The sequence below is a fragment of the Tachypleus tridentatus genome, chromosome 1 (assembly GCF_004210375.1).
Source record: "Tachypleus tridentatus isolate NWPU-2018 chromosome 1, ASM421037v1, whole genome shotgun sequence".
Lineage (NCBI taxonomy): Eukaryota > Metazoa > Arthropoda > Merostomata > Xiphosura > Limulidae > Tachypleus > Tachypleus tridentatus.
The window spans coordinates 113806235-113877146 of NC_134825.1; the positions used below are offsets into that span (position 1 = coordinate 113806235).

At 34.1% G+C, this 70912-nt stretch overlaps 3 protein-coding genes across 3 annotated transcripts; 2 read left to right on the forward strand and 1 right to left on the reverse strand.

The window, feature by feature from the left end:
• Nucleotides 1–18503: 18503 nt before the first annotated feature.
• Nucleotides 18504–27587, forward strand: LOC143258609 (U6 snRNA phosphodiesterase 1). Its single transcript, XM_076517821.1, has 7 exons — nucleotides 18504–18963; nucleotides 21832–21980; nucleotides 22599–22782; nucleotides 23994–24047; nucleotides 24776–24881; nucleotides 25814–25894; nucleotides 27389–27587. The coding sequence occupies exons 1-7, from the start codon at nucleotides 18521–18523 to the stop codon at nucleotides 27503–27505; spliced, it is 1134 nt and encodes a 377-aa protein (XP_076373936.1). The 5' UTR covers nucleotides 18504–18520; the 3' UTR covers nucleotides 27506–27587.
• An 8484-nt stretch (nucleotides 27588–36071) lies between these two features.
• On the forward strand, nucleotides 36072–40089 carry LOC143258620 (acyl-coenzyme A diphosphatase FITM2-like). The gene is made up of 2 exons (XM_076517844.1): nucleotides 36072–37212; nucleotides 39950–40089. Exon 1 carries the CDS (start codon nucleotides 36111–36113, stop codon nucleotides 37092–37094), a length of 984 nt encoding a protein of 327 aa, XP_076373959.1. The 5' UTR covers nucleotides 36072–36110; the 3' UTR covers nucleotides 37095–37212; nucleotides 39950–40089.
• A 2417-nt stretch (nucleotides 40090–42506) lies between these two features.
• On the reverse strand, nucleotides 42507–57413 carry LOC143258615 (ganglioside-induced differentiation-associated protein 1-like). The gene is made up of 5 exons (XM_076517835.1): nucleotides 57240–57413; nucleotides 51859–52051; nucleotides 49171–49344; nucleotides 46010–46210; nucleotides 42507–44083 (listed from the first exon to the last, which is right to left on the reverse strand). Exons 1-5 carry the CDS (start codon nucleotides 57348–57350, stop codon nucleotides 43773–43775), a joined length of 990 nt encoding a protein of 329 aa, XP_076373950.1. The 5' UTR covers nucleotides 57351–57413; the 3' UTR covers nucleotides 42507–43772.
• Nucleotides 57414–70912: the final 13499 nt, after the last annotated feature.

The window sequence follows — 70912 nt, forward strand, 5'->3', positions numbered from 1 at the left end:
TAATAATAAGTTACTGGAGAACATTACATACAATGATTTAATGGAAATTTCTAAAGTTTAAATCAAACAACATTTGCTGCTATTTATTTAAAACTTTATGTAGTTAATATGTTGTTTAAAGTAATATTAAAGTTTTAATTAAAGAATGTTTGCTACTATTTATTTAAAACTTTATATAGTTAATCTGTTATTTAAAATATTATTAAAGTTTTAATTAAACAACATTTGCTACTATTTATTTAAAACTTTATATAGTTAATCTGTTATTTAAAATATTATTAAAGTTTTAATTAAACAATGTTTGCTACTATTTATTTAAAACTTTATATTGTTAATCTGCTATTTAAAATAATATTAAAGTTTTAATTAAACAATATTTGCTACTATTTATTTAAAATTTTATATAGTTAATCTGTTATTTAAAATATTATTAAAGTTTTAATTAAACAATATTTGCTACTATTTATTTAAAACTTTATATTGTTAATCTGCTATTTAAAATAATATTAAAGTTTTAATTAAACAATATTTGCTACTATTTATTTAAAACTTTATATAGCTAATCTGGTATTTAAAATAATATGAAAGTTTTAATTGAAGAATGTTTGCTACAAGTTATTTAAAAATAAATATGTAGTAAGTCGGTTTTTCTCGCAGTCTTTTCTTAATAATTATACTACACCAAAACATATTTTTGTTCTTATTAATATTTATTAAGCGTTTGCTATAGCAAAAGCCACGTATTTGAATGGAAGATAATACATATCGAATCACGATGCAAAGAAAATTTGTTTAAAGAACTAGCTGATAGAAAACTAAATAGGCAATTTAAAGAACAAGGAGTCTGGCATCTGAGAAAGGTTACGGGAACGCCCATTTTAAATCTAGGTAGTTGGGTGCAGTTCTGTTTGAGAATATTGTCACCCTCCACTGTGAAAAAATAAAAAGGTATAGTTCAATTTGGAACGGTTGTGTGAGGACCCGTTTTAATGTTGTCCCGTTGGGTTGTCTTTTTCCTGAAAATACTGCTGTAGTGCAGGGAAGGGGGTAACCAACAAACACCGTTTTCTGACGTATGAATGAATTTTTATTTGAACCTTGTACTTAAGGCACTAGAAATTAGTTCAAACATTCCACTTGCGGGCAGCATTCATGGGATTCGAATAAAACCAATCCTGAAAAGCACACTTATTTATTTACCGATAACTACCACATATTACATCACACTAATTTTATAGTTTCAATTAACTTAAATATTGATACTCTCGTAGTTCGACTTTTTTGCGCGTTTTAAACGTTTATTAGCTGTTGTTCTACACCTTTCAAAGTGCCCTTAGTGGCTCAGCGGCAAGTCGGAAGGTTAACAATTAGGTTTCGATACCAGTACAGATAACACATTGTGTAGCTCTGTGCTTAACAATAAGCAAACCAACTTCCCACAATTCTATAATAATCACCTTCAAATAAATTAGCGTTTCAGAAAAGAACCGTTAGAGGACGAATAAAATAACGAAGATAATAATGTGTCGTCCCCAGCTTCTCAGATAATAATGTGTCGTCCCCCAGCTTCTCAGTTAATAATGTGTCGTCCCTCCAGCTTCTCAGATAATAATGTGTCGTCCCCAGCTTCTCAGATAATAATGTGTCGTCTCCCCAGCTTCTCAGATAATAACGTGTCGTCTCCCAGCTTCTCAGATAATAATGTGTCGTCCCCGCAGCTTCTCAGATAATAACCTGTCCTCCACCCCAGCTTCTCAGGTAATAAAGTGTCGTCCCCCCAGCTTCTCAGATAATAATGTGTCGTCCACCCCAGCTTCTCAGCACGTTCGCTTCGTTCCTCTAGTGATCACTAGATGCTAAGTCCAAAGTAACACTTCTAAAGGAGCGATTCCCAGTTTCTATCTTGGTTGCTCCTGTACAACATTCAGTTTGAAGTTCAAAATTGGAAATACTAAATGCATTGGGTTAAACTTGTTCCGAGTGTGATGTAACAGTAATCTTTTAAGAGCAAGGGCACTGTGTTAATAATTAACATCGCTTACGGATTTCTTTTGGTTTGAAAACATATATACAAACTCTGAATAAATAAACAAACTAAAACTGACCAAAATATACACGTAGCAAAGCTATCAAAGTTTAATAAAAAAAAGCGAAGTAACCAATAATAAATGTCGTTAAAGTTAGGTATACATCATACGAACAGTTAACGTCGATATTCACTACAGATTAATTACAGTCAGGTTAAACCAGTGATTCTCAACCTGTGTGCCGCGAGAGATTGGCAGGTGTGCCGCGTGTTTTTGAAACACATTAAACTTTCTTGGAATTTTACAAGCAAGTTGAATACATTAGTTAATAAAAGCTACTATAGAAACACTCTGAAACCTTTCAAAACATTCGATGGTTTTCATTGAACTCGAGCACTGAGAAGTTCATACTTAAATTTCATTCTCGACTGTTAGTTTATTTGTGGCGCAACAAGCGCTTCGTACGTCACAAATGATGCATCAAACATTCAAACTGCTTTCTGGAACACGTTCTCATTCTGCGGTAAGCTACAGCTACTACGCTGTAGGTAGGAATTTTATATCAACTGCAGAACTTAGTGTTTATCGTGTATGAATTAGCTTTATCATTTATTCATGGAAAAATATTTAAGTAAGTCTGGTGCTGCAAAGGAGAATGTGTTGAATCAAAAGCAAGGAATCAAACGAAAGTACAAAAACGAATACATCGAATACGGTTTTATCGCTTTGGAATCGGAACATTCTCAGTTACTATTCTGCCTACTCTGCAATGCAGCTTTATCGAACTAGGCGCTTGTTCCTAGCAAACTGAAGAGACACTTGGAAACAAAACATTCAGCTGTGAAGGATAAACCAAAAGAATACTTCGAGAATCTCGCGACTCAACAACATGAACAATCAAGGAAGCTTGTGAACTACATGAAGCTGCCCGAAAAAGGATTGATTGCAAATTATAAGGTTGCTTAGTTGTTGGTAAAATACAAGAAAATGCTTACGGAGGCCGAATCGGTCATTGCGCCAGCGTTAGCAATCATTGTTGAAACTATGCTTGGAACGGATGCCGCCAAAAAGGTTAAGCAAGTTCCACTGTCCAATGACACGATTCGCGCAGAATTGTAGACTGGTCGTCGGATTTGCAGGATAAAGTTTGCGAACACTTTGAAGCGTCTGAAGATGAATTGTCTCTGCTATGGTCTCTTCAAGTTGATGAATCTACTGACGTTGGTGGAAAAGCTCAAGTTCTGGCTTTTGCTCGATTCATAAAAAATGGAAAAATCGTAAACGAATACTTATTTTGCAAAGTATACAGCGAAAGGCCAAGACATTTTCGAGTTGGTGAATGAAAACATTTTGCTCTTCAAATTACATTAGAATAACTGTGTCAGCGTTTGTACCGATGGCTGTCCTTCAATGTAAGGAAAAAACAAGGGATTCGTCACTCTGGTGCGTCAAAAAAATCCAAGCATTAGGATTGTTCACTGCATGATTCACAGAGAGGAGCTCGCCTCCAAATCTTTCCCGAAAGATTTGCTGTTTGTTATGAATCAAGTTATTCAAGTGGTGAATTTCATCAAGTCTCGGCCACTTCAATCTCGACTTTTCTCTATTCTTTGTGAGGCGATGGATTCAGAATACAAAAAGCTACTGTATCACACTGAAGTTCGATGGCTTTCGAAAGGAAAGGTGTTCAAGCGTCTTGTCCGACTTAAAACTGAAGTAATTTCTTTCTTGGAGGTTGAGGAAGCAGGTTTTGAATTTTCTTTTCGTGATGAGATCTAGTAACTGAAGGCTCATTTTCTCTCCAACTTGTTTGACAAATTAAATTCTCTGAACTTAAGTCTCCAAGGGCCATCTGAAAACATTATTACTGCAACGTCCAAACTGAAGGCCTTTGATGAAAAGGTGAGGCTGTGAAAGAATAAGATCTAGAAAGGAGTCCTTGATTGTCTTCCTTTTGTAAACAAATGTCCGTCAAAGAAGAAAATTGTCCCTCGAATTTTGAACACATTAAGCGACCTACAGTCCGCACTGAAACATTACTTCCCATCACTTGCTGTCGACGAATATAACTGGGTGACCTATCCATTCGGAATCAACGAGACAACAAATCTTACAACCAAGGAGGAAGAACAGCTCATTGATTTACGAAACGACAAATTTTATCAGTCATTGTTTCCCGAAAAGAGCTTGGATGAATTTTGGATCTCCATTAAAAATTCATGTCATGCAATCAGTTCAAAAGCAGTTGAAGTTCTGCTTTCATTTGCATCTTCGTAGGTTTGCGAAGTCGATGATGAAATGCGAGTTTGTTTGTCTACGTTAGAGCCTCGCTTTAATGTGATTTGCTCTCGAAAGCAGGCACAAGCGTCACATTGAAAACATATCTAAAAATAAAAGTTTTGCCTTAGAACGACACTCACGGCCAAAGCAAGCGATAGTATTGTCAATGTGCAGATGACATTATTGTCGCTTGCAGGGGTGTAGATTTTTTATACCTGATGGGGGTTGATTTTTGCAACCATTTATGTGGACTGTTCAATTTGCAAATTGGTAATCTCTGATTACGTGAACCTGAAAGCTATAAACATGCGGTCACAGAGTAATCTTGTTGCCACGATACTTCAAGGTTACACATCAACACAATGTAGCACATAATTATTCATACTTTTCATTGTAGTAAGATTCTTTTCGTCCTCCAGTCTACATGTTCCCAAACACAGACCTCCTTTGTGATGATCTGTTTATGAATTCTTTCATAAGCTCTTCTATATTTATCTTGTTGACCTCATCTTTGTGAGTGTGACAAACTGCCACATGGTTGAGGCGGCACTGAGAATAGTTGACCTTAACCACGTCTTCAACCGTCTTAATGCAGAAAAACTGCGTTCACATTTGCAGCTGGATACTGGACATACAAGCAAAATTTTCATGAGAAGAAACACTTCACTAAACATCTGCTGGCTTGTTTCATGCATTTTACAGTAAGCATCCTTCGCACCTTTCAGAGATACTGCTTTTGTTGTTCCTTTGAACATGGGCAACTGAAACTCGAGCCGTTGTGCAGAGATTTCTGGATAGAAGTTTATAACCGAGTTGTCAATCTTGCCAGATGTGATCATGTTCTCAAGTGCCAGATATTGCCTCAAGTCATTGTTGTCTGAATTGAATCTAGTGGTCAGATGTTCTATGACGGTGTCCACAAAATCAAAATATTGGCTTCTGTAGTAATCTCTAGCTGTTGCAGAATGGTGTGCTGAGCCATCACCTGTGATTCTTCTGGGGGTCTGCGAATGCGTGGTAGTTCAATAGGTACCAGATCTAGGGAAGTTACCTTTTTCTCAGCTTCATCAAATATCTTGTTGTAATTTTCCTCTGTTCGCAATACCCGCAACTGCTCAACTGTCATTGCAGATGCTTCAATCATGCCAGATACTGTCGCTGATTTTGCTTGGAATGCACGGTTTAGTTCCTCTAATGCAGCTGGGCCCGGCATGGCCTAGCGCGTTAAGGCGTGCGCTTCATAATCTGAGGGTCGCGGGTTCGAGCCCGAGTCGCGCCAAACATGCTCGCCCTCCCAGCCGTGGGGGCGTTATAATGTGACGGTCAATCCCACTTTTCGTTGGTAAAAGAGTAGTCCAAGAGTTGGCGGTGGGTGGTGATGACTAGCTGCCTTCCCTCTAGTCTTACCCTGCTAAATTAGGGACGGCTAGCACAGATAGCCCTCGAGTAGCTTTGTGCGAAATTCCAAAACAAACAAACAAACTAATGCAGCTAATGGATGCTGAGCCATCAACAATCCTAAAACTATCTTTCATTTGTCAAATCTGTCCAGCAGACCTCGTGCTTTCACTGCTACATCTGTTTTTCATTTGCTAATTCAAACAAAGAATCAACAATGTCACTATAGTGATCATTATTAGCACATGTAATTGAAGATAGGCGGCACAGCCACAATGGTCCAGTTAAATACAAGATCATATACCCACTGGATAGAATCTCAAACACATTCGCAAGCTTCAGCTGCATGTTGCATTATTAAATTAACCTTGTGTGCTCCGTAGTGAAAAAACAAAGCTGACAGTTGCTTCTCTTTTATTTTTGCCTGGCATCCACTGTACGCACCACTCATGTTAGCGGCTCCATCATAGGTTTGTGCTCTTAATCCTGACAATGGTAAATTGAATCGAGTCAGTACATCAAGTATCGTCGAGGATATTGTTTCACCAGTTGTATTGGAAACACTGTACAAACCAAGAAATGTCTCATGGACGTCAAGGTTCTCATCTACGTATCGTACACATATTGCTTCCTGTTCGGCACCTGTAACATCTTGAGTGCCATCAACCATTAATGCAAAGATTTTACTTTGCTGCACTTCGTGTGCTATGTTCCTCAGTATTTGATGGCTGAACATCTCCATTATTTCATTCTGAGCCTGGGATGATGTGAATGTGGTTTTCTTTGACAAGTAGGCCGTCAACTCAGGATCTTCCTATTCCAGGAGCTTCATTAACTGCAGGAAGTTCCCCTCTGTATCAGTATGTCCACGTAATGCTAAACCTTGACGCAGTAAGAAACGTAACCTTCTGAATATTTTGGCTAGACTTCTTTTGCATTATTCCTGCTACTTCTTTTTTCCATCATGTAGCTGGACAGTCACTGAAGTTACATCAAGTGAACCTTCTGGAGATATGGCGAATCTGTGCTGAGAGGAGGATTGGTGCTCGTTGAATTTCTGTTTTGCCTTTTTCCAGTTGCAAAAACCGGTGGATATGAAGATATACTCCACTGGCCTCTCCAATTTCCCTGTAAAAAGGCCTCTATTTTCCGCCTTGGCACAATGAAAACATATTACTTTTTGAGTCTGATTGTCGATGTGCAACCATGGGAACTCATCAAACCACTTGCCCTGAAAGTTGATATTTTTAGATTTTGCTTTCTGTCGTGGTATTAGTTGTGCGTCTGGATGATATGGCTTTCCACACTGTATCTGTGGAGTGTCAAATTTTTCATTACTGCACAAACTTGTTTCACAACTATCTGGTGGTTCATGATGTGCGCTAGTTTCACATGCATTTTCAGACTCGTCCTTTGATGAACATGGTATTTCCTCTGTATGGCAAGTTTCTATTCCTTTGCTTGAGGTTGTTGGATTATCTGCATCTACATTGTCACTTGTAGTACTAGTAACTGGCTTGCAGAACTGTCTAATATCGAAATGTTTCAGACGCTTGCTTGTCATAATTGGAATCTGTTTCCCAGATGACTCAACAGGCTAAAATACAGTCTTTATTGAAAAATTCTAACATATAACGAACGAAAATAGAACGGAATGGAAGTAGGACTGAACTGTACAATGTATTTAAGCCGAACCTCACAGTGACTATTGAGCCGACTGACCGCCTGGGCATTGCTGGGACAATAATGTTTGCTAGTTACAACACAAGTAATTGCAAGTTTCTCGAAAAATACTTAAACAGTCACAAATATATTATATTTCTGTTAAAGCTCATCAAAAGGCAAACACGTTGTGATATAATGTTTATAAACACGTCTATTAAATAAAAACACCTAAACAAAAACTAGCAATACAATTCGAGTAGAGGCTTCAGGCAGTTAAAATCGCCCCTTTTGTGTCCTAATTATACAAGAAAATACAATATTTTTACTATCTATGATAAGAGAACATATTGCTCTTTTACCACAAAGCACCAGCACTTTATTAGAGGGCGGTGATAATCTGAAATTTCATGGATTAATGAGGGCCACAAACACAGGTCTAATGAGCCCTGTTGTAAAATCGAGGCTCAGACTAAAGGGAGCGGAGGGGGGTGATGTAGGGCACGTCTGGATCCGAGCGGCCCGAACCTGTCGTTAACTGTACACTAAACGTACACTATAGTCAATGGCTTCGGCAGCTAAGGAGAGTAAGACGTTCCACAATAAAATCGGCTAGACATGCATAAGAACAAATGGCGTAGGAAAACCGCACAATATACACATAAGATTGATGCAGCTATAAGCTACAAATGGCCTGCCAGATCTAGATCACAGGAGTTTACACTTGGGAGTAATATTTTCGAATTTCATGCTTTGTTCAATCTGTTGTGATGAAAATTTTACTTAATCTTACATTACGTACAAGCCGTAAGTAGATTCTGTGATAGTGCTTGCAAGCCTTGCATGTATACTTAGGCCTATTGACTGATACTTACGAACTATCGCTTAGATCGAAAAGCTTAGAAGCACGCCTGTATTAGAGTTGTACATTTCGGCTACTGAAAAAGCCTACATCTAGGCCTAATTATGTAATTCGATTGGTAAGAACACGAGAATCACAAGAACAAACAGACAATTTGTAGGCCTGTGATACAATGAAAAATTCAACAGACCAAACTGTAGGGGGAGATGATTGTATGCACCATACCCCCCACCTAAGTAGTCACTAAAGAGTAATTACAGTCAGATTAAGCTGATAGAGTTGATATAGTAGTCATTATAGAGTAGTTACAGTCAGGTTAAACTGATAGAGTTGATATAGTAGTCACTATGGAGTAATTACAGTCAAGTTAAACTGATAGAGTTGATATAGTAGTCACTATAGAGTAATTACAGTCAGATTAAACTGATAGAGTTGATATAGTAGTCATTATAGAGTAGTTACAGTCAGGTTAAACTGATAGAGTTGATATAGTAGTCACTATGGAGTAATTACAGTCAGGTTAAACTGATAGAGTTGATATAGTAGTCACTATATAGTAATTACAGTCAGGTTAAACTGATAGAGTTGATATAGTAATCACTACAGGTTAATTACAGTCAGGTTAAAGTGACAGAGTTCATACAGTAGTCACCAGAGGTTAATTACAGTCAGGTTAAACTGATAAACTTGATATAGTTGTCACTACAGGTTAATTGTAGTCAGGTTAAACTGATAAAGTTGATTTAGTAGTCACTACAGGTTAATTACAGTCAGGTTAAACTGAGATAGTTGATATAGTAGTCACCAGAGGTTAATTACATTGAGGTTTAGCTTCTATAGTTCATACAGTAGTCACTATAGAGTAATAACAATCAAGTTTAACTACTGCAGTTGATACAGTCAAGTTTAACTACTGCAGTTGATACAGTAGTCACTATAGAGTAATAACAGTCAAGTTTAACTACTAGAGTTGATATACTAGTCACTAACGGTTATTTACAGTAAGGTTACAGTTGATACACTAGTCACTAACATTTATTTACAGTAAGGCTACAGTTGATACACTAGTCACTAACATTTATTTACAGTAAGGTTACAGTTGATACACTTGTCACTAACATTTATTTACAGTAAGGTTACAGTTGATACACTAGTCACTAACATTTATTTACAGTAAGGCTACAGTTGATACACTAGTCACTAACATTTATACTAACATTTATTTACAGTAAGGTTACAGTTGATACACTAGTCACTAACATTTATTTACAGTAAGGTTACAGTTGATACACTAGTCACTAACATTTATTTACAGTAAGGTTACAGTTGATACACTAGTCACTAACATTTATTTACAGTAAGGTTACAGTTGATACACTAGTCACTAACATTTATTTACAGTAAGGTTACAGTTGATACACTAGTCACTAACATTTATTTACAGTAAGGTTACAGTTGATACACTAGTCACTAACATTTATTTACAGTAAGGTTCATCTGCTATAAAAGATAAGGAACAACAGCAGAACACAAATGTTTAATATCAAGACAAGAAGACCCAGATGTGTTCATAACGTTCTCGAGAGAAGTTAGGAGACAGCGGATTACTTCGTTTTCCTAGCAAAGAGAAGGACTCACTCCTTTGTTTTGTCCGTAATGTTCTCCTAAGTTTTCTGTTGTCGATCCAATATGCAACTGGAGGACTATTTTTTATGATTTACTCTTGGGAGAGAACCTTAATGAATGCAGTTGTTTATGTTGTTGTTTTTTTCTGCCAGAAACACAAAATCTCGCCAACACAGATTACCGGTGACACCTCGGAGTTGTACCAGGATTATCTCAGTGGCAAACATTCACCTTCCCACGTGTTAGTGACCGCATCTGAGCGTGGCCAGCTACGTTTGCGTTCGCTCTGTTACTGCAACATTTCAATGCCAAATTGCAAGACTACAGGTCACCAGAGGACGCTCGAAGGACGTACAGGCGCCAGAAGTGAGAGCACCTTAGCCTACAGCGACGCTGAAGGTTGGAACTGTGCGCGCTATGCTTCATTCAAGGTCGTCCACACGGTGGAGGTCAACGGTAGGTGAACGCCCTTCACAAGATGCAGCTAAACGACACCCCACATCTTTTTTTTTCAAGGGTTATCTTGACGCAGTGCTGACGTTTTTCGAGGCCTCTGCAAATCAACTGAAACTCCTGCACGTGAATCATCAATTTCCCCGTATTGTACCGAACGTGCTCATTCTGCACGTGCGGCAAGGTGCGTGCTCGTCGCGTTCGAAACGAGACGCAGCTGCTGCTTGACTCAGCTGACGCGTGCGCCTACCCTTCACCAGACAATGGATACAGCCACGTAAACTGAAAATACTTATACAAATAAAACAAGAGAGGGGAGGATTAGATAATTAATTAACTTCGTTAGGCTTACCAGTCCATGAGAAGTAAAGAATACTTTAAACATTACGTTAATTGAAACCCGACTTGCTAAAACTTGCAACAAAAACGAACTATTGTTTGGAAACATTTTTAGAGGATTCATAGTATCTACGGTATTACAGCTTTACTTAAAGATTGAAAAAATTAATTCTTTGAAACATACACAGTTGTTTTTCGTTTCATACCTTGGAGTACTGCTCATAACATTAATTAAAAACTATTCAAGAAGTACAAGGTGTAGGAACGAATATCTGTTATGGGGCTTTAAGAACGGATATCTGTTATAGGGCTTTAAGAACGAATATCCGTTATAGGGCTTTAAGAAAGGATACCTGTTATTCAGATTCTGGAAAAATAACGATTGAAAAATTACTTCCAGTGAAAGAAAACGAACGTCCAGTGTTCAGTCCATACAACATAAAACACGATAGGGTTTGTACGTTATGTACGAATAAATTAATTAGTCTTGTAAATGTGAATCCACATGTGGATTAACATACACTTCAATACAAGTACGCACTAGTACTCATCCCCCACTCAGTGATTACAGCTGCGGGTAGATAACACGTGTTTTGATACTGTTGTTTTGCTTGTTTATTTCTTCAAAATTGGTTTCTGGTTATTAGCATATAGAAAGTATAGGATAAGAACATAAAACAGATGGTAATAAAATAACGTTTTCGAATATAAAAACTTTGATTTAACCGGTAATTCTAATTTCATGTAACCACATCTCCAAATCAGTCCTGACTTTTGGTATTTCTTACAGAACAAACACGTTAACATGCTCAGAGTTCAGTTCCTGTCTTTTGGTATATTTACACAACAAAAACATAAATAGTTCAGTGTTTAATCCTGTGTACTGATGTCTTCACACAACACCAACATCAACTGGTCCACTGTTTAATCCTGTACACCAGTTCTTGATTGCCATGTTACTTATTCTTGAACTATATCTACTTTCCAGCACCTACTTTTTGCGTTTCTTGTAAAATTTGAACCACAGTAGGGCGTCTTATAAACTACATTAGACTGAATGTTATATGTTGGACAACTAAACCATTTCGTCCACTGTCAGGTTTCATTACCTACAGGTGTGGTTTATCACAACTCACGTTGATTTCATGATGAACTGTTTCTGTCAGATGCCTTGTTTTAAAACGTTCGCGTGCGAACACATTTGGGTGAGACTTGCAAAATGTTTGATTTTTTTTTTTCCCTAAGCGGAGATAGAATGAAAGCGTACGTTTCTGGTTCTTGGGAGCGAGTTTTTTGTCTAATTCGGGCGGCATTCTCCTGGTTTGCGAGAGAAAACGCGTTAAACGTTAGTCGGTAACGCAGTTGTTGCGTTTATTGTTAGGTTTGAATCGCAATCTTTAACACTACAGATTACTGAAAAGAATCACTGTCAGGTACAAAAATATATGCGTTTTGTGTCAGATATCTGTACTTATCATATGATCCAGTCAGCTCTGTATTGTTTATTTAGCCAGGCGAGAAGTTGTACCCGAAAAGTCATATCTCAGTTTGACTAAGCGTACTTAGCTGAAACGTTGTGTCTTAGCCTGGTGAAGGATGGTTACATAAAACGTCGCACTTAATGAAATAAGCTCGTTTTTTACCCAACTAGTTTATCTGTGCTGTGCTTGTCGTGGGGATTGAACTCCCAATTTTAGCATAATAAGCGCTTCCATTCCTCTTTATAATGGGAAGAAAATTTCAATAATCAATACAGATTTATAAACATTCTAAATTAGTGTTTTATTGGCTAGAATGCTGAAATTGTAATTCTCTACTTGTTTTAAATAAAATATTCAAATCACGGGGCCCGGCATGGCAAGGTGGTTAAGGTACTCGACTCGTAATCCGAGGGTCGGGGGTTCGAATCCCCGTTACACGAAACATGCTCGCCCTTTCAGCTGTGGGGGCGTTATATAGTTCGGTCAATCCCACTATTCGTTGGTAAAAGAGTAGCCCAAGAGTTGGCGGTGGGTGATGATGACTAGCTGCCTTCCCTCTTGTCTTACACTGCAAAATTAGGGGCAGATGGCCCTCGTGTAGCTTTGAGCGAAATTCAAGCCAATCAAATCATGGTAGTTTATTATAAATTAAATATATAAAGTAGAATTTTCACAAATTATGCTTACGAAGAATATTTGAGGGAAAATAGAATAGACAGAAGAAAATTACAGCATACAGATCTGTACAGCAGCTGTTGACTAAGTGTATAACTTCTTGTGAATTGTTTAATAACTCATCTAAAAGCAGCATTGCACTAATTGAGCAACAAACATCCTTTTGTGGCTATGCATTTTGTGTTTGATTACGTAAGGAAAGAAAGCACATATCACACTTTCCTTCCGCTACCCTAACCCCTACAAACGTATATGGAATCAGTCTATTTAGAGGTCGTTTGGACAGTACACTGTGACTGAGAGGTTTTGTCCTAAAAACGGTTTTATCACTCTGGTTTAGAAAACAAACAACGTGCGGTGCACCTGGAGGACATTGCCCTCTACTGTAGGTTATTCACACCATGCTACGCAGAGCAGATGTCAACGACCCCAAGTTTCAAGAGTTTAGCGTGTGTTGCGCACGTACCATTTGAGAACGTTAAGTAAAATGAACTCGTCCATTCTGTGTTATTTGATTGTGCCACGTTCCATAAACCCTTTATATTTTTTCTACCTTTGTTCCGGTAAAGAACAAGTAAAAGTCAAGGGTAGTGCGACTGAGCCCAAGGATGTGATAAAAACAAACAAACAAACAGAAAGTGATTATTGAAATTTACCCAATGACGACATTAGGAATGTTTATTGAGGTCGGGAATAATGACGTCACGATTACACAACAGTTTTCTATGGTTACTGTACTTATGTACTAGAAACCTTTGGCACAGATAGCCTAGTAGCTTTGCGCCATAAAACACCCAACAAACTAGAAACCTTTATGATCCAAGTTCTAGGGTTACGAATTATTTGTTAAATTGTATTCTACACTTTTCATTTTACCAACGTAAATGGAATAATAAATGAATATTACAATAATGTTTGTATTTCACTTGAAAACAGTACATACTAATGAACAACAAGAGACATATACATACGTGTTTGTATTTTGAATCATAACATTATTTAAAACAAAAAATATTAAATTTTTACAATCCTACCTTCCTTATCCGTGTTTAGAAAAATGGAACTGTCCTAATATTGATCAACTTTGTCGTGACAAATACAAACCCTGCGTAAACAGTTTTGTTGCTATGGTAGAAATGTACCTGCGAATACAAGTTCCCTCTATTTTATAAGCAAAATAAATTAGTTCACGTAGTTGTGTACAAACCTTATGTATATTATTACCTAAGATGCATATCTATATACACAGATTTGAATGAACCAAACATGGGGTGATCGCAACAGGTTAGATGGATAGAGCTAAATAAACATAACTGATTTAATCTGGAATTATGTAACACGAAAACTCATTTTAACAGTCGACCTTTAAGTATAACTTAAATAAAAAAAATAAGTCTTAAAAACCAAAATGAATTGAGGTTATTTTGTCAATTATACAACCTTCAGTAAGACAGTATTTAGGGTGAATACCAACTACACTGATCCGTCTTACGAGACACATATTAGGATAAATAGTAAATAGTTTCGTCTGCAGTTTAATCAGTTTTTAAACAACGATAAAATTAAAGTTAATAACCTGGTAACTTTCAAAAATATAAATAAATATTACTATTAAGGCGGTGCTTAAGCTTTAACGAAAGAACTATTTTATAAGATTTGTATAATACAAGTTTCCAATAGATGGCACTACCAACACCAGTGATTCGAAAGTTAGCATAGTGAGGGAATACTGTGATCTGATGAGCTAAATAAAAGGGTTATTCCATAACGCTATGCTAGAAGGAATTAATAACCTTTTCAACAACACAGCAACGAAATCTATATGATATACCATTTCCTCTCTAGCAAACTGATGTTTTCGGAAAAAAAGTTCAATATATATTATCTGACAACCATGCCACATGCAAAAGCAATACTGTTTGTTTGTTTTTGAATTTCGCGCAAAGTTACTCGAGGGTTATCTGCACTAGCTGTTCCTAATTTAGCAGTGTAAGACTAAATGGAAGGCAGCTAGTCATCACCACCCACCGCCAACTCTTCGGCTACTCTTTTACCAACGAATAGTGAGATTGACCGTCACATGATAACGCCCCCACGGTTGAAAAGGCGAGCACGTTTGGTGCGACGGAGATTCGAACCCGCGGCCCTCGGATTACGAGTCGAGTGCCTTAATTACCTGGCCGTGCTGGGCCTTGTCCCAAGGTAATGATTGAAAGTCGGCGGAAGTATCTCCCTAGAGAGCGTTTGGTGAGTTGGATGGAGGGTGGTAGGAGGGAAATGTTTTTGAAGGAAACTGGACGGCTGAGTATAGTCCATAAGGGTTCAGGATGGCGGGAAATCTCTAGATCTAATGCCTAGAATTATATGTGGGGAACTAAGACCAAATGACGGCTACATTCGTGAAAAGAAAGTCCAATATAAGAAATATACAATTGTATCAGTTTTAAATTGAAACAATTATAGCAAATATAATACTTCAACTGGGTTTATGTTCACTGAAATATAATGATTAATATAATATTTTCACACCTCTTCGGTTGGCACAATCAGGCACGTTTTTCTATTTATGCTGATAAACAAAATGGTCGTGATTTTAGGTCTATAACTAGTTGTCAGAAAGTAAAATAAAAAGTCCAATGCTATTCATTTCATCTGCATATTTTTCCTCACGTACATTACAGGGATAATTTACGGCGTCACATAACACGAGATAATATCGTGGTTTTTTGTTATACAGCACAAACTACACAAAGGGATGTATTGTGCTCTGCCCACCACGGGTATCAAACGCAGTTTTCTAGCTGTACCAGTCCGCAGACATATCGCTATGCCACTGTGAGGCAGACGACATAAGAAGCCACGTTTATTATTTTTTACGTAAGACATATGTAGGCAGTACAGTACTGCTATACTTTAGGAAGTTTGCAAAAAAAAATCACCAGAATAGGGTTTTGAATGTTTTGAAGTAAATTTGATAAATGTAAGTAACTGAGTTAAAAAATTAAGTTGTTAAAACGAAGTGTGGCCAGTTTTATTGGGTTTTTTTTCACAAGAACATGCTTAGGTGGTATTTCAACCATAAGTCGTTTTAGTGATACAACTATGTGTGCGACTTTTAATTTTAATAACTTTTAATAGTAATGTACACTCTTGTGCAAATTAATTGAAACAAGACAAAAAATTACGATTTTTTTTCAATTTTTTTTGCGTTATACTTCTAAGAATCCAAAAATTACTCACAAATTAATACATGATATGACCGCCTTTATTTTTCAGATCATTAATCCGCTTTGGCATTGAGTCCACGACTTGACTGCAATCTTTACTAATTTTTGGATCGCGGTACCACATTTCAATTATGGCCTCAATTAACTTATCTTTCGTAGTACAGTCTTTTCCTTGAAGTCTTTCTTTACAAATCGCCCAAAGATTTTCAATAGAATTTAAGTCCGGAGAGTTTCCAGGCTAGTCCAACACCTTCACAAGTTTCTATGTGTGGCACAGAGCCAGATCTTGCTGAAAATTACCAGATCCATCTGGAAATATCTTTTTCAATTCTGGAACGACTCTCCTCTGAAAACTTCGATGTACTGTGGTCCTCGCATTACACCTTCTACGATATGAAAGCCTCCGACGCCATAGTAGCTGAAAAAGCCCCAAAACATCTTCTTCAAGGGATGTTTTACGAACTGAATGATGTGAGATTCTCGAAGTTTCTCACCTGGAGATCTGCAAACGTGCAGACTTCTTTGACCCTGTACAAAAAAATGAGACTCGTCACTGAATAACACCTTCCTCCATTGTTGTTTTTTGACTAGTCTCCTTGCCCTTGTAACGCAATTTCGAATAACGTAATATTCCTCAAATTTTCGTCATATATCCCAAAAATATATCGACCGTACTGCAAAACACAGCTAATGACGCCGTCTGTGTGAAAAAATGACTATTAAAGGAAATCAGCGGGTCCAGCGAGCCGACACCGGCCGCCATGCTAAAAATATTGTAAAATGACCATTTGTTTCAATTAATTTACACAAGGATGTAACACAAAAATATTAATATCAACAGTGAAATGAAAATTTATGACAATTTGTTTATCGTATTTATCAGAGTGAGAGAAGTTTTTACAACAAAGTGAAGAAGGAACTAGAAATGTAAAGCCGTATATGTGAAAAAGGATTTTTTTTATTCTTTATTGATACGATTTGTCACAAATTGCTAAATTACTTTTAAAAACTTGAAAGAAACTGCATGAATAAGTTGAGACATTGCGCATTTATAGGCCTTCATATAATACTAGAATTTGGTATGATTTGTTTTGAATTTCGCGCAAAGCTACTCGAGGGCTATCTGCGTTAGCCGTCCCTAATTTAGCAGTGTAAGACTAGAGGGAAGGCAACTAGTCATCACCACCCACCGCCAACACATGGGCTACTCTTTTATCAACGAATAGTGGGATTGATCGTTACATTATAACGCCCCCATGGCTGAAAGAGCAAGCATATTTGGTGTGACAGGAATTCGAACCGGCGGGCCTAACGCATATGCTTGGATCTTATAACAAAAACATTTCAAATGTCCATGGTATGAATATATGTTATGAAGAAAAAAATACTAGAATTTTGTGAAAAATTGATTTTAATGTAATTTGCTTTTAAGATAAAGTTTAAATCATTTCCCTATTAAATGTTCTACGTATTTCCATTTTAACTTTTTTTTTTTTAAAAAAAGAACACAATGAACATACTTACAGGAGACCACTAGAGGTTGTGTAAATAAAAATGGTGTAAGTTCACACGTTTGAAACATGCATTTTAAAATAACTATAAAACATATTTTTACAAAATAAGTTTGAACTATTTTAAGACGGACTTTCCTCTGAAAAAAATGTTAAAACACAAAACATAAAACAATGAATGTTAACATCGTATCTAAATATAAAGACGCAAATTTGGTTCGTTATATTTAGTTTTTTAGCGCAAAGCTAAACAATGGAGTACAAGCTCTTTATCCGCCACAGGGAAACGAACTCAGATTTTAGCATTGTAAGTACAAAAGTTACCATGATTTACAGAGCAACAGTTCGGCTTGTACAACTATATTAAAAAAGAATTTTTTTTATTTGAACTACTGGAATTTAAAAAAATATAAAAAAATTACATTAATCTTTTTCACTACTATAATAAAAGTTAAAAAATAATCCTATTGTGTTTTAGTTATTCATTTACTTGACTATTTCAATAAATAACGAAAGGCGGAAAACTTTCGAAACGTCGACCTCCACATTTGTATCTTCACAACATTCAGTTGCCGTCCATTCTACAAAGTTTCATCATGAATACTCTGCCCAAACAATCTATCAAAGAATCAATAAATAACATAATTTCGAAAACTTTGTAAGAATAGAATAAGCCAACAAATAACTTTGATCTAAGAAGGTCGAAACGTTGTTCTCTGCTTTATTTTGGTAAAAGTGTTAATAGCCATATTAGCCGTCCAGAGAAACATTATCATAACTTTACATATGTTCTGCGTTAGCTAAATAAATATATTATGCACACAAAATGATAAAATCCAATGGTTCAATAGCGTAAAGGATAAAATTATCTGAAATGATCTTAACAGTTTCTAAAATAACCAGTTAGAAATTAAATACTGTAATTTTGTTTTTCCTTTCTTTACTTCACTGTATGATAGGTGACGCCCCAGTTTTAAAAATGGCCTCACCTTTGAATTATGAAGGCTGTTTAGCAGCAATCGCAGATAATTATTGTTATTCTAGTGATAGTGAGGGCGAAATCAACAGAAAAGACGATGTATGTGCTTCAGAAAATCTGAAAACTTTCAGAGTAACTAATGACGTTGATACAGAGCCACAAGAAGTAATTCATTCTTCGTCGTTTGGATTATTTCCACTTTCAGCAAAATGCGAAACCGAAAGCACTTCGCTGAAAACTAAACCAATTAAGACTGAAATTACAGAAAATAACACCACAAAAGTAGGCCTAACCATAACTTCAAGTGAAAGTGTTAACCGTAAACCTACATATGATTCTTTGAAATTAAAGAAAGACAAACATACTTCTGAAACTGAAAGTTATTTTACAGAAAATTGTCATTATGACTGTGAGACTACAGAAAAGCAACACAAAACCAAAAGGTGAGATTTCGAGGATACTAAAAAGATTAATAAAATTCTGTGTTTAAGTTTTAACTTCATTTTTTAACAAAGCTCACCGAAATTTGGATAAATTATTTTTAGAGTGCCTTTTGACTGATAAGATGATGGAATTTAAAATCACAATAACGTTATTAACATTAATAAAAGAAAATTAAACTACAGGTCGGGAAGTCTAAAGTGTCATGCATCAGTTAGTAAGTTTACAGTCATAGTGTACATAATGTACACTGTAATATGTATATTCAAACTGTGACGAATCAACTAATTCAAGTACATTTTACCTGCTCTTTTGTGATTATATTTTTTATGGACTTTTTAAAGTGATAAAGACATTTTTAAACTTTCCAGAAGAGGAAATGGTTGTTCAAGCATGTATTTGTCAACTTTTCCTTTCTGCTGCTTGTATCATCCATTTCATGACAAGTTACATGACTGTTAGGGTTAGTCATATGAAGTACTTTGAACTTTCAATGTTTGTATCAGTAGTGTTTCTGTAGCAGTGATTGCCACTGGTGGATTCAAATAGTGAGTTTGTGGCTTTTATTTTCAATGTTTCTGTTTGTGCCAGTAGCAACAGCCAGTAATTTTTCTGTCCTTATTTTTTGTTCTGTAATACTCATTAACTGGCTTACAGTTATTTAATTAATAGTATGATTATGAAATTTGTGAAATATTCACCTGGAATTTGCTTTTCCCTTCATGTGTGGTAACTAAACTTGAACATGTATTATGATGCACTTTCATGAATGTGATTTAGATCTGTTGATGTGTAGAATGTATGTTTCTTGTATAGCACCTGTTATGGAGAGCTCTTTTTATACTGCTGTTCTGATTAGTAGAATTTAGGTGGTTCCTCATTAGTTAGCTTTGTGAACAAGTTGTGTGATCTGATTAGTAGAATTAAGGTGGTTCCTGATTAGTTAGCTTTGTGAACAAGTAGTGTGATCTGATTAGTAGAATTGAGGTGGTTCCTGATTTATTAGCTTTGTAAACAAGTAGTGTGATCTGATTAGTAGAATTGAGGTGGTTCCTGATTAGTTAGCTTTGTGAACAAGTAGTGTGATATGATTAGTAGAATTGAGGTGGTTTCTGATTAGTTAGCTTTGTGAACAAGTCATGTGATCTTATTAGTAGAATTGAGGTGGTTCCTCATTAGTTAGCTTTGTGAACAAGTCATGATATGATTAGTAGAATTGAGGTGATTCCTGATTAGTTAGCTTTGTGAACAAGTAGTGTGATCTGATTAGTAGAATTGAGGTGGTTCCTCATTAGTTAGCTTTGTGAAAAAGTCATGTGATCTTATTAGTAGAATTGAGGTGGTTCCTCATTAGTTAGCTTTGTGAACAAGTCATGTGATATGATTAGTAGAATTGAGGTGGTTCCTGAATAGTTAGCTTTGTGAACAAGTAGTGTGATCTTATTAGTAGAATGGATATGGTTTCTGATTAGTTAGCCTTGTGAACAAGTCATGTGATCTGATTAGTATAATTAAGGTGGTTCCTAATTAGTTAGCTTTGTGAACAAGTCATGTAGTTTAACTTTAGGAGTTTAATTTCTATATTATTATTTTGGTTTATGTGTTTCTTTATCAGTTATTTTACTCTTGTGTCAGTCTGTAATTCATCTTATGTCTATTATATGTTCAGCGATAGCGTAAGGGTTTGGCTTCATAAATCTTACAGCATTTTGGTTTTGTTTACATCTTTGTTCTAAGGTCTTCCATTTTCCATTTAAATGAAAATACTACAAATTGAATCCAACAATCTGCTAACTGGTTGTGGTATGAAGACATGCTTTCCAGCTTTTAAACTTAACCTCATATGAAAAAAACTACAAAGAGCTGAAACTCACTGTATTGAAACAAGTTTTCCATGAACACAGTTACAGAATTAGTATTCTATGTGCCATACTAGTCTACTTCTGTATTAAGGTTTCATCTTATCAGCAGTACTCAGCTACTGTGAAGGGCAATATGTTGAAATTGTATGAAGAGCAACAACTTTGTGATTTGGCCACATGGTAAAGAACGTTGTTTGTAATAGTGTCTATTTACCAAGTTCTAGAAGAGTTTGGTGGTTTAACTTGTATCTTTTTTAAAGATACTGAAGATTGATGAAACCCATTTTTTTCTGCTATCATTAAACACATTATAAACAAAGGTCATCATAAACTGACACTAAAAGAAATAATGGACAAAGAAAACAACACAAAAACTAAAAAAATAAAAGAAGCTTCACATGTGAGAATGAAAATCACTGCATGTAATAGAGACTCGGGAATGAAGGTCAACAAACCATGAATTAAACTTTTCAAAAATTAGCCAATCACAAGCCTTCTTCACAAAAACCAATCAATCAAGAAACACTTGCATTTTCAAAAATTAGCCAATCACAAGCCTTGTTCACAAAAACCAGCCAATCAAGAAACATTTGCATTTTCAAAAATTAGCCAATCACAAGTCTTGTTCACAAAAACCAACCAATCAAGAAACACTTGTATTCAACTATTTAAGATAATATTGCTCAAATGCTTTCCATCAAGATCACGATAAAAGAGAAAAACTTTTTTTTTAATGAATAAATCTTCCAGAAGGTTGTCTTAAGTCCATTTTAGGAAAAGATCCACTACTAACCATGATGTTTAAAGAATGTATTTGAAGTTGTTTCAGTATGATAATATCTTTTAATTAAGATACTTTGTTGTGTATTTAAATTTTAATTTATATATGTTTCAGGTTACACAAAATACTTAGTTAAAACTTTAGGATTTACGATAGGATAAGAAGAGATCAGAATTATATGACCTTACTTTAACCAAACAAATAATAATAATTGATGTTTATAACAGACCCCGTTTACAAGTTCCAGAACAAGTTTTACATATGTTTAATGACACAGTGAGTAAACCCTGTAAAGATGACACCAAGCAACATGAAGGAAGAATTCGCAGCTTTCCTCACGAACGTGGCATGTGGGCAACTTATGTTTACGTGCCTTGTAAGTATACGTAAAGTACATGTAAGTGACATTAATGTACTGTGTAATATCTACACAAAACATCACCACCTTAACTGATACTATTAAACCCAGACTTGTCCAAGCTGAATACTTGGGTCAATTAAAGACCTCTGTGTATAATACTTTTTCTTTTCTAATATGTAAACATATGAACACACTGGTATTTTATTTATGTACACAAGTTGTCTATCTACTCTGATTTTTAAATTTTTTTATGGATTATATCAGTTTATAGAAACTGCAAATAACCATAGAAATACATAGGTTTCAAATAAGTCTTGACAAAGCCAAAGTGTAGTAATTAAAACATGCAAGTTTGCATTTCGTTTTAATTATGAAGGAAGATGGTTACTATGAATGCTTTCAGTGTCTTTTTATTGGTGTACATTACTACAGAGAAATTAGTCTTTAACTTAAAGTGCTTTAATTAAAAAAAAACATTTTTGTCATTTTAATTGTTATATATATATGTGTGTGTGTGTGTGTGTGTTTATCTGTACATTTTTATATCTCAGTATTTGTGCAACTTTCAAAACTGAATGTGTTTTTCTGTTGTTGATATACTTATTGTTATCTGAAATAGCTGCATATTTTCAGATATTCCAAGTCCAGAGTTTCTCAATTTGAGTAACCTCCTGGTGGGTGTTGCACTTCAGCAGGATGTGAGATTTACTTTATCGGAAGATTTTCATCTTAGTTTATCCCACACTCAGCAACTACGCCATCATTGGATAGAACCATTCATTGATAGTCTTAAAACTGCATTATGTGAAATTCCAAAGTATTCTATTTCTGTCCATATCATCTTTATTTTGTATGCAAAATTTAATTGATGAGTCACATAAACTTATATAATGTTTACTCACTTATCACTGTTATTAATCTAAATGTACGTTAAGTATTCATGGTTAAATAATGTACATTGTAACAAAATCATGTAAGTGCTGAATACAAGGTTTTGTACGTTATGTATATGCAAGATAAAGTATACTATAGATCTATATTTTTTTATATATTGGAAGTTATAAAAATTGTTTAAAAACTCAATGTACTTGTGTAGTTATAGACCAGATAAAATGTTTGTGAAAAAACTTAATGATTCTTTTCCAGTCATGAAAATGAAAATACAAAATCATTTTACTGTTAACCTAAATCACAGCAAAGACAGGATTTATTTATTTTTGTCTCATTTAGTCAGTAACATTAGATATTTTCAAAATATTGGTAAATTATTTGAAATTTCACAGCCACTGGACTGTTCTACAGTTTAGGTTAAAGTTGTTATTCTTATATTTAAAGCATGTTTAATTTCGTGTTAGGATTTGTCATTATTCTAAACATGATTGACAAGATAAACCGTTGCTATGTACAATTGTTTAATTAATTATTTTTGAAAATTTGGTAAGTTTAAACAAACTAAGGGAAGTTTTTAACCTCAAACGATATAATTTTTTGTTATTTTTCTGTAATAAAGAAAGTAATGGATGTGTGCACTTGCTACCTTAATATGTACCACAAAACAGAGGTAGTTTTGGATGATCTGTATCAAGTATCCAAGTTTTATGAACAAATAGTGAACATTTAATTAAACGTTGTAAGTATAGAGGGCATGTATTCCTCATAGAAAAAAATATCAGTTACCCTGAATTACTGAATTAATAGTACTATATTTATATAATTCTTTTGAAATGAGATATTAACTGATACAATTAGTTTTACCTTCTAGTAGAAAAACATTATTCTGACAAACTTCATGTTTAGAACTGTAGTATTGATATTACTAAGTTGTTTTATAAACAAGTTAAAAAGAACAAAACATATTAGGAAAATGTTTTTTGTAGTAAAAAGGGTCAGCATTTTTGTAGGTTAGTGTTGTTTTGAATGTAATACTACAAAGTAAATTTTGTAACATAAACTGAAAAGAAAACTTGTGTAATGTGTAAAATATATCCTGTTTTTTATAAAAACTTATGTATGGTATTTCTTTTGTAGTTTCACTGTTTCATTTGATTCGGTGGAAGTGTATGAAAATCAACAGGGAACACGGTGAGTTTTTAGCATCATATCTTTCATAAAGAGTGCTGATTTTAAAATTACCAATTCCATGAATATAGGAATATATATATACACACAGTTCATGGAGTGTATCTGTAATTGATTATATTGGTTTTATTTTCTTTTCAAGTATTCTGTTTTGTTAATGACTTTTTAACACACATGTACAGGTCAACACTTGTCCTAAATTTGTTTACCAAAATGCATTTTGGAAATTTGATTTAAAAAAATTATGGTTAAAACTGGAAAGCTGAAGGATAAGTCCCAGAATAAATTTAGTTTTGTGTAAATAAGTTTGAAATAAATGCACTTGAAAAAGGCAGTGGCAAAACCTACACTGTAGACATCTTTACATTAAAATTCACTTGTTGGTGTTTTTACTTCAACTAACGTTCACTCATCAGTATAAGTAAAATATGCACAAGAATTATAGCAATTTGTTATTGGAGTCCAGAAAGCTTCAATTATGTGTTAAAGTAATTTGTATATAGGATTTTAATGTTTAAAACAAAATTTCTCTTTGTTCTACAATTCACAGTTTAGAAGTTCATTTAATAAAATTAATATCTGAAACTTGACTCTGTTCGTGTAGATTAAAAAGTTGTATATCCATTGTTTGTTTGGTTTCATAACAGTTTGGTAAACTATGTGTACAAGTAATCTAAAACTCACGTATGACTGTTCTCTTTTAACTAGTTATGTAAATGTGTTGTTGATAGGACATTCATTGGATTGAAGGTTCATCATGGAATAAACTGTCTGAAACAACTGACCGAAAGAGTGAATGACTGCTTAGATGAGTTTAAACTGCCACAGTTTTATAAGGTACTGTTCTGATATTCTATATATACAGAAGTTGTATTAATGCAGAATAATGTATTTGTTGCACATAAATATTTGCCTATATTGAAACAATGGAACAACATTTACACATTGTGCACTTTTTTTTTTATTCTGACATCCATGTTTTAGCTACGTGTAACATCAGGAGTTCATACACTTCACAAAACATTGTCAGTCGGAGTTTTTTCTCAGTTTTTTTTGTATGTGTATCTGATAACAGTCCATACACACTAGATGGCCAGTTGAATGTTTGGTAGATTGACGAAAGGTTGTCTTCATCTGAGCAAGTGGACAATTTTTGTCATGTGTCTGTCACGTGTACTCACAAGATTCATGTATACAATTTTTGTCATCTGTCTGTCACATGTACTCACAAGATTCATGTATACAATTTTTGTCATGTGTCTGTCACGTGTACTCGCAAGACTCATATACAATTTTTGTCATGTGTCTGTCACGTGTACTCGCAAGACTCATATACAATGTTTGGTTACTCAGTCACTAAGAGTATTCATTTTGAAAACCCTAATGCAATCTCTAACAATACAATAAAATATCCTTAACAGCAAGGATACCTAGTATCCAACTGATGAAACATTGTATTTTTATCTTTATAAATAAAGAGAGCAAAAAATGTAACTTAACTAGATGTAGTCACTACTGATATGAGATTGAATTTATATGTTGTGTGTCTTAAAACTTACAAGCTTTTTTTCATATTAGGAACGTTTCTACATGTGGCGTGAAAACTCTTGGTTCAGTGTTGTTGATTTATTTTCACTTGTAAAATGACACAGTAACTAGAAACTCAATCAGAAAACTATGTCTTGCACCATTCAGATCTGATTTTAGGAGTTTCATTTTTGTGAAATTGGGTTTTATTAACAAATTGTGTTTGTTTGCCTTATCTCTAGGATCCATCATTTCACATGAGCGTAGCGTGGTGTGTTGGAAACAAGACAAGAGAAGTGATGTTCCTTCTTCCTGACCTTCAGGTTAGTATTGAACTCTGAGATTCTTGTGTGTAGATTACCATGTGATGTTCAGAATACAGAGGTTTGAAATTGTGAAAATATAAATAAAAATGTTATTGGATTTTGTTAATGTATTTTCTTCTGACAAACCAACCTTTATTAAACATAATTTAAACAGAAAAGAAAAACTAATTATCTCTATAAAAATATTAACTTTTATTTTCTTCCTTGAGATTTTGAAGGCAGACAGTGAAGTGGTCTTATCTCTGAGTGATTTTAAAGTTCGATATATCTTGCATTCTCAGCATGTTTCTACACGCCCTTACATGAAATAAAGTATTCCTACACCAAAATTACTAGCTTTGTAAATGCTGCATACACATCAGTTATGTATCCAGTTAGTTACTGTTTCACGGCATCATTTATCTATTGTGTTGCCTGATAGGCAATGTGGCCATCTAGATTACATGTCACAATATAGCTGTCTACACTTTTGCTCATTGTAAGCAGTTTAACACACTAGGCTAAATATTGAATGGTAAGTCTAGAAAAGTTGTGATTTGTTATTGAATACATTAATCGATTTACCGGTAATTAATATGACAGTTACACCTAGTAGAAAGTATTTAAACTAGCATATGTTTCATGATGTGCAATGGTTACCAGTGTTGTTGGGTTTTTTTTCAAACCAAAGTGCTTAGAAAAATTCCATAAATTAGTATTATTGGCTGAAAGAGTGAAAGTTTCGAAGGTAAAATAACCTATCATAATGTCCAGGTAAACAATTAATATGAGGTATGTCAGGTGTAAGTTTTCAGATGAGCCAAAAAATGTAGTCAATCTTAATTAATTATTTGTCTTTTCTCTACACCAAATTTTTATTTGTGCCCTGAAAAGAAAGTGGAGTTTGAGATGATAAAACTAAAAATGATCATTGCCTTCTAATTTAGGGTTAGAGTAATAACATCATTCACGAGAAATGTAAGGGTAAAATGAACTTAATATTTACGTCAAACAATATCTGATGCAGTCGGTATTGTTGATGTGCTTGCTTTCTGTGAATTTGTTTTCTAGTGTTATACATCATACTGTAAAAACGCCACAAAAATGAACTAAATTCACCACTTTAATTATGATTATGACTCGTACGTTCAATCCTCGGAACTCTTATGACTCGAAATTATTGAGAACTTGAGGATATTTTTTCACCTAATACTTTTGAAGAAAACTGAAGCACTTGCCTTATGTTTATTATGCTACATTATTTTTTATTTTAGCTTTCAGTTTACTAACTTAACAGAATTTTTTTTGCGGGGCAGTCTTTGAGAAAATGTAGTTTCTGGTGTTGAAATATCTAAATAAATTGTACATATTTAGAAAAAAAACTTGCTTTACAGGCTTTAAAGAGCAGCGAACAAGTTTTTGAAGTCTAAGAAGAAAATTGAAAAGAAATACAATTAAGGAAGTTTGTTCTTGTTTTAACATTTTACAAATGTATATTCATTACTCTTTCAGATTGTTCTCCAGACTTGGGTTCAGGAACATCTTAAGAAAAGATCCTTCCCTGTTACAAAAGTTCTTTGTAAAAGTGGAAACAAAATGTTTAACATATGTTTAAAACAAAACTCCTGAGGAATTATGTTGTACATTTGATCCTGTAAATAAGTCAAAATGTATTCTGTATAATAAAACCACAGCTTTATATATATTTTAATCCAATTGCAAAAATAGATTTCTAAATCATTACATTGGTACAAATTGTTTTAAACTTCCAGGTTTTTGATTTTAAAAAATTTGATAAGGAAACGAATGATGGAAATGCTATCTTAAAACTATGATAGAACTAAGTTAAAACTATGATAGAACTAAGTTAAAACTATGATGGAACTAAGTTAAAACTATGATGGAACTATATAAACTATCTGAGTTGTTTAGTTTAGAAAACTGTAGTTAAAAACAAACAAACTGGATATAACATATTTTTTATTTGCCAAGAAGATTAATTTCATAATAATATTAAAAATAGGATGGTAAAGTGTAATTTTTGAATATTAAAACAGTTTTATTTTTTATACCAAAGTGAACATTGACTTTGCCATGATTATATAATAGGGTTGTGGGTTTTATATATGATCAAACTATAGCATGATTCGGTGAGGAAAATGAATGTTATGCTATGAAACTATGCGACTATATTCCACATGGTCAGGTGATTAAGACACTTGACTCGTATTCTGAAAGTCCCAGGTTCGAATTCCTGTCACACCAAATGTGCTCGCTCTTTCAGCTGTGGGGGAGTTATAATGTGACAGTAAATCCCACTATTCGTTGGTAATAGAGTAGCCCAAGAGTTAGCAGTGGGTGGTGATGACTAGCTGCCTTTCCTCTTGTCTTACACTGCTAAATTAGGGATGGCTAGTGCAGATAGCCCTCATGAAACACTCCACATGGTCCAAGCCTGCATGTTGTAGAATACAGATACTATTTGTATAATGTTTATATACTTGAAAGAACAGTTAATATATGTTGTTAAATACCATTCTCAGAATTATCAGAGCTAAATTATTTTGGTATATTTGTATCTTTATAGTCCACTACAAGAAGTCAGAACTTACAAAAATTGTGAAGGACTTTTTAAAAACGTGAACTCAGTAAATAACCATAGTGGTAAATGTTTTTTTTGTAGTATCTTTATTTGTTAAGCACAAAGCCTCATAATGGGCTAGCTGTACTTTGCTCGCTGTAGGTATTGAAATCCACTTTTTAATACTATAATCAGACTTACCTTTAAGCTATGGGGAGCATAGCATTTTTTTTATTAAGATAAATATGTAAATATTTCAAATGCAACAGTACTTATTGCATTTAGTATGAATTAGTTTTTTTCTTTTGTTTAAAAACAAAAACTTGCTATCTGCTGAACTTTTTTCTTGTATCACTCTTATATTTATGGTAGTTTTGTCAGTATTAGAGGTCATCACAGAGAAGTGGCTGAGTATAAATTCGTTCAAACATCTTGTTTTATTGAATAGGTTTGAAGTACTTATAAAATAGGGTTCAAAACTGAGAAATATAACACGTATTACAATTAATGTAAATGTGTAACAACTAGTGCGTATTTATTGTGTACTACATTTTCTGAGTGTCGGAATGTGTAGATTGTGTTATGAAGATATAAGGGTCATTGGTAGAAGTTGAGAGAGGGTTTTTTTAAAAAGGAATTTGAGGGCCATGGTACTTTAAGTAGAAAATGATTGAAGTGAGTGGCTGCTATGTTTTAAGGTCATGTGCTATGAGCATTTTAAGATCTGTGATTATGAAATGTTACAATCTGACGTGTCGGAAACAGGTTCAGGGTCAGAAAGGAAGAAACTGGTTTGGAAAGGGTTTAGGAAAAGAACATAAAAGATAGGAGTTCAAAGAAAGAAAAGATAAGAAGACGGATAGATTAAGTTATCTGGGGAGGGAAAGGAGCAAAAGTTATATTTTAGCAGTGGGAAATAAATCTTCTTTCTCCCTCTGTGTTATCGATTACTAGTAATAAACAGCAATTTCTTATGTTTAAGTTGATATGAATTAATTCCTAATAGTAATGAGTAAAACCTGAATGAAGTCGATGACGTGACGAGGGAAAGCAAAGTAAGAGTAGAGTATGAATCATAACAGATGGGCTCCAGCATGGCCAGGTGGTTAGGGTGCTTCACTCGCAATATGTGGGTCGCAGGTTCGAATCCCCGTTACACCAAACGTGTTGTCACTTTTAGCCATGGGGGATGTCATAGTGTTATGATCAATCCCATTATTTGTTGGTACAAGAATAACTCAAGAGTTGGTAGTTGATGGTAATGACCAGATGCCCTCTCTAGTCTTTCAATTAAAAAGAGTTGACACAGATAACCCTCGTGCAGCTTTGCACGAAATTCAAAACAAATCAAACCATAACATACTGTACGAAAAAATCATGTTAGTGTTTCATGTTCTATTATTCACCACACATTTACATACAACTCTTTATTTCACAACTTATAATTACGAAAATTATCTGCTGTAATTGATACTTGTTTCGTGGTTATTGTGTTCTACTAAATCATTTCATTTGTTTTTATATAACACACGAAATTTGTTAACTCCATTTAAGGGCACACCATACGTTTCGATGGTATTTTTTAGAGCTCTATATATTTTAAGTTTTCTATTAAGTATGAAAATAAAACAATTCTCCCCTTCAAGATAACCCACAGTTTGTGTTAGTTTAGACATGGCTTATGATAATTTTCTGTACCTAATTAAGAAAACTACAATCCCAGAACGCCTGGTTTTTTCTCTATTTACTACGTACTATTGGTTTTGTGACATCAAGGGTCACTATTCGTAGTACACTTTTAGAGATAATCCGTAGGAATACCATTTAAATACTACTTTTCAACGAAACGTAAATAACTTGAATTAAATATACTCTTCAAAAAAAGAAACGCAAAAGGCAAAATTTGAGACAAGTTGTTAACAAGTTTATTCCGGGTAGTTCTGTATGACATGTGTGAAACTTTGCACATTCACTGCTGAACATCCAAAGTCTGCAAAGGCGAAGTCCACGCTCACTAGTTGAAGTTTAACGTCACTCAACGTCAATAACGAGTATGCCCCCCGTGAGCATCAATAACTGCTTGGCATCTCCTGCCCATGGAAGCGATGAGATGACGAATCACATCCTGTGGAATGGCTGTCCACTCAGCCTGCAAAGCTGAGGTTGTCGCCGTCGCAGACGTTGGTTCAACTAGTCCCAAAGATGTTCGATGGGGTTTAATCTGGTGATCTGGAGGGCCAGGGAAGAACGTTGATGTTGTGGTGTCTCAAGAAGACAGTGGTGAGTCGGGCTGTGTGAGGACGGGCGTTGTCATGTTGAAAAACGTTGTTGACGTTCACGATGATGGGGCCTAAGCATCTCGTCGACGGTTGCGTACGGTCTGATCGGAAATCCTACGCAGCCCTGGTATGGTTAAGGCAGTAGATATCGCAGTGGTGGTCCTATCCCGAAGGTGACGTAACTGGATGTAGCGATCTTGTGCGGGCGTGGTCACACGAGGTCTGCCAGATCGTGGACGGTCACAAGTTGATACATGTTGTTGGTGACGATTCCATAGCCTTGTTATGGTGCTTTGGTGGACATTCACAGCTCTGGCAACATTTGATCGAGATTCGCCTGCTTACAAACGACCAATGGCGTTGTTGCGTTGTGCTTCAGTCAGTCTTGGCGTAACTGTATTGCGTGTCGGTGGCTTAACACTGAGCTATGGAAACCGAGAACCCGTCACTTCTATAGGGATTTTGCACATGTTTCACTTGCAGAACATGCAGATCTCTCAAACAAATTTATTGAACACGAATGCGTTTTGGTGAAAAATCCGATGTTTTCCTCCGTTTTCAAAGTGCACAACTTTTATTGCCATTTTGGTCTGGCAATCAGTGCCTTAACACGTGTAACATCACATACTTTGAGCTTGTAACGTTATTACACATATTTCTCTTTAAAATAAAAAAAATATCCCTTTTGCGTTTCTTTTTTTGAAGAGTATACATATTTTTCAAAAAGTATAACATAAATGCAATTCGTACATACATTAAAATATACTCAAAAATAAAATAGTTTTAGCTTATCAAATACACTTTCCCTTCAAAGTTATTTCAATTGTTCTTTATTTTGTTGTTGTAGAACAAAGAAATTATTTTTATTATCTTAATACAAAATATTGCTCTTACGTTAGTGAGTCCACCAATGGCTTAGCGGTATGTCTGCGGACAATGCTAAAAACCGGGTTTCGATACCCGTGGTGGGCAGAGCACAGATAGCCCATTGTGTACCTTTGTGCTTAATTCAACAACTTACTATATTGTACTTTTTGTATGTGTGTGCGCGTGTTATTTCTAGAAATAACGTCCAGCGAAAGAACCATATTTACGCGTGCCTTTCTTGGCTATTTAAAATAAAACATAATGATTAATTTTCAAAAATATTTTTCCTTTTTCTGTTGGTGTCACTTTAAACTGATGGAGGTAACATACGTTGAGTAGGTCGGTTGGAATTCAACAATGATAAACATTATTTATGGGATGTATGTGTTTTCTTATAGCAAAGCCACATCGGGCTTCCTTGTGGAAGTTCGATATGTTGTTAATGAAATACAATATATTCTTAATAATTTTCGTTATTGTTTTTTTTTTTTTTTGTTTAACAGAACTTAAATTGTAAATTTATGTTTTTCTTTTATTGAAGGTTACTTGTGTTAAAATGTGTATTTGGCCAGGAAAAGAACGCGGGCAGTTATTTACATACGATCCACAGAAATCAATATTTATCGTCAACCCAAATCATTCTTTATTTGTTTGATAAGAGGTGTTGAATTTAACCCTAGTTGATGTCTTCATTCTAAAGCTATATACATAGGTCTAACATAATTTCCAAGCCTTAAACCGGGACAGATTTCAATTTTTATTATAGATACCGGCACAGGTATAATAAAGAAGTGCTTTCATAACCTAACACCCCTTAAACTTTAATGTTGCCACAAAAAAGAAGGAAGAGTGGAAGTTTATATCTCTAACATTTATTTAAATTCAGCAAGACAAGGAACATCAAAATTTTATTAATTTTTCACTGAACACTTTTTGTGACCATTCATATATTTCACTTGAATGAACTTTCTTCAAAAAATCTTTATCAGTTTCTATTTTTCCAAAGAATTCATTACAACTCAAGTCAATATTGAGTTTACAATGCAACTGTTCTTTTACTGTTGATTTATTCATTAGACCTCTTTCTTAAGACCAAGTGCTATTCATCACTGAAAATACTATTTCAACAGGGGCAGAAGTGCCTTATTAACAAAAAATGTACTCCATAACTTGCCTGAGATTAGGTACAGATGTGGTTCAAAAGTTCTATCCATTTTTCTTCACAATCTGTTTCCACTCGTCACATTTTGATGATTTAACAAGAACAATTTCATCAACAGTGATTCCAAGTGTTTCATTAATGTTTTCAGCAGCTGCTTCTATGTCAGGCGACACGAAAACGCAATTTTTTATGTAAACAAAGTATTCCCCACCACCAAAACTGTTTTCCCACAACTCAATATAAGACAGGCAGCAATCATAAAAACAGGTAAATTCCTACCTAATCAAGTCTACCTGACTTCCTCCCTCTTCCTGTAGCACACTGAGGTTTTTTTTTGGTTTTTTTTTACTTCAAGGGAATAAAGTTATTATCTCGTCTTTCTTTCAGGTTGGTTTTCAACTTAACTTCTACAACAATATCACTTGCAGTTGGTTTTGTTTACTCCATGGTTAAAATCACTTTACTGAACAAACCATAGATACATTTCTTCACATTTACTCTCATAAAATATTTTTATCAACAATGGGCGCTGTTCTTGTGAACAAAAATATGACTTCAGTCCTTCACAAATCTAGAGAATTCTCTCGACAGCTAGTAACAAAGAGAAAAATCGCGTATTTCCATATTGGAGAACCTTCTTGTACTCAATTTCTTCAAACTCACAGAATTCTCTTAGGTGTGGTACACGCACACTGTAAATATATAAACACTTGTAAATTTTGACTACCAAGTTTTCAACTTCAATAAAAAGGACATCAACTGCAGATTGGAGACAGTTATGTACAATATGAGCATCACAACCAACAGCCAAGTTTCTTCTTCAATCGACTATATACATTATTTTCCTTGTTCTCTTTACACTTCCATAATTTGTATTGCAGTTGACACCACAATAAGCACAAATTTGTTTTGTACATCTTTTTTTTTTTTTTTTTTTTTTTTTAAGTGGACACCAAGCAATTCGTCAAAATTTCTAATGCCATTCCAGGAGCCGACTGAAAGTCTAAAAGTTTTACGTTCACTCCTTCCTCTGGCAAAAAATATCGCACCATGACAAATATAATTTTGGCATACTTTCGGTTCGAAGCATTTGCTGTAAGTGAAACGAACTGGACCTCCATTAAGACTTTCTTCAATTCCTCGGCTGCTATTTTGCATTCAAAATAATAACCTCATTCTTCGTTCTGGCAGAAGTGAACTTTGGTTCAAATAATTTTGCTATCAGTTTGTAAGAGCAATCAGCTGTTTTAAAGCTTATGTTGTGGTCAGCACTGTGATAAGCAAATATTGCTTCTTTGGCAGTTATTAACAAGTCACTTTCTTCAGGTACAGCTCTTTTGAAGAACACATCAACTCTCAAACTTTGAGTAGCTACTGAAAGACTAGCTGCATGTTTAGCACTTTTCAAATGGTCTTTTATGTCTGAGCAGCCGCAATCTGAAACAAACAACTCAGATGAACACTGCAAATATTCGACTTTGTCTCTCTTGCCACAATTTTTTTTTCAAGAATGGATATTCTTTTTTAATTCACTGTTGAATGTGCACTTTCTTTTACCAGCTTTGAACATTATGACTAAGATTAATTTATAAAATAAAAGAACGAAAATAATTCAATGTGTACAGTATGACTAATATAATAAATACTGTAATAAATGCTCCTTAGTGGCTCAGTGATATGTCTGCAGACTTGAAACGCTAAAAACCGAGTTTCGATACCCGTGGTTGGCAGAGCACAGATAACCCATTGTGTAGCTTTGTGCTTAATTCAAAACAACAACAACTGTAATAAATAAAGCAATCGCAAAGCACAAACACTTCCTCAAAGAAAGCTTTGTATATGATGCCGCTTGGGCAGGTGCCGTTACGCGCATACCCCCAATAGTAGCCCACAAGTGAATCATTATGCTTGTACAGGTACCGTATTAGCTCTGTGAATTTCGTTTGATGCAATACCTTTGAAAATTTGCATTCTACAGCACTATGGCTCCCTCTACCCATCAACAAATAAAATTAAAACTTAAAAATTATTTTTGTCAACAAAAGGTCAGGACTCTATGCAGATTTTTAACATTTTCCGTTTGTCATTTTTGCAGTTTATGCCTTTTCGTCAAAAACCGAGACATTCCGAGGCAATTCAGTGTCAACTAGGACAACTTAGTAAACCGGATGGGACACCGGTACCTATGGTAAGCCTATATATACATCATATAACTGGTATACTTTTCACGGTCCTAACTGCTTCTCTTCATAGTTAAAATAATTTTACACACAGCCAACTGTGCCCTTTATCATTTGCGGCTACTAGGCCTGACCAATGTCTCTAAGCTGTTTATTATTGTATTATTATTATAACTGTTATTATTTATTACTGTTATAAATTGCTCATTTATGACTGTTTTCTGTATTTAATAAATAAATTTTTAAAAAATTCTTTTGAAATTCTTTTTCATATTCTGAATTCTTACTCATAAATGTCGTTATCTGCATCGTTTTCGTCTTCGCCTTAGTCTTTTATTGGTGAGATGCCGATTTTGTGTGTCTGGAATAATCGTTTATCCCACCATGCGCCACAGAAAAATCGATGTGACAAACTGTACAAAACGCATGACTGTCACTGACTTTTGATGCAATGACCGGATATTTTGCACTATACTCTTTCCTAAATTTTTGAATCACAGTTTTAATCCTTTTAGATTTACCAGAAACAAGACAATCTGGTGAATGAGGTTTCTTTTTTTTTTTCCATCTTGTGAATGATCGCATTGGTGTTTCTATGCCGCTTACAAAACGAGAAATACCCATCGACGCGAACGCTGATTTGGCTGGCAAGCACTGATGACGTAACTATGGATTCCCCCATGTACCCAGTATGGAGAAGCACTGCACTCAAACTATAGGTAGACGTCGGAGATACAAATATTTTTTATTATTTCAAGCACAAACATGATTACCGCAAGTAGCCATTTGGATTATGTCTTTTATTTATTATAAAAATTTATTTGTATCTCACTAGAAATTTCTGTTCACTTCTTTCAAGCCTTGGAGGAACAATTTATCACTTTATTGTACAGGCCTATATAATATATAATAATTTGAGAGTTGCAACAAGTCGTAATATTTGTCTGTATGGGCATATAGTCGTAATGTATACACCAAAATCGTAATGGTTGGCATCTCTGCAGTAGTAACTCAGAAACAGGAAATATAAATACTTTTTAATTAAAAGTTTTATTTTAATGTTATAAATATATATATATTTACTCTTTAAAATGAAAGTTTCTCCATTTTTGCATTTCATAGGTCGTATTTGATAAACTTCGAACGTAGTATTAAAACCATCATCATGGCGGGTGGACGGAAGCAACTTCGTTCTGTGTCAACAGGTTTAAAGTGGCAAAGTTTCCATTCGATAAAGTCTCATACAGCTGGCAGAAAGCCCCTTCCAGGCCCTATTACTTTGATGCAGCTTGGAATTATGTTATTAATGCATGTTTGTCGGAAGATCGTCTTGATAAAACCAGAAAAGAAAGTATGTGTATATACGGGTGTTGTATTTTTTGCATCTTTGATATGTGATTTCCTCCCTTTCCCAAAAACCTATTTTTCACGAGAAGACAATTTTATGAACCAATATTTTGTCAAGCTTGGATGGGGTTGGACACTTTTGGTAGTTACCGTATTCGTATATTTAACCAGTAGAGTATACTGTTGTAATGATTTAGTGCTTATCCGTAAACACGTGAGTCGACTATTGGTCGGAACTTTAGTGTGGTTTTGTTTCACAAGTCTCTTCGAATACATTGAGGTGTGGACTGCTGAATGCCAAATGAAAGGTCAAGGAAAGAAATATAAAACAAAAGATTCGTGTAGAGAATATGGGTACAAATGGATGGGATTTGATATTTCAGGGCATACATTTCTCTTGATTTATTGTTGCTTAATTATAATGGAAGAAGGAAAGTGTATTATAGGATGGGAACGCATTGGAGAGTTAATTGTCAGAAATGATGAGTTTGAAGATGACAGCCCACTAAAAACACTGTCGGAACAACAGATGTCTGAACTGAAAAAATCTTATGAGCAGTTTACACCATATGTGCGGTTCACTTTTGTTTTGATGACTGTTTTGCTACTTTTGTGGGACGTAATGCTCATGGCCACTGCTCTTTATTTTCACAACATGGTTCAGAAATTAGTTGGAAACACGGTTGCAGTTGGAACGTGGTTTGTTACTTATCGTTTGTGGTATCAAGTTAAACAGTCGCCTGGTCTTCCTGGGTTTGGTTTATTCAATTACCATGACTTACAGACTAGACAAGTTATGTAAACGTACTTTTATTGAAATGCAGTGAGAAAATTCAAATTGTAACTTTGTTCCACTTGTATTTACTCATCGATAATTTATTATAATTTTAATTTTTAGAAAGGTTTAAACATTTGAAGTGGTAAGTACAGTGAATATTATTTTTTTTAGTTTTTTTTTTTAAGTATTGAAACAAAAACAAAAAGTAATTCACATTTCATAATTAACCATTAAAAACATTATACATATCTTAGATACGAATTAAGTGCAACTTATCTTAATTGTGCTAAAAGTAATGCCATAATTATTAAGTGCATTTTTAATATATGGAGTGCAAACATAAATAAGAATCTGCCCAAAAATTGCATTTAAAACTGCACACAATACTGCATGTACCTATGTACCTCATTGTTTTTAAGTTATAAACGTGTGATGTTAAAAAAAAAAACCTAAAAACTCAACACGTTATCTCATAAAACCAGAACACCACTTAGTTTTGTAACTTCACATGAGTGTGAAAAAAAACTAAATTATCTCATTGTATTTATTTTAATTCATACACAACACAGTATTACAGTCTATCCTTATCAGTGTATGTTATATGTGTAAATGTGTTTATTACTACCAATTAGAAATGCAGCTTATAAAAACAACTCATATGAAATCAGAATGTTTATTACGTTTCTATATCTGCTGGTAAATGGGTTCTGTTTTATAAATTCGGTACCTGTGTTATTGACCTGCCATTTTATCTTGAGTGCATTAGTGTGTGTAACCTAAAGGTTTAACTGCATCATGCTACCTAGTGTGCGTAACCTGAACGTTTATTATTTGATATATATATGTGGTTACACGTAATCATTGTTAAACGTGTGATGAAAGAATCATACACTTAACGTTGAAAGTTGTCAACGTGTTGAATTTCTTACAGCACCTTCACATAATTATCTTACCTTTTATAAAAAATATATTTCACAAAGGAAAGTGAGATTTTTATGAACAGTGTGAATCATAGGATAATGTTATTTAATTCTAAAGTGAAGGATAGTGTTATTCCATGTCAAAGTAAAATATAGACATGTCAACAATAGGAGATAATACTCATCTGTTTACTTTCATTTACAGTATTGGTTAGAATGTTTGAGATTTGTTTTCAATATTTTGAGTATATAAATTATTTTTGAAGGTCAGTTTGGTTCATGGATTTAGAACCATCCTAAATTTCCCGAGACAGTCGAACCATCACTATTATGAAACTACTTAACTGATAAAGTAATGCATTCTAATGTAAAAATGGCATACCTAATTATCGATGCTCGTCACTGAATGTTTATGGATCTGATCCCCGTATGTAACTTCCTCCAATCACAGTAGTGATAGTAATACACTTGATAATGTAACAACTGTATATCACATTATAAAGAAATCTGAATTGCTGGAAACATTTTTGTAAATATTTTCACGTAGTACATCTGAGGTAGATTTAATAATTTTGAATTTCATTTTGTGATGCCTTCTATTACCTATTCTTCCAATAAACAAAAAAAATTCAAATTTTAAAAATTGGAAAGTAGTTAATTTGTCGTGTAAATAAAACAGACAAATAGAAACTTATATTTATGTAGGCACCATTAGGTGGTGTGTTTGTTTTATTACAGGCTGCGAGCCAAGTGCCCATTTACTATCTTGTTTCTAGTGGTAAAGTGAAAAATTAGAAGTCTGAAACATGCATTTCCTGGATTATCAGTAGTTGCTATAAATAATGAATTTTTTTTTTCTACTTCGATAAAGTAATAGTCGTGAACTATTTATAATAGAACAAAGTTATGAAATATGAATGTGAAACACAACTGATATTATGCAATAGTGCATGCACTATTTATTACTATGATGAATTAATCACAACTGTGAGTTTATTAATGTGGTTTTTGCCATGACAAATCTAAAAGTAATTTGTAAATTGGAGTAAAATAATTGTAATAAGGTGTTAAAATTGGGAATAAGTGATATTTTATATTTGAATTCAATGTTATCAAGGCAAAGATTTCTATTTCTACTGATAAATTTAATTATATCACTCATTGAAATTCAAAGTTGTATAATATCCAATGTTCTTTAACTGATAGATTTCACTACACGTAGAGGGAATGTGAAAAGTGATTATTTTGGTATGTGCAGAATAAATGTGATTAAATTGTCTGATTTATTCAAACATGATATGTAGTTGTGATGTTGGTGTTAACATTTTGAAATGCCTTGTAGCACGTGTCACAGTGTTTCAGAATTATTATGACTGACAGTTTGGTGTTTAAATGTGACTATTTGAAGTAAACACAGGATTGTTGTGGTTTAACAAGGGTTGTGATTCTTTACTATATTTATTACTCAATATTTATTGGATCATATAAGAGATTCAGTCTTTTATAGGAGTTTTATTCTTGTTGTATTCCCTCTTCTAGTCTCTGTAGTTACATGCAAGGACTATGTGAAAATTGAGTTCAAGTAAAGCCAGTCTACTTTAAAATATCACAGCTGTAACTTTGGTGTTTTTAGGAATTATAAGACTTCACAATGATGTGTTAAGAGATTCAACTTCCTCTAACCCTCATTGAGACTTCACAGTGATGTGTTAAGAGATTCAACTTCCTCTAGCCTCACAACTTCATCTAGCCTCACATTCATTTGTATTATACTCTTCTTGTTTTATTGCTAAAGAAACTTAACGGCCAGTTCATAAAGAAAAGGCATGTGACTTTGAAAACATGTCTAACTATGCTCCACATAGTATCTCTCCAGGTAAAGAAAAAAGATAGTGTTGAGTTTAAGTGTTTCTAATGGAAATAAGTTTGTGTAATCATATTTTATTTATCTGTATACAGGTCAACAGTGCATTAGGGACTTAAACAGATGGATACAAGGCATATCCAAGAAAATATGAACAATATGAAAACACAAAGATCGTTTTTGTATGAATGCATGTTACTAGCTCATTATATAGTTGTAGCATTTAGTAGGTAGATTTGATTTGGATAGTACAACTAATAATTAAACTTTGAAAACACAGACAAGTTTGCATTTGGGTGGTTTAGTTTTTCACATGCTGGTGCTTGGTACTTATAACGTCATTATAAAAGGAAACCAAACCAATATTTGATTGTTGTTAAGGTGATAAAAGTCAAACCACCCACACATGTATAATTTTTACATCAGTTCTTGAAATACAGAACCATACAACCCAACTGTGTCCTGAGCACAAGAAGCAACTAAACATTGTGAAACTGTTTCTGATGACACAGGGTGAGGTATTGAAGGTTCAACCAGTGATACAGAAACTTGAACTTGGAAGCAAGCAATTATAATATCTAAAGTAGTCACTATTTTCAACCTTCCATAATTTCTTTTGAACATACCTTTAATCAGGTATGTGCACGATTTTCCAGATTTCTCGTGAAACTATTTTACACGTGGTTGTATCTAGATAAGTTGTAAACATTCAGGTAAAGCCTGAATATGCCAATAGCTAGAACGTGGTATCACTTTGGTTCTGTATCTACCACTCAGAGGTTAATCAACAGCAAGGGCTCAGATATTTGTACAAGTTAGAGATTTCCTTTCCTAAGTATAATTTAGAAGATTTGGTGATGTAGGTAGTACTGGATTCTGGTATACCAGCATTAGTAACATTTTGTCGGTAAATTGGCACTCAAGGTTGTCTGGACATAAGTAAATAAAAAGGAAGACTCCTCTTACTGAATCCCATCTGTCAATACAATTGTTACAGAACAGAGAGGTCAGCCAATCTCATAAGTAGGCAAAACTTAATAATTGTGGTTGAAGTTTTCTTTACTCGTGTATTGACGTGAAATAGTTCAATCAGCTTTCGGGTTATTCAAAAAACGTAGTAAGAGCCTTTTCTCATGAATTGGCCATGGACTATGCTCATTTTTAATAGGTTTGAAGCTCTTAATGTTGGATTATGTTTAATAATTATAACATGTTTTACTTAACGTCATGCTCAGGATTGTTGAGTAATTGTGTGTTATACTTCAGTTATTTATTGTTATAAAAATTGAGTTATTGAAGTAAAAACATGCTGACTTGACCAGGACAAAAAATGGCTTAAAATTATTATTTAGCTGATATGAGAAAAAAATTCATTGTTTTATAAGAAAAATGGAAACACTTGTTAATTTAAGGATTAAGTGTTTACTCGATGTTAAACTAAAACAATATGTGATTTAAATGCACCAAACTAATCAAAGTGTATTATTTTAGTTATGATATGCAAGTTTTAAATAAATAACATTTTAAACTATAACTTTGGGCTGTCTGTACTCTGTCTACCACAGGTATGAAGAACCTCATTTTTTAGCATTATGACACCTCAAGCTCACTGCTAAACCACTAAGAGGTGCTAGTGTTAGTTGTGATAGATTTGAAAATGTATCGAATTCACAAAGCTTTTGTCATGTAAAATCCTGAGTACACCATGTCACAATGTTTAACCTTCAACATACATACCTAGACAATACAAAATAATCTGAATTTGCAGGCTACACATTATACCTACAGGATAAAATTAATAAACTGGTGAAAACAATCTGTTCTTTGTGTATGTTAAGTTTAACGATCAACATTTCATAAGTATGGCTTCCTAAGCTGATTCATCTTTACTTGTTGTGAAGTGTAAAATTGGCATCTGTGTTCTGACCACTGAAAATATTGGAATCTAACCTTATCATGATAAGCTTTTAGAATTATAGGTGGGGTGGGGCTTGCCAAAGAGCTTCAAAAATTACATTTTATATAACTGTTATATGTAATAGTATTTGACGTCAGTGTTAATTGAGAGTTTAGAATGCATCTCAGAACGTCTGATATCAGTATTAACACTTTTACTGATAAGGAGAGAACAACGTTTCGACCTTCCTAGGTCATCCTCAGGTTAAGAAAGAGTTTGAATGTGACCGTTGATGGATATGAGTATAAACAGGTATTAGATTGTAGAGGGCATTGCAGATGGATGTCAGGTTATTAATTATACTCTCATTCTTAAGACGTGTCCATCAAAGGTCACATTCAAACTCTTTCTTAACCTGAAGATGACCTAGGAAGGTCGTAACGTTGTTCTCTCCTTATCAGTAAAAGTGTTAATACCCAAACCAGACATTCCGAGATACATTTTTATTTCAAGTGGGTTTCTTGTCATCAAGAATTACTTCACCACGGTGATTATATGACAGTCTAGAATATTTAACTTCGCCTGCAACACTGGCATGTTATCAGATGTTATAATAATTATTTTAAGACTTCTGTGTCAATACAACAAATACTGTGAAGCTAAAATATTGAGTCATACTGATTTAGTTAAGTTTTACTCATTTAATTTAGTTTATTTTGATATGTAGGATATGTATAATAAATGAGGAACATATATAGAACTGTCAATGCTATTTTATTTTTGTAATCAAGTGAAAACTGAAAGTTACTGACAATTGTACACATCACAGAGAAACCTTTGCATGCCATAATAAGCAATTTGAAAATTTATGTTTAACATGCCTAAAAAAATAGTTTCACTCACCTACTGCCATGTTTGCTTTTCAGATAATACGTACGTGTTAATATGAGAACTGGTAAAACAGTGCTGACACATTGGACACAGTGCTGACACATTCTTCGAAACTTGATTACTTAAGTTTCTTTAGCAAAACCAATAAGTATAAACAATATTCATTATATAGACATTTTATTTTCCATTTTGAAATAATTACTGGTTATGCTAAATAACAATGCAACATGTGATGGTACTAAAAAAAACAACATTGACATGAATCAGTTAATGGCTTCAGTAGAGTAAGTGCATTCAAATTTAACGATATAATTTACCACTTGTTAATAAAAATACCTGATGTAAGAATATTTAGAAGGAAATCTAAAATTCGTTGACTTACAACAGCTATCTTAAAAGGAACGTCACGATTGTTAAGACGTCTCTCAGAAGCATTTTACAGCGTATCAAACAAAATACATTATAGTCTTTTTTTAATTTTTGTTTCTCTGCATTTGGAATGTGAAGAACCACTTAATATTAATCATGCTAATTAAAATTCCAAAGAAACGGATACATACTCAAAGAAATTTCTTGAGCTCTGTTCCTGGACCAAAAAAATAAAAACTTTTTTTAACTGCTTGTCTGATAAATCACAACATTTGTTGCAGGAGCGTTTGAGTTGTTTCTAAACCGTATATTTCCTAAAAACAAAAGACCATGAAGTTTACATATTTTGTAACGAGATATAAGTTTCATATATATTTTTCGTTTATTTTTTTTTGTTTTTTTTATCAACCCTAAGACGATTTATAAATCAAAATACAGTAAAAAGTTGCTTGGTTAAAAGGGAAACTATGGCCATATTAATAACAGAAGTATTACATCTAAGAAAAAGTTCACACAAAAATTACACACTGTTACCTCAACACTTCCTTTCTGTCAGTATCTCGTATATTATAAACACACTCTACAGTGAACCCATTACTTCTGAACAATTATTCTAAGTTGATAGAGAAAGGTTCTAGAAATTAAACTTATTGTGTGGCTGTACAATTCTAAAAGCTATCTATTCATGCAAAATCATTAATAGAGTTGGAAAAGGTTTTTGTTTTTTTCTTTATATCAGCCTGCCTTGAACCATTTAAACTCTATTTCACCCGTTTGTACACTACAGCCCCAATAGCTATAACACTAATTACGGTCGCTGCTACACCTATTGCAGCCAAATGCGTTTTCTTACTGCAGCATATTTTATGTAACAACCCAGCTCCGTGACCTATTGTTTTTTTATAACCTTCCCTCTCTTGAACCTTTTTAAAATACTGCACCAGGTGAGGTCGCTTATCCACAGTCAGGTAACGGGTAGAAAGTCCCAGATCATGTAATCGTTGAAGAACTAATGCCAGGGTAATGTCTGGAATAGCAAACTTCTGACTACACAACCACCAGGAAGATTTATCTAAGCAAGTAAGAGAAAATAAATTAACAGGGAAGTATGTGTATATTTTATTAAATTCACAAAGACAATTTGGTTCCATTAAAAACAACTTTAAAAATCATTACACTTTTAACTTTAAAATCAAAGTAAAATGATTTATTAGAAGACAAATTGTTCAGCATTCATGTTTCAGTGAAAGGATACTCCTACCATTCAAAAGATTTAGCCAAAATACAGTTCATTTAACACGCATACCAATAACATTGTTATAAAGTTTTCTATTATGAGGTTGGTTCTCTTGGACTATTCAGTAAAAACACAGTCAAATCCAATACAGGTAACATTAAAGAACTGTTTATATCTTCTTTAACCTATTGACTGCCAAGTATTTCAGGTGCTACGGCAGCTTTTTTTTTCAGCAAAATTGAGTAATTTTTAAAACATTGGATCGAAAGTGAAACAATTTGTAAGTAGGTCAAATGCATGTATGGTGCTGACATCTAGCGTTGAAGTTAGGTATTACTGAAAACGAATTAACTCGTCCATGGCATTATGTTACCAATCAGCTTGGATGAGTTATCTCGTCTACAGCACTGAACAAGTTAATGTTCACTACAGGTAACTTACATTTGTAGGCCTAACTTCACAAACAATGTTTGAACATAAATTCTGAGATTAATGGTATGCCTAGCTTAAAAATAATTCACTTGTTCAATTTCCTCTCACTAATTAATGACCAACAAACATGCTAACCCACTTAACAACTGATTCTCATATTTAAACTGTAGTTTTGTTTTCATGTACTGAATGAAATTTCCAGATTTTAAAGAGGCATTTCGTGAAGTTTCAAAACATGTCACATGCACCATAGCAAACAAACATCTGAAATAATAAAAACAGAGCTTACAACAGTACGTTAATATAGAATGAACTGTTATCAAATTATTTTCTATGATGACTTTTCAAGACTAGCCAAACAAAAGCCTTTGTTTAATATTTTAAATTTCATAACTTTTAAATACATTAAACTGTATATAAAGGCTCACAATGTTTGAGATTTAAATGATGTTACAAGCTGTTCATTTTGAACCATGGAGTTTCGAAATGTAACAACTGTATTTTGGATAAATCCTGATAACGGTGAAATCATACACGTAGATTGAACAGTTTATACATTCTAATAAATCATTTCAGTGTGTTTGTCAATTTATTGTGCAACTTTTTAAAAGTTAAAATTAATTAGTACAAGTGCTGTTTGCCAACATTATTGTTAACCCTAAAAAAGAAAAACTGTTTTCTGAAAAACATTATCACAGTTGAAAGATTTAAAGTTTTACATAAATCATAGAAAAAAAAATGTATAATATATTAAGTGTAATATTTCTGCTCATAATCCAATTAAATTATCCACGTTATTACTTTAAACCAGAGTTACTACTTACATACCTTAACAGAACCTGACACTCTATAACTTATGTAAATAATAAACAGTTATGCTAGATATTACAAAATTGCAGCAAATATATAAAAAATACACAAAGTAATTATAGTTAAGCAGATGAGGACAGTAGCAGGTTGTGTGGGCCCAGGGGCTAATAATTTTTGTGGGCCCTACATCCCATATAATTTTACATAGAATAAAATTATCAATGGGCCCCCATTAAGACCATGGGTCCTAGGGCTGAGGCCCCTATAGCCCATACCTAAATACCCCCTTGGACGGGGAAACATAACAATGCCCTCTAGAAACTTTCTAAATTAGTTTTACAAAATATTTTGTAAAACATGATGAGTAATAAATATTACTTTTTTCATTATTTATGTACACTTCTTAGACAGTAACCTTTAATGGCTAATTTCTATCCTTGAAACTGTAATTAACGTTAATAACAAATACATAACAAAGTAAAACGTGTTTCGACAATAATAAGAAATGGTAAATCGAACCTCCATCGTGAGAAGCGAGTTCTTGTTCCACAGTGTCTAACGTTGTTTCCAAATTATCTAGAGCTGCCTTTATCTTATCCACATCTTGGATATCAGATCTCAATATCTCAAAGCGTTGTTTCTTTTCCTGATACAACTCTTTAAATTCTGGATATTTTTCCATCATTAGGTCCAAATCAGTTGACACAGTTGACATCAAGCCTTAGATTACAAGGAGTCATTAGATTAAATAAATTCAGTTGCAAAGACTTTAATGCAACAATTTTATTTGCTCAAACAAAAGAGCTATAAACTTCTAAAATTCAACTAAACTATAAACAAGTTCAAAATGTAGGGACAAATATTTGTATCTATAGGAAATTGATGAAAAAAAGACATTGTACAATTCATAATGAATTTTATAAACCTTTAAAAAACAGCTAGTTCCTCTAAAACTTGGATCGATAGCCACGATATCTCATTAGTAAAACGAACTAAAATTCTGGAAACTTGTAACATGTTTCAGTGAGTGAAGAATGGTTTACACGTAAGTAAGCTTAAGTAACAACACAAGTGACAAAATAATAGTTTTCTAAACTCTTCTAAAGGTAATTATAACAGAATTTGATATACAAGTTCCAATGTGCATTTGTATAAGAAACTGAAGTAACTTATTTTTGCTTCTGAAATGCAGTTGATGAAATTTGAAATTGTTCTTAGTTGTCTAACATAATTAGAAGTGAAAAGTCAACTTATGAAGAAGCTTTATAACATAAATAATAATGTCTACCAGTACTTAATGTTTTCAACACCAGGGACTGAATTGCTGCATTCCTAAACAGGCCAGGGACTATTAAAATGCAAGTACAATGAAAAACTTGTGTTTTAGATACGAACTATCAAGTTTGCGCGTATGTGTGCAATCCCATAGACTGGCAAGATGTGGTTAATGAACCTATGTCTAAGAAACACTATTATATATAAATAATTTAAGATGTTTAAATTACTACATGAAAAGGATATTTCAACAAACCTTATTTACAACTATACATACAAGGTGATTGTACATACAACAAATGTATATGTGAACAAAACCAACAACAAGAAATACCTGAATAAAATCCTACCTTTTTACCTCAGTAAAATATATTACAGTAAAATTAGGATGAATAAATTTAGTCTTTCTTGTTCTCTTCTTTACCAACTTAAAAACAAGTGACAATTCACATTTCTCATTGTCCTCAGAACAGTTTGAAATAGTTCTTTAATATGTTGTAGGATTTTCTTAAAAAAACTTTCAACAAAATACTTTATCTTGTGTATATCTTTATCACACATATGAAAACAACAAAATATTCTGAAGAAAATAAGATAAAACATGTATTCTTTGATAGATTGTTTAGGGAGAGCATTCATGATGAAACTTTGAAGAATGGACGGCAACTGCCTGTTGTGGAGACACGAACGTAGTGGGTGACATTTCAAAAGTCTTCTGCCTTTCGTCTTCAAATTTCATCAAGGTAAAACGTAACAATTTCAAACAAGTATTGAAAACTTTTTAGGGCCAAAATGTTTCTAAACAAGAATTATGTTAAAATCATCCAGCAACATTCAGTTGATTTTAATATTAAAGCTAGATGGTTATGTTGTGAAATTTTTAAAAATTTAAATTTCTGTCTTCATTATGCATAGATTTAACTATCTCCCCTTATGATCCAACTAAGTCAAGAAAAGTCTTAATAGAACCTCTAGTCATATAGAGAAAGTATTTCTGATAAGTAATTATCTCTATCAACAATATTAGCTATTCTCATTCGTTGCTGCCCCTTATATGCAAATTAATATAAAGATCTTATATGCAAATTAATTAAAGATCTTATATGCAAATTAATTAAAGATCTTATGTGCAAATTTTTTCCTTACACATGCCACAAGCCTTCTGTGCCCTCATACTGGAATCTAATGATTTCAATATGTTTTTGAGGCAAATTATCTTTCCATCAATAAGAGTAAAATACACTCAAGTGGCACATGTGGCTCCCTCTATGCACTTCTACTGAACTATCACTTCAAAGTATTGGGAAGTATGTTCGCATAGTAAGAAATAATGTGGGTCATAAGATATAAGGGTAAGGGGTAAAGTATAATATATTTGAGAAATAAAGTCTGAAAGACACGTGGAAGGCCCTGGAAAGTCAGGACAAACTGAATTATCAGGAAATACATGGGAAGGCCCTGGAAAATCAGGAGATGGAAACATCAACCTGAACAGATTCAGAAACAAGTGGGGACAAATTCTAGAAACAAAAGATGACATGTATAATATTCTACAAATCCCTCATCAGGTCGACTGCACCTGAGGCCTGGGATAAAGCTTCTGTCGAAATTGAGAAACCCACATTAGTGACACTAACATTGGAATTTGTATTTCAAAAAAAGGTAATAATAATAAGGTAAAACTGGTAGTTTATAAAATATAACCACAAGTGACAATAAAGAGGTAAAATTAAGGTAAAACTGGTAGTTTATAAAATATAACCACAGGTGACAATAGAGGTAAAATTAAGGTAAAACTCATAATTTACAAAATATAACCACAGGTGACAATAGTGAGGTAAAATTAAGGTAAAACTGGTAGTTTATAAAATATAACCACAGGTGAAAATGAGGTAAAATTAAGGTAAAACTAGTAGTTTATAAAATATAATCACTTCATGAAGAAACAGTATCTCAAACTGAAATCAGGTAAATAAAAACAAACACATACGAGAAGTGATAATTCAGTAGAGGCTTATAAAGATAATTGCATGTTAGATGAGTATACCATGCTCCTATTTGCAGAGAGATGACAAATGATTTATATCAGATGCACATTGGAATCACTTTATTCCAACGAAGGAGGTGGGGAATGAAAGTCTCGTGGCATGCATTAAAAAAAATAAAAGAGTTCTCACATAGGGGGCAGTAATGGACGAGAATAGCTAGTGTTGCAAGAAGTTGGAAGTGCCGTATCAGAACAAATAATTCACAGACAGCATTGGTTGTAGTCGTGAAAATTGTTTTGTAATACCATTGATACCTAAACAACCTTACCCCATCTTTGAATTATTTTCAACTCACTGACGCCTGACTTTGAATCCAATTACAGAAGTGTAAAACTTGTGTGACAATACAAAACTTACTTAAACGTTGTTTTCTTTCAAAAGATGAAATTTTCATGTTGGTTGTCAAATGAGAATGATATAAACATCCAAAGGTTATCCAAGGAACAGGAACAGAATCCAGAAGTTCTCTCCACTGTTTGACATGCTGTGTTCCTTCGGTTCCTTTTTCTGGCATCAAGCGTGGAGTGTTTCCTGGAAAAAATGAAAAGAAAAATGGACTGTGTGCTATGTTGAATGTTTTGCTAAGCCACTCAAAAGCTTTCTGTGCTAGCCATCCCTAATTTATAAGTGATACACTATAGGAAATGCAACTGGTCAACATCACTCACTGTCAACTCTTTTTCTACTGCTCATCTGAAAGTGGGATTGATCATTACATTGTAACACATCCACAGCTAAAAGAAGGTGAGCAAGTTTGGTGATGTGATTCAAACTCGTGACACACAGATTGTGTGTCGAGTACCCTAATCAAGAAACATGGATAACAGAGAAATAATTCAACAATTGTTGGTCTACACAGAGTGACAAATCACAATGTGTTCATGTACTTTGTAAATGATACAAGCAAAGAGAAGTTCATTATTTGAATGATGTCTTCCTTCACTGACACATTAACAGAATAATATATCAGGAGTACACTGAAATGAACAACTGCCTGTTGTAAAAAATCCTAAGTATGGAGGATGATTTTTTAAAAGTCCTTCATATTCAGGTATGTCTGTGTGTGACCTACTGCAGGTCTTTTACATTATTTTGGTAAATTGTGGACAAAATGTTGCAACTGGTTTGTTCATGCCTGGTTCTGATTGATGCAAAGATTGCATGTGATTTCAACCAATGGCAGTCATGTGTTGCTTACCTGTAGGCTTAAATATCCATTCAGTAAAAATGTTAGTGTGTTAATTTTAAAGTTTTTAATAAGAATGAGAAAAATTTAAACTTAATTGAAATAAACAACTTTGTCTCATTATAAACTGGATTGGTTTTAGCTTTAATTTCTTCTAAAACTCAGAATTCCACATTTTTCAACAGCTAGTCCTTTGTGGGAAACTACTAATAAAAACGGTACACAGTGTTCACTGAGAGACATTTTAATGTTTCTTGTATTATGTTCAGTAACATTATAATGAAGACAGTGTTCACTGAGAGACATTTTAATGTTTCTTGTATTATGTTCAGTAACATTACAATGAAGACACAAGCTTTGCTTGTTTCTTTACTTTGCATTATGCTCTAAGATTTGTAAATCATCACATTTGGAAACTAAGAACAGCTTGTAGAAATTTAATACAGAAATCTCAAATTATTTTGTGATGATTTTAAATTTGTTGTATCATTAAATACTGTTCTTATACTCTCCCTTACAATTTAGTTGGTGAATCTATCTTATTTAAAACAATTAAATGCCCTAGACGGAAACTGGTTTGACTACTTGATGGTTAGAAATGCTCACAACATTAGCAGCAATGAATCAAGTTTAACCAAATGTACACAACCATGCACTTGGCAAATCATAGTTTAAGTCTCACTGGATGTAACCACGTGAGTTGGGGAGATTCTGATTAAAAAACTTAAAGCAGAAATGGATGAAATGTGTAGTGAGGATTTGAGTAACGTTACTTTGTTTTAATTGTAGTGTGGTAGTTATTAGTACCTTATTAGCAACTGCCAAAGAGTAGGTTACTCCTTTAGCTCAGGTGGTAGACCACATACCAGGTGTGTGAGAGATCAAGAATTTAAAATTGAGCTAAATAAATACCACATTTAAACTTTCCTTTCATGTGAGGCTGTTTTACAACACTAGATTGTTGAACAAACAGCTTCAGGTGAAAAACAAGAAAGTTAAATTTCCAACATTGGGTGTAAAACAAGACAGTCGCATTACCAACTTTGGGTGTAAACAAAATAGTTAAATTACTAACTTTGGGTGTAAAACAAGAAAGTTGTATTACCAACTTTGGGTGTAAAACAAGAAAGTTGAATTAACAACTATGGGTGTAAAACAAGAAAGTTGAATTAACAACTATGGGTGTAAAACAAGAAAGTTGAATTAACAACTATGGGTGTAAAACAAGAAAGTTGAATTACCCACACTGGGTGAAAATAAATCTGTGAATAAATACCACATGATGTGAAACTGATGAAATTCAAACTTTAATTACATTGTCAGAAACTGTTTAAATACAGAAGATCATGAAGCTGATGTGTGAGTAACTCTTCAAAATAACGGGAATGGATGACAACTGAAAAAGATAAACACATAAAAAAAATTCACTGATATTTACTTAAATTTATGAATTGAACCACATATCGTTTATAATAAAGGATTATTATCATTTTAGATTTACATCAGTGTTTCATAAAACTAAAATCTCAAAAACATGTTTTACATTTAAAGCACCTCATGTTCATTCAAGTCTGATATCACATCAAACAGCTATTCATGTTTTATCGCACTCTAAAATTTTATTAGATCGTCATAGTGTAACTAATAACACACCCAGCTGGATATTGCTCTATTTGCAACTAATTTTTATCCCTTTAATTAATATTTTCAGCAAGAGATTAACATTTGAATCACATGAATCTTTTCACTATAAAGTAATAGAAAGAACAAAAAGAAAGTCAGTGTGTTCTGTAAGTATACTTTTGGTGTGAATCATGTATTTCATCTACAATGTAATATTTTTACTTTACACTACGAACCATTACTAAAGTTGTCTTCAAGGTAATCAAGAATCCGTCCGGAGTCAGGAATTACTTTCATACCGTCCTTTAACACGGGAACCTCTCCTCGTGGGTTTAACTTCAAATACCACGGTTGATATTGGTCGCCTTTACCCAAGTTAACAATATTTGACTTGTAGCTTAAGTGTTTTTCATGAAGAGCAAACAAAACCTAAGATACATGGACAAAAAAAGGAAAAGATAGGTCAACAAAACTGAAAACATTTAACATGTAACATAATCAAGTAACCTTGAAAGATGTTGTTTCAATTAGATCTATTTCTACAGGCTTCCAGAAAAGGAGCCATAAAATTCAACTTTTATTTTTTATAAACACAATGTTCTTTATTTTTACAAATATTATGTGATATTGAAAGTTATCATGATTTAGTAATCCAAAATTCACTCATTCTAGAATCCTTTTAATTGCATGTCATCAAATTTTTATATAAAAACAGGAACATCTGACCCTCCATGTAGCATTTAATGAAACATTATGATCACTATTACACAAGTTGTACAGTAATATTACCTAACTGTAACAAAAGTAACAAAAGAAAGGCCATAAACAACTTATTTTCCTTGTTACGTCACATAAAACTAACCTTACTGATAAAACTTAAGGTGACAAACATGATTCCTCCACTAGAATTTTGGATTTCTGGTCAAAATAATTTGAAATATTCTTTAGGTATCAAACCTAGACAGAGATTTGCCCCTACACACAGTCACGATAAGAGGCGTGATCTTGATGGTTCAGATACCCTTTTGTTACTTTACCCACTTGTGTTTTCTAAATATCTAGTCTCTACTAACTCTTAACAAATCCTAATTTTTAAGCTAGTGAAGTAAGAAAGATTTTAAGGTTTACAGATTTGATTTCTCATTACTTACTAAACATCTGTTCATGTTCTCATAACAAATGTATTGAATTAGCATTTCAAACCTGTATTTTGTGACCTATGTACATAGTACTAGATGACAGAACTTAACACACTTGGATTAAGTTAAAACTAGCCAATCTGTGTAGAGTAAAAAACTTCAATTAAACATGCCTCATGCAGGGGGGGGGGAGATTCCTTAGGGGTTCAACTGATAAGAACAGAGTTTATAGCCCAATAATGTGAAATTAAACATTTTGATATGTCTTTTATTAATAAAAATAATAAGTAATTACTACAACACATATTCCATTTTAATGCATGGTTGGGATATTTCAAAAAATAATTTGGTTCTAATTCCAGACATCCATGTTCTTAAAATAAGGAAAAACAGATTAACAAGTATACTAAAGTCACATTGAAGAAAATCTGTGATAAACACCATAAATGTAAGAAGTTTAAGTTCAAAGTTAGGAAAAAATAATTATATGTTCAAGAAAGTACAGGGTGTTCAGAAAGTCACTGTGCAATTTTGTAATCATATACACATACAAGTGCACAGTGACTTTCTGAACACCCGTATATGGAAATCTAAATGGGCCCATGGGAAACATATAGCTGATAATAGTTAAATCAACAGCTAGGATTTTTTAAACATGTAAAAGGTGAGAAAAATGTTAAGTTATGGGTTAGGTCCTTCCTCAAGGGAGAGTTTTATTGAAGACTACAAGATGGCTAAACTCTTGAATGTTATGAGGGATATAAAACGTGGAACATTCAAGCTACTTGCTATCATTTGTTGTAAGTCTTAGAATAGTGGCCAGGAGCCAGCTGACTGGAAGTTGGTTACTTTTTAGAATAGTGACCAAGAGCCAGATGACTGGAAGTTGGTTACTTCTTAGAATAGTGGCCAGGAGCCAGATGACTGGAAGTTGGTTACTTCTTAGAATAGTGGCCAGGAGCCAGATGACTGGAAGTTGGTTACTTCTTAGAATAGTGGCCAAGAGCCAGATGACTGCAAGTTGGTTACTATGACTCCTCTTTTCAAGGGTGATGATAAAAATTGTACAACTTAGTTGTCTTACATCAGTGGTGCAAAAGGTTTTAGAAAGTTTCATAAAAGATACTTTCCAAAATAATTTGGCAAAGTTAAAAACTTTCTTGGAAAGTCAACGGTTTCACTAGACAAAAATCATGACTTCTAACCTTTTGACCTTGTTTGAAAATGTTACTACTTATGTAGATAAGGGTAAGGGTGTATGTGTGTATGTATTTTTGGCATATCTGTAATTTCAATAAGCATGGTACACAATGCCAAATAAAAACATTGTTAAATTATCATAATTAGAATTGAGTTCAATTTTGATGGTAATAAACTTGACAGAATTATGGACGAATAGGATGATAACATGCTGGTTCATCAGTCTCTTAAACCATCCAATCAGCGCCCTCTTATCAGTGGTAGGGCAAATAAAATTTGACGTTTTATCTACAGCGGTATTGAATACTAGTGTAAAGAAGTTATAATTTTTATTGTGTAGGTCACTGAACTGTTAGAAAGGATACCAAGATGATGGAAGCTTAAGATCTCCAAAATAATTTTGTTTGAAAAACAGAAAAGTTAAAGGAGATGTGGTTCATGTGTTTAAAATTGTGAATGTAATTTACAATGTTGATTCATCATATTTAATGGTAGGAGTGAAAGGCACTAGTGTAAGTTTTGGAAGATCCGAGATTCATCTTTTGTTTTGTTTTTACAACAGGGTAACTTTTTTTTTAGAAGAGATTGTGTTTAGGTTTGCTGAAAGAAATAAATTTAAGGGAGTTTAAGTGAAAGCTAGAAAGATATTTGGATGATAAATAATGGATTTGAATTTTTATATAGTTTAGTGGATGGGACAACGTAGATGGACTGACAGGTCCCTTGTTGTCCTTGTACATTATAATGTTATTTTCTCTTGAGAAAAGAAAGACAAGAGATAACCTCAACCTTTAGAAAATTCTTTAAAGACTGATTGCATGATGGCCCCTACTTTCTTCTTATGTTCCTAAAATAACACAATGATAAGACAGAAGCTCAATAAGACGTGGAATGAGTCACCAATAGTAGACACCCTGTTCTAGAGATTAATTTTTAATTAATTAATTGTTGTTACTCTTCTCATGTCATTAACAGCTCTTAAAAATTATAAACATGTAAACAGGACACGTTTATTCAGGATTATTTCAATAAACCCACTCCTAAGAAAAAGTGAAAAATGTACAACACATCTTTTATTTTTTATGAAATCACTAATTTTCCTCTGAAACTACTGTAAAATTCTGTAAGACTAATTCTAATAACAACTCATTCCATAATAATTCTTTTAGAAAAATAAGACATTCTTAACTGGAGTTTAGCCTGTTTTACCAAATTTCAAACATGTGTCCTTTCATTTTACTATTTTCAGAATGAAGTGCAAAGAAATCAGTGACCTTTAACACACTGATACAGTAGATAATATTGTAAACTTTAACAAAAATCACCTCTTACCCTTCTTTCTTTAAAAGGAACTAACCTAACAGATCTAAACTTACCCCTGTACAATGTACCTTCCATCCCTGGAATTATCCAATGTCTTCCTCAGAATCTTTTCCAATAATTCAATGTCCTTTCTTAGATAAAGAGGCCAAGTAACAAGTGTCCAGTCTGACTGTACACCTTCTCCCATCTAACCACCCTACAGTCCAATATACTAATTCTCCCCCAACCCCTCATGAAGTGATTTTTAATGCTAATTTTTGATGTGACCACTTTACCAACACATTTCTGAAATCCTTTAGTACACCAAGTTTACACCATTTTGCTTGCCCAGATAATAACATCCTTGAAAAACCAAAAACAGATTAGCAAGTCAAAGTTTTAGTTTTCTAAATCCATGATGACTTTCATTTATGATACAGTATCTCATTAAATGATTTTGTGACATTCCTTTTATGAAACTCTCTAGGTTTTTTTTTTTTTCAACTAAAGAAACACAACTGACTTACAATTTTTACCTTCTTCAAGTCCCCAGTCTCTGGGAACTTGCTTGGTGTTTTAAGACCCACAAAAAAATTATAGACTAGAGTTTACATTTTCATCTCTGGCCTCTTTTAAACACAAAACATGGAAGCACCTCGTTTGCTGCTGGTACTTTCCACAATGTTTACATAATTCATGTTAATTCCAGTACTGTTTATAGAATTCTCAGTGGCAGAACTATTGCTAAAAATAGAACAAGTAAAAAACTCAGCCACATAACGGTTTTCAACAATATTTGTGTCATCAGCATCTTTTCAAGCCCAATAGGATTCAAGCACTTTGCTTATATAATGTAGCATTCAAGAATATTGAAGCTGTACCACACCACTTACACAGAAAATTGTGTATATATATATAAAATCCTGATCCGAATAAAAATCCTGATCCGGTCACTTCAACATTTATCAAGAGTTTTTACACTAACAACTACTTCTTCCACCACATTTGGAGGTAACCCATTCCAGAGGCTAAGCACCCTGTTCTAAAAGCAAATATCTAAGCTGAAAATATCTTCCACTCTATTAAACTTCATAGCCAAGTCTCCTTGTTACCATTGTATACAAAATACGATGCACTGAAACTAAGAATCTTGAAGATCTGTGTTCAATCAAATCCTCTCTATTTTTTTTTTCAAGAGAAAACAATTCCAGAGATTGTAACCTATCATCATTTGACAATATTTTCAACCCAAATAATGTGCTAGCAGCCATCTTTTAAAACTCTATCCAACAATTCACTATTCATCTTTAAATAAAGAGCACAAGACCAAAAACAAGCCCAAGCAAGGCCTAACAGTACCTTATATGCAATCAAATAGCTTTTTCTAGTTATAAGTAATATTTCTTTAAATACAGCTCCAAATCTTATTTGCCTTACTAAAAGTAACAGCACAGCTTTAACATATATTTTTTTAAATGTTAGATTCACAATATAACAAACACTCTCAGTGTCATAGACATTAAATACAATTGTAATTATATCAAGTTAAATCACTCACTTTAGCAAATAATGATCACTCTGAGTCTAAAAAACTTCAATTTTCAGTTTCAAGCAATAGGATTCAAAATTTTGATTTTACTTTTTTAGTATTTACCGCACCAGAACTCGAAAAATTGGAGAACAAATGGACGAGAGGTAATAATAATATAAATTTGTTATACTATGCATACCACGTACAAACATTTTATGCAAAATTAAGTGTACTACTTTTAGTTTTATTATATATTGTTACATGGCCATTATTATTCATTTATTTACAGTTGCATCCTAAAGTTGGCGTAAGACGTAATCCGGCATAATTTCTTAACCATGTAATCTATTCATATTGTAAGCTGCTCCGAAACATCGTACATTCTGACAAAAAACAACAACAAAAACCAATATTTAAGATGACTCTGCCATGTTCTGTATAATACCTTTCTACTGTAGAATGATGTATACCAATAATACAATTCTAATGGTCCATTACTGCTAGAATTATTATCATCCGAAGTTAAATTTACATCACTACTATCTTCGACAGCCATTCTTGATCAGGCAAAAGGCTAGTAATAAAATTGCCACCACTAGAGGGCAAAACTATCCTCGCAACTTATTTAAAAAAAGAAGTGTGAGATGTGTTTAATTTCCAGGAAAAGGTGGTTCTATAAACAAACGTAAGATAGAGCAATTAATTTATCTATAATTAGCACAAACAAATCAGTTCAATATATTATCACTATATAACATACAACTGTAAACTAATACACCTTACTTTGCTTTGGACTTTATAATGTGTTTATGTGGTCGTAATACTTCGCTTAAGCAATTTTGGATCTTGCGATTATAAGAATAACGATAACAATTATAAAACAAAGAATACAGATATAGTCAAATAAAAGCCTTGTGAAATGTTTATTAGATAAGTGTTAGTATACATAATAGTTAGATTTTTGTTTGTTGTAAAGGACAAAGTTACTCAATGAATTATCTGTGTTCTGCTCATCACAGGTATCAAAATGCGACCGAGTTTTAGCGTTATAAGTTCTCAGACAATCTGCTGAGCCGCCGGGTTGTATAATAATATAAACTATAATTAATTACAGTTGGCAGAGTCGTTGTATGAAGTGATTGCATACCTATTTAAACAACGTTTCACAATATAACATTTCTTTCATTAATTCATAGGTAGTAAACACAATACATTTTTTCTGTATACAAAAAACAAACAGCTTTAGCTTCATTCTCGTCAGGATTAAATGAAACATAACGCATAAAATATTTCAACCTGAGAAATCACATTTCAACTCAAATAAAGCTTGTTAGATTTCTGCGTGTTTTTTTTTCTTTTCACCTGTTTAAAGGCAAGTTGCAGATTAATTTGTAACGCACACCTTTCTTCACATAATTTATTTTTCTACGTATTAAAGAAGTTTTCATTCATGCAATATGTTTATACATATTTATTTTAACCTTGGGCCCGGCATGACCAAGCGCGTAAGGCGTGCGACTCGTAATCCGAGGGTCGCGGGTTCGCGCCTGCTTCGCGCTAAACATGCTCGCCCTCCCAGCCGTGGGGGTGTATAATGTGATGGTCAATCCCACTATTCGTTGGTAAAAGAGTAGCCCAAGAGTCGGCGGTGGGTGGTGATGACTAGCTGCCTTCCCTCTAGTCTTACACTGCTAAATTAGGGACGGCTAGCACAGATAGCCCTCGAGTAGCTTTGTGCGAAATTCCAAACAAACAAACAAAATTTTAATCTCGTCAATAATAATAAATAAATTAGGCTTATAAACCTTTTGGAAGCGTAAAAAGTAAGTTTATTTTTTTGTCTTTTTCCTTCTTCTTTGTCAGGGCTCCCGCTAGTACAGCGGGTCTCTCCGGATTTACAACGCTTAAGTCAAGAGTTTGATTCCCTTCGTTGGGCTCAGCAGATAGCTCCCTATTTTTTTCTTCCTTGTTTGGATTTCGATTATTTTGTTGAATTTCGACCTCACAAATACTTCTTCAAGAAAGGAACTAAGAAAAACATCATATGTAATGCAAATTTATGAGTTTTGTTTATTCTTTTAAACCGACCCGGCATGGCCAGGTGGGTTAAGGCGTTCGACTCGTAATCTAAGAGGCACGGGATCAAATCCCGGTCTCACCAAGCATGTTTACCCTTTCAGCCGTGGGGGCGTTATAAAGTGATGGTTAATTCCATTATTTGTTGGTAAAAGATTAGTCCAAGAGTTGGCGGTGGATGGTGATGACTAGCTGCTTTCCCTCTAATCTTACATTGCTAAATTAGGGACGGCTAGCGCAGATAGCCCTTGAGTAGCTTTGCGCGAAATCCATTGCACTAATAAAACAACATACCATAATTTAACCCTAGGGACTTTACACTTACCGCTGGTTTGCCAGAGGACCATACAAACAAAAGTAAAATGACACGAAAATTGTCATTAGGCCGCAAAAACAAAATTTTATCTGTAGTTCAATGATCAGTAGGAAATTTTATAATCGAATAACTTTTAAAATATCGTTTAATATAACAAGAGTAAATTGTAATTTATTAACTTTAACTTCTTATCGGTTTTGAGAGCTAGTAAAATGTTGATCTATTGTCAGAGAGAGGGCGCTATTGTTTTTAAGAGAAAATGTGAATTAATAATGTAGTAAAACCTGTCTAAAGCGGAATCGTACGGGACCGAGTGAAATTTCCGGCTCAAGCAGGTTTTCCGCCTTAGACAGTGAAGATGGATTTCCTTGATTGTTTATAATTTCTGAGTGGAACGTCATACTTGCTTGACTCAAGGGAAGTAAGACGTTTGTGAATAATGTTATTATACTGTTTATGCCATATTTATTAGAATAAGAACAAAAACAGATATTCAAAATATACATAAGTACACAAAATCATAATCAAATTTATTTGAAGAAAGTGTCCAATTTCAACTGTTTCGTTTTTTAGTGGGCTTTCTCATGCAGTTGAAAGAGAACGCCAATTATATGGCCTTTTCATGAAGTTCATTTTCCCTCTTCCTTTTTGCATACAATTTGATGGTATTAATATAACTTAACACTTGAGATGAAATAGGAATTTCTATTTCCTCACTATCTTTTCCATTTTGTTCATCTTCTGAATCTCTCACACTGTTACAATCTTATGATTCTATTCTAGATTTTAAGTGAATTTCATCAGTTTCTGTTAAAACATTCTTGTCAATGTTCACAAAACCTTTCACGTTCACAGAATCATCTGCATCAACCTTCTCAGAGTTTGGATTTCACTGGAATCGTCACAACAAACAACTTCTCCACAGTCTCCGCCATTATCAAGAATAAATCCACAGTTTCGAAAACACTTTATTATGCATTTGATTTAATGATTTAAAAATGCAATTGCATCTAACACGTCAGTTTTCATGGTCATTTCAGATGCTCTCTTTCAGTCGTCCATGTTTGCAATAATATGCTGAAGCATCAATTTTCTGTATTTCAATTTTATACACTGTATAATTCCATTATCTAGTGGTTGTAGAACAGATGTTGTACCTGGAGGTAGAAAGATTAAATGAACATTTGAAAGTTGAACTTCTGGGTGACAAGTTGTATTATCTAGGAAAAGTAGAACATTCCTGTTTTCTTGTTCCATTCTTTTGTTTAATTTGTTCAAAAATTCATCGAATATAGCACTTGTCATCCACACTTTATTATTCGCTTTCCATTCCACAGGAAGTTGATTCTTCCTTAAATTCTTAAAACAGCGAGGATTTTCACTTTTACCTGTTATCCATGGTTTCTCTGGTTTCCATTAGCAAATGCGACCAAAAGTACAGTCAATCGTTCTTTTGAATAGCGACCTCTAGAATAATGACGACAGAAAAAAGAACAGAATATATTTAACCAATTCTTACTGTAACAAAATGTCCGAGAATTTATTAATATTTCAACAAATTATTAATTAAACAAGAAATTATTAATATTTAAAGAAATTATTATTAATAAGAATTTATTAATATTTAAAGAAATTATTAATTAACAAGAAATTATTAATTAAATAAGAAATTAATATTTAATCAAAAACATTTTTCTGCCTTATTCAGGTTCTAATCCTACTTGTTGATGAATGAGGGAAGTGAAAGATAGTTTTCCGTCCGCGTTACGCTGGTTCCGCCATATTGAGGGTCTTCTTAAGAGCAATCTTAAGATAATATTGCAACATTTTGATATTTCCGGCTTGTACAGATTTCCGCCTTATTGCAGTTTCCGGCTTAGACAGGTTTTACTGTATATGCATAACAAGGAAAAGGAATGAACGTCGTCCGTAACTTTTCTTATCAGTAGTACAGGTAAGTTAACTACCCCTTACTTTTAGTTATTGTATTAAAATATTTAAGCCTATTCTTAGTTTTACATTTATACTTTCAAGACCGTTACAATTAGCAATATGTATATATATACACCAGATGATGACGAAAAACCCAGATGAAGTAAAAAAATGTATTCTAAAGACGGCTGGAATATATATTAAAACCTGAAGATGACCTGAGAAGTTCGAAACGTTGTTATGTACTTTGTTTTAATTAAAGTTTCAACACCTGTTCCAACAGTCTTTAGAATACATACACATATACAGAGTGTTCGGAAAGTCACTGTGCAGTTTTGTCTGTTAATAAATATATAAGTGCACAGTGACTTATAAGGAAAAAAATGTTTTAATACCTACTTGTAGTTAAAATTATTACGATAGTTAATAATATGTTCTGACATTGTTCATATCTTAATATATGGGCCGTAGGTTACAACCCAAAATGCATACAGATCAGGCATAATTAGGCCTATTCACATATTATAATTGTTTAGTTTACTGGCAGATGGCACGACAATCCGTATCATTATTATTTTCTTCGCAGAAAAAAGGGGTCCAGTGATTTGGAAAGATGTTTGTCACATAAAAAAAATACAATCTCAGATTATCAGAAATACTGCTCAGTTTTAGCGTTCATTATTTATAGACCGGAAGGTAGAGCTCAAACAGACGTAAACATAGAAGTGCAAATACATTTTTCACTGTCATATGTCAAACCTTTAGTTTGCCTAACATCGATTTGAAATATGTTAGTAGTATGTTATATATCTCCTTTGACATTGACATAAAACAGTGGTTCCCAAATTGTGCGCCATGGAATATTTGTGAACTACTAGCTCGAGGTCGTTCACATTTTTAACATAAGATCGAGCTACATTCCTTTCAATAACGTTCTCGAAAGTTCGAGGTATGTTTTTGTTTACTTGTGCTTTCGGCTACGCCAGTAACTTCTCCAACTTAGATTTTGTATATAAATACCTGTCGAATCTACGGGTCCATCAGTAATCGAAATAACTGAAAGGTGTTTTGATCAAGTATCTGTGAGGTTTCGTGAAGTTCAGTGAATTATTTTGTTGATTTTTAGTCCTTGTACATAAAAATGGAAAGAGGTTTGAACATTAATAAGAAGTGTGGGAGTGAAGAAAAGGGTGGTGAGCCAAAAACCAGTGACAAAGTTGTGAAGAAACGGAAATATGACGATAGATATCTAGATTTAGGGTTTACTTCAGTTGATGTCAATCATAAAGAGTGTCTGCAGTGTGTATTATGTCTAAAAGTTTTGGCTCCAGAGTGCATGCTTCCAGGTTAACTAAAACACCACTTAGAGATCAGTCATCCCAATATGGGTAGTAAATCCCGTGATTATTTTAACAGAAAGTTAAAAATATTGAAAGAACAAAAAGATACATTTTTTGAAACAAGCATCATTACCAAGCAATGTTTTGCTAGCATCCTACAAGATGGCACATAGAGTCGCGAAATGTAAAAACCCTCACACCATGGCAGAAGAACTGATTTCACCGGCTGCAGTGGATATGGTGAACGTTATGGTTGGTGAACCTGCGGGAAGACTGATTTCAAAGATGCCTTTATCCAACAATATTATCAGTCGTAGAATGTAACACATGGCTGAAGGCCTCAATGATCAGCTAATTGAAAAAATGGAAAGGAAGGAGTTCGGGTTACAGCTAGATGAGGCGACGGATAGTAACAAGGGTGACCATATGATTTTGTACACAAGGTTAATGAATAGTTACAAAATTGTGGAAGATCTTCTCTTTTGTACCACTGCAAGTACAAAGGTTCAAGACTTGTTTGAGATCCATGACACTTTTATGTATGAAAACAATTTAAACTGGACTAAGTGAGTTGGTGTCTGTACCGATGGTGGTCGCTCTATGTCCACGTGTTATAGAGGATTGCAGGTACTCGTATGCGGAGCAAAGCTCTTGATGCACTGTTAAACCACTGCATAGTCCACAGAGAAGCTCTTGCGTCAAAGCACCTGAGTCCTTCACTGAACCTAGTAACTGGAAAGTGTGTTTAAAGTGGTGAACTTTATAAAATATCGGCCACAGAAGGCATGGTTTTCTAAAAACTGTGTGAGGATATGGGATCTGAGCACACATCTTTGTTATACAACTGTAGCTCGCGATGGCTCTCCCGTGGGAATGCACTGTCCCGTGTGTTTGAATTACGACAGGTAATCTTGTCTTATCTCGAGAAAGAAGAACACGAATATGCTAAAAACGTCTTGGATACTGATTTTTGTCAAAATTAGCATACCTGTGTGGTCTCTTCGAAAAACTGAATGTGTTGAATCTCTCTCTGCAGAGAAGCAACTCATATTCTGAAACTCACAGAGAAGGTTTCAACCTTCAGAAAAACGTTATTTCTATGGAGAAGAAAAATGAATGAAGATGATGGTAAAGGCTGTTTCCCCCTGTTGTAGCAGTTTGTTACATCCAGTGAATATTTATTTGACCCACGAACTAAAATCCGTTTTTGAGAAGCACTTAACACAGCTCGGTGACTGGTTTAAAAATTACTTTACAGAAGATATGGAGAAGTTTACATGGATTCAAGACCCATTCAAGGCTAAGGACCCATCTGAATTTACCTTTGCAGAAGAAGAAAATCTTATTGAGCTGTCTTGTGACAATACTTTAAAAACAAAACTTGGCAGCATTGAGCTAACTGAGTTTTGGATATCAGTAAAACATGAGCATCCGCTGCTAAGTGCTAAAGCTCAGAGAATCCTAATTTCAGTTGTGACGTCATATTTCTGCGAAGCTGGGTTTTCGGCGGTTGCTTTGACAAAAAGCAAGTACCGCGCGAAAATCCACGTGAACAGGAAATGAGGTGGCGGTGTCCAATCAGATTCCAAGGTTTGAGAAGCTGGGCAGTACCTAACAGGTGCACACATCCAATTAGTGATTGTGGTTATTTAAAAATGAAATAAAAACACTGTTTTCACTTTCAGTTTTTGTGCATTATTCTTTCATACGACTACTAAGTTGTTAGAACATAAATATTTATTGAGTATTAAGTTGCCTTAGTGTCTCAACAGTTTGTTTTTTTTCACGGCGTCGTGAACCGAGAAAGTTTGGGATACGCTGTCATAAGATATAACGATCCGACCGTGGTCTTATGGTTACTATGTTACTTTTCATATCGAAAGATCCGGAGTTCGAAACATGATGCCATTGAACAAATCCCGCACTTTCAGCGGTTAGCGTGTTATAAGAGGGACAGTTAATTCTATTATTTGATTTAAATAGTAAACAAAGCCCTAGTGTGAGCACAATGCTTTTGTTAAGATTTCTTTTGTGTTACAAATAATTCAAAATGAGAGACAGCTCTGCCTAAACCATAGGAGTCTCTGACTTGGCTAATAGGCTTGTGTATGCAGAAGTTACCATTCACATTGAAAACTCCAGTTACAAGAGGTTTCTTACGTTTCAACAGCTATACCATTTCGTAAAACAGAAATATAATTGTGATGATTTTGGTGTAATTAGACTATTCTTCATAATTGTTTCAGATATTTGCTTCTTAACTGCGCTATCGGTCCCTAATTTTGAACTAAGAGACTAGTCAAGAGAACCCATAATCAACTGTTAGACTAATCTTGAATATTAGGATTAAACCTTTGTTTTTAAAAAGTGCCAAGGCTCTAATCTACGTAACATGATTTTGTTAAATGGGACGCAAATCATGGGCATCAGATTCAAAACTTATATAAAGTCACAATATAGAAACTTTTCGATCTTATATTAGTAGAAAACTATTTGTTTCTTTCTTTTTTTAACAAAAAGAATACGCCGTTAACTTACATAGTCTCCTGGTGAGTCTGTTTGTTTTTGAATTTCGCGCAAAGCTATACGAGGGCTATCTGCGCTAGCCGTCTCTTATTTAGCAGTGAAGACGAGAGGGAAGGCAACTAGTCATCACCACCCACCGTCAACTCTTGGGCTTCTCTTTTACCAACGAATACTGGGATTGACCGTGATATTATAACGCCCCCACCGCTAAAAGGGCGAGCATGTTTGGTGCGATGGAGATTCGAACCCGCGACTTTCAGATTACGCCTGGTGAGTCGGTGGTAATTTTCAAAACTTACAAGGCTACAATCCGGGGTTAGATTACTTACTGTAAACAGAGTGTAGATGGTCCATTATGTAGCTTTGCGCAAAAAAATCTAACTCAAAAGCGATATGCCTGCGATATGTTATCCCAGGGTTGCCGATTCAAATCCCCGTCGCACTAAACGTGCTCGCCCTTTCAACCTGGGGGGTGTTATAATGTTACGGTCAATCCCACTATTCGTCACTAAAAGAGTAGCCCAGGAATTGGCGGTAGGTGGTGATGACTAATTGCCTTCCCTCTAGTCTTACACTGCTAAATTATGAACTGATAGCACTCGTGTAGCTTTGCGCGAAATTTAAAAACAACAAAACTTAGAAAACTTCCTTTTCTGTTGGGTAACTGAAGTGAACTTCTGTTAAGATATCGGAAAAAACTAAATGCTCGGGTTTTCTACTAAAATATGTTCAGAGTGTTTCATCGTATGTTGTCTCCATTGTCCTAACTAAGTGATATATGATAAAACTTCATTAAAAATTATGTTTATGCAAAGTTGTACAGCGAGATATTGACACTGTGGCCACTGTAGAATCGATTGTCGTTGTTGTTTTGAATTTCGCGCAAAGTTGCACGAGAACTATCTGCACTAGTGGTTCCTAATTTAGCAGTGTAAGACTAGAGAGAAGGCAGCTAGTCATCACTATCAACCGCCAACTCTTGGGCTACTCTTTTGCCAACCCCCATGAATGAAAAGGTGATTCAAACCCACGACCCTCAGATTACGAGTCAAACGCCTTAACCCTCCTGGCCAGAATCAAGCCCCGAATCTTAGTGTTATAACCCCTCCAGCTTCCCATTCGGCCACAAATGGGAATTTATTCAAAAATAAGAAACTTTTAGATTACGTTTTAAGTTTTAAAAATGATTTTATAAATGGTAATATTAGATTTGTCAGGTCCATGACGTGAAACAATTGTTATGGCTTGAAAGTATATTTTACAAGCTGAGGACTAAATTATGAACGTAATGTTAAATAAAAGGGTCTAATCTTGAGTTTATGATGTCGTTTGTTAACGTTCAAAATTAGGTGTTGTATGCCATTGTTAATTTCAGGTAATATAAGAAAAAACAACAACAACATCGACAAATCCCGAATGTTAGAACTGATTCGAACAAGTTGCTGCATGGTTGAAGCTGGCTCTGATGTATCCGACGTTGTGGAGTTTCGAACAATATGAGAACTACAAAAATACTGATATTTATTTCTAAACTATCCACGGATCCCAGTGAACGCCACAAAGGCCTTCACCCAGATTGCTATAAAGTATTATAATTTCCTACCTGCGCAGTTTTATTTTATTTTTTTTACACTCTTTCATTTCAGTACATGCCTTTCCCACAAACTATCACGAGACCTTGACTCCTGTTTCTACGATTTTATCTATCACAAAGTCCACATTTTGTTGCAAGACAAGAGCGCGTGCTCAATTTTAGCGCCATATAGCTCCACCCATAATTAAAACGTAACAATCTCTCAAGTTCTGCAAGCCCACGCATTGAATGCGATATGAAATAGTGCAGATATAAAGTTTACAATATTTTAGGGCAAACCTGTTTATATCTGCTTGAAACTGAACTCAGCGAATGTTATCCCAACATATATCTAGTAAAATAAATAGAAACACAGTCATGTATCTAAACAAGTCACAGAAACTCTTGCTTGCATATATCAGTTGTTTTGAGTTTTGTTTTACATCGTTAAATATCTACAATAATTCAGTTTTTCTTATTTCTATTTAAAGAGTAAAGTTTATATTTGTTTGTTTACTTAAATAATGAGTTAAGTGTGAAAGGCCAAAATAAGTTTCCTTGTGATTTTACAGTTTGTCGTGTAGGAAGGACTTCCCATGAGATGTTAGGTCTACTTTCGGTTTATCATAAAGGAAACACTTCCTAATGGTTATTATCTCTATTTGTTACGGGAGGACTTCCGTAAATAGTTCCGTCTTTGTAAACTATGCAACTAAAGGTTTTTGAACTATTTCTGTGTGTGTAAACTATAACATATATATGTATCTTGCTTATTAGTTTGTGTGTTGGTTTGGTTTCTTTTCAGTTTAGCGCAAAGTTACACGAGGGCGAGTCGTACCTAATTTAGCAGTGAAAGACAAGATGAAAGGTAGTGATCATCACCAATTTTTGGGTTAATTGTTTACCCACGAATAGTATGATCCACCGTTACATTATAACGCCTTCATGGCTGAAAGGGAAAGCATGTTTGGTAGGAAGGGGATTCGAACTTGCGACTATCAGATTGCAAGTCGAGTACCCTAATCATCTAGCCATGCCAGGCCTACTCAGTAGTTTCACTTCGAGTGAAGATGACATGAACACATCTGATAAATCCTGAAAATAGCAAATTTTAAATTAATGTACTGAGTTCAGAATAAATCATATGTTAATGTTCAACATTTCATCTTCACGAAAGCAACAGAAAAATGAGAAACCTGAGAGAATGTAAATAAGTTTCCAGTGGCTCAGCAGTATGTTTAGAGGCTGACGACGCTAAAATCCGTGGTTTGAGGCCCATGTTGGACGGACCACAGATAGCCCATTATATAGCTCTATGCTTAACTAAAACTAAACCTTGTATTTGTGGTTAACGGTCGTAAAAGAGATGCCAAGGTAGGCTTTCAAACTACATCATAAATATAAGTGGACTTTGATTTTACGTGTGTAGTTTCTTAGTGACCTGAAGGTGTTTGTGAACGTTGTATTTCGAGAAGGAACATTAATGGCTTCAGCCTCTGTACCTTGAGTACAAACACGGTTGAATACATAGTGTATAAACATATTTTCAGTTGAATGTTTTGGAACACGTTTATGCCTTGAACATTTAAATATTACTTTATCATTTAAAGCAGTTTATTCCAGTTTTAATAAGAACATGTTTATTGATCATACAAAATAAATGACAAATTAAAAATGCAAACATTACTGAGATGTAACGAAAACAAGTTTGATTGAAAGACAAGAAGAAAAGCACAATCCACAGAAAAACAGCCGCAGCTGTAGTTAGATCATATATCGGTCAAGAGGTAGAGCTATGAGCTAAACGTTTGTACATGGAAAAACTCGGAGCTATTCTCTGAGCCCCTCTGTAATGACTTAAAAATAACCTAGGATTGGCTGATCTATGATACTGAGGATACAGGATTTCAGTTTCATTTCCATAAAATTGTGCTCCAAACTGAGGATTCATGGGTGCATTAAAAGAGTAACAGTTGAATTCCAACAATCAATTAGAGTATCTCAGAAGTTGGCGGTGAGTGCTGCTGCCTAGCTGCCTTTTCTCTGTTCTATCAGTGTGAAATAAAGAGTGGCAAAAGTTATGTTCTGATAGTCAAAAGGCAGCTATGAACGAATTTTTAAAAGACACAAATATAGAAATAATTCGAAAAAAACAACAACTAATGTTTCAAGCAAACATTAATTAAAGTTAGCGCCATCTATTGATTTACAATCAATTCTATAACCAGTTTTGCCTCGGATGAACAAAAAAAATTCCACCAACATTGCTTTACCAAAACGTGTTGTAGCATCATTTTACAATACATTAACAAAACGATCACACACCAGCAGTGTTATATTTAAGCCAGAAGTATGTTGTTGAAAACGTTTAACTATCTTACAACGATATTAAGCTGGTTATTAAAACAATATAAGGACGGTTTATATTTCGCTACTGGTACACCTGGTATTTTTGCTAAATCACAATTTTGTGTATGACGTACCAAAATATCCAAATCTCTATGTGTTTGAGGAACAAAATTACATAACGGAATTGTTATTAGTGAAATATTCACAACAGTATTAGATTATATTTCCGTTGGTAGCGCAGATATCCCTCGTGCAGGTTTGCGTGAAATTAAAGACAAACAAACACATCTTTCCGTTGGGCTTATTGCTAACAGTGAGAGTTTACAACCAAGCCATCTATCTATCTCCGTTTAAGTAAACCTTGTAGCAGTTCCTTCTACGGCTGTAGAGAGCAGTGCAACTGAATACACCTGAGCCCAGTAACGGTCACATTTCACCACAGTAACACATGAAATGATACAAAACCCGAAGACATTTTCTGTTTCTCTTTACGGATTCGGGTACATCTCTACTAGATCTAAATCTTCCACCGGTTTTCGCTTATTTACAGAATATCTGGTTTCGTATTTTCTCTCATTCTTCACCTTAAGTTTGTCTTTCTTCAAGAAAAACCTGAAATTCTGTGTCTCTGCCAAATCTTATTTATTGTTAACCAGAATTCGTACTCGTGGAGTGTCTTCATTGCTGTCTGGGTTCACCTGTAGTATATAAAACTTTACTGGATGCACCCACCAGTGGCACACTGGTATATCTGTGGACTTATAACCTTATAAACCAGGTTTCGATACCCGAGATGGGAAGAATATGGATAGCTCATTGAGTTGCTTTCTGCTTAATTGCAAACAAACAAACCAAAACGTTATGGTGTTCACCCATAATACATGAAACTCACTACTCGGCGAGATATCTCCGGAATACCTCAATTACGATGTTTGAAACCTTTAACTTTTCATTGAGCCAGGATAGGATACGGACAAAGGCGACATCGGGCTCCCATAATTCCCTAACACCACAAATGTTTTAAAGTGACCCTACCCACCTCCTTCCTAGAAACTTATACACTTGTTGTCGCTTTTTTGTGTGTCCAGATTTAAGATCTACGTCTACAAGAGAGAGTGTTGGACTTTACTTGTAACACTCGTCAAGAGTCCATAACTGATACTATCAGCCGATGTTCACTGATCGTGATAATTGTTTGTTTATTTGTTTTTGAATTTCGCGCAAAGCTACATTCAGCCGTGGGAGCGTTATAATGTGACGGTCAATCCCACTATTTGTTGGTAAAAAAAGTAGCCCAACAGTTGACGGTGAGTGGTGATGACTAGCTGTCTTTCCTCTAGTATTACACTACTAAATTAGGGACGGCTAGTGCAGATAGTCCTCGTGTAACTTTGCACGAAATTCCAAAACAAACAAACAATCCTTTTGTTGTCACCTTTTTGTAATAATTAAAATAAATGCCAATAAAAGGTAGAGAATATAAGCTCAGTTTGTTCGATTCAGAATTTCGCGCAAATCAACATAAGGGCCATATTCGCTTAGCTGTCCCTAATTTCGAACTGATGTAAAACAGAGAAGGTAACTAGTCAATAGTACCCGCCGCTAATTCTCGAGCTACTATAAAATGAGTAACAGTGGGATTTGATAGTCATCATTACAGGCAACAAGTTAAAGATTTTTTTTTTGTAGCGACGGGACGCGAACCAATAACTCTTCGATTCACATTCCGATCCATATAAGTTCAGAGTGATGCTTATGTGAATGAAATAAAACTTTTTTCTTTCAGTAATGTTGGTTTCGACAAAAAAAATGTATTATGCGAATGAAATCATGTATTTTAGAAATTGTATATTTTTTCTAGCATTTTGCTACACTTAGCTCAGAAATTACCATTTTATTATATCCTATGTTTTTTTTACAGTTTTTAAATATAAACTGAGGGACCAATAACTGCAATATTTAACACATTATCTTTGAAGACTGCGAGATGACCGTCCTAAAGTTCT

Bases quoted from the DNA above. Each gene is read 5' to 3' on its own strand.
- LOC143258615 (XM_076517835.1), bottom strand. From the start codon at position 57,350: ATGGCTGTCGAAGATAGTAGTGATGTAAATTTAACTTCGGATGATAAT. The intron at 52,052-57,239 runs GTATTATACAGA...CATGTATCTTAG, and splicing joins CATCATTCTACAGTAGAAAG to GTTTTGTTTGCTCTTCATGA. The intron at 46,211-49,170 runs GTAAGTTTTGTA...TTGTAATCTAAG, and splicing joins TGAAAGAAAACAACGTTTAA to GCTTGATGTCAACTGTGTCA.
- LOC143258609 (XM_076517821.1), top strand. From the start codon at position 18,521: ATGGCCTCACCTTTGAATTATGAAGGCTGTTTAGCAGCAATCGCAGAT. The intron at 18,964-21,831 runs GTGAGATTTCGA...TGTTTATAACAG, and splicing joins AAGCAACACAAAACCAAAAG to ACCCCGTTTACAAGTTCCAG. The intron at 24,882-25,813 runs GTACTGTTCTGA...CCTTATCTCTAG, and splicing joins AACTGCCACAGTTTTATAAG to GATCCATCATTTCACATGAG.
- LOC143258620 (XM_076517844.1), top strand. From the start codon at position 36,111: ATGGCGGGTGGACGGAAGCAACTTCGTTCTGTGTCAACAGGTTTAAAG.